At 42.2% G+C, this 71384-nt stretch overlaps 3 protein-coding genes and 1 long non-coding RNA gene across 4 annotated transcripts in view; all 4 read left to right on the top strand.

Moving 5' to 3' along the window:
• LOC310744509 overlaps nucleotides 1-9506 on the top strand; it is a 33780-nt gene extending 24274 nt beyond the window's left edge. Inside the window, exon 3 of the long non-coding RNA XR_014539585.1 lies at nucleotides 9251-9506. This is a non-coding gene — a long non-coding RNA (uncharacterized lncRNA). The remainder of the gene's footprint in view (nucleotides 1-9250) is intronic.
• An 11894-nt stretch (nucleotides 9507-21400) lies between these two features.
• C1QTNF3 (C1q and TNF related 3) lies at nucleotides 21401-35561 on the top strand. The gene is made up of 6 exons (XM_083575961.1): nucleotides 21401-22176; nucleotides 26250-26358; nucleotides 29407-29561; nucleotides 31276-31398; nucleotides 31876-31994; nucleotides 32731-35561. The coding sequence occupies exons 1-6, from the start codon at nucleotides 21862-21864 to the stop codon at nucleotides 32888-32890; spliced, it is 981 nt and encodes a 326-aa protein (XP_083432087.1). The 5' UTR covers nucleotides 21401-21861; the 3' UTR covers nucleotides 32891-35561.
• Nucleotides 35562-35637: 76 nt separating this feature from the next.
• Nucleotides 35638-47981, top strand: AMACR (alpha-methylacyl-CoA racemase). Its single transcript, XM_083575838.1, has 5 exons — nucleotides 35638-36414; nucleotides 37723-37866; nucleotides 39155-39315; nucleotides 42657-42843; nucleotides 46469-47981. The coding sequence occupies exons 1-5, from the start codon at nucleotides 36165-36167 to the stop codon at nucleotides 46876-46878; spliced, it is 1152 nt and encodes a 383-aa protein (XP_083431964.1). The 5' UTR covers nucleotides 35638-36164; the 3' UTR covers nucleotides 46879-47981.
• Nucleotides 47982-50077: 2096 nt separating this feature from the next.
• SLC45A2 (solute carrier family 45 member 2) lies at nucleotides 50078-68862 on the top strand. The gene is made up of 7 exons (XM_083575714.1): nucleotides 50078-50622; nucleotides 53757-53933; nucleotides 57588-57907; nucleotides 62363-62506; nucleotides 64463-64586; nucleotides 65975-66183; nucleotides 68616-68862. The coding sequence occupies exons 1-7, from the start codon at nucleotides 50175-50177 to the stop codon at nucleotides 68844-68846; spliced, it is 1653 nt and encodes a 550-aa protein (XP_083431840.1). The 5' UTR covers nucleotides 50078-50174; the 3' UTR covers nucleotides 68847-68862.
• The last annotated feature ends 2522 nt before the right edge of the window (nucleotides 68863-71384 follow it).

Here is a 71384-nt window from a genome sequence, read left to right as displayed (position 1 = left end):
GAGAGGAAGAAGGGGCAGAAAGCACTGCAGACCTAGGACAGCGGCGGAGGAGGAGGTGGTGTCTGATGCACAGGAGCCTGCCAGTCCTACTGTATTCAGCCCCCATCCTTCCTTATCTCCAAGGACATGGAGAGATTTGTATGTAGCAGAGCAAAGAGTACAGAGAGCACAGAGAGCCCCTCCCCAATGGTTGGGGAGGAAACGTAGGGGGAAGTGGGAGGCTTTCCTGGGGCCAGTCTTGCCATAGGTTTATCTGCTTGTATTCTGTTTCCTTGAATAAAGAATCAACTTTACTGCTTGTATCTGAGTCTTCATGCTGACCTACAGCTGAACCAGCCCTGACAATATCCCATGTAACGACAGGATAGAAACTTCTGTTCATACATCCCTGTTCCTTTCTTCTAGGGCTTGTTCTGAGTGAACTAGACTTTAGGTCTCATTCAGGTGTGACATCGGATGTGAGGACTGCAGAAAAGTGACGGCCTTGTTGGTCAGTCATTGAACCCAAACTCTGCTTTAGCCCTTGTGAAACTGAATGCTGATCTAGATGCTCCCCTTATACATAAGGGCTTAACTGCCATGCTGTTTACTGCTGCCTGTTTAGAGATTGCCTCTCATTGGAAAGACTCCAGAGATCCATCTCTGATGGGATGGGAAGGGAAAATTTGGGATCTGGCTCTTCCTGAGCATTTGATGCAACACAGAAAGGGTGTCAGAGGCCAAACTAAACACGATCATTTTGACAAGGTATGGTTCCCATATATCAGCTATGTAAACAGAAGTGATGTTAATGTCAGACCTCCAGCCACTCATGCTTACTTATGGTGAGGTTTTGTCACGGATAGTTGACATCTTGGCAAAGTATTCAATGACTTAGTTATTTGACAGTCTCCCAGCTCCACTTTTTTATCTTATATGTGACCAATGTATACATGTAACATCCTACAGGTTTTGTTGGTGTTTATTAATGTCATTTTACTATAAAACCAATAAAACTTTGTAAAAAGGTAAATAAAGCAGCCTCAAATTTCTGATACCATTTTTGTGATACAACGTGGGAAGTCAGGACTCAAGTATCAAGTCCATGGTGAGATCTGTGAGCAACAGTGCAATGTATTGTTGCCCCCTCCAATCATCACTTACTAAACACATTTTGGAAAGTCTTCGTTGTGTGGATGCTGCCAGATTGTCAGTATTTTGCATGTGGGATTCAAGCGCATACCAGAAGTTTAGGCTTGCACAATTAAAGTGGACCAAAGGACTCTGTCATCCCAGCACGACAAATCCACTCCCCCCCCCCCCAAATGACTTTTAGTGGTTCAGAAATGCACTACAAATCGTGGGATGAACAAATGATTGCAGAGGGTTTACCAGGCTTCTCTTTAATCAAATCTCCAGAAGATCTAGAGGAATGCTTGTTGCCCTATAACCATCCCATAAACAAAGAACACATGCTCAGTAAAGACTGGACAGAGTATTAACAACCTTGTAAGCTTTGTGCAAGAAAATCAGGATGAATGATGCATGGGTCAAGAGGCCATCCAAAGGAGCGCAGGAATACTGTCTTTCAGGGAATCTAACAGCTCGTGCAAAGAGGGAGAGTAGGTCCAAACATGTGACCTTTCAGTAATTTTATACCACATATCAGGACTTTTGCCAATCAATCCAGTCAATCCTACTTCTAGTTTTTGGAACTAATGTAGCCAACATTTCAAATTACCGCAAGAATATATTCACTTTGATCTGCAAGGTTGCATAGCAGAGAAGGAAGCACTAAAGAGAAACATTATGCAAACAAAAGCCAATGTCTTGGTCCTATGTGAGGAACAAGAGACTTGCAATGTCTGAAATCAATAAAGTCCTAAATCGAGCTAATCAAGTAATTGTTTCAGAGAAGGAAACTGGTGGATTGGTTTGGATAGTTTAAAGCAGTTCATTTCCCTTGTGGTAAATCACAACATAGTGAAAAGGATCATGTAGCAAATTACTGCACTGGAAACAGAGGTTACAGTAATTAATGCATACCATTGTAACTCTTGATTAAAGAGGTCCTTTTACAACAAGCCGTCTCTGCACAACTTATCTGGCTCATACAAAGGACAGCAATATAATAAAAAAACAAAACAAAACAGTATTTCTGTTAATGCTAACAGGCAGAAATGTGTTTCCAAAAAGATTTCCTTTGCCAAGCAGGGAAGGGGGGTGGGATGTATTTCACTGAACAGAAATTATTCTCTCCTAGGCCCAGCCAACAAGATTTTGGATCACTTCCAGATGGAATCTGGACTTTGAAGCAACAATATCCCTGTTGAGAGCACATTGTATATCATAAGGTATTTAGCCAAAAGGGCATGGAAATGTAATTCATAGCCTCAAGTGCACTCAAGTTCAAAGAAGGTGGTTTTGTGGGTTCTTCTCCCCCCCCCATTTGTTTTCCCTTAATATAACCAACACGTTTTCAAGAATGAGATATAATAACAGCATGAATACAAGCACTGATTGAGGTCCTAGATTTTAGGAGATATAGCGTAGGAGCCTCTAAGAAACAGCAACATCTGTGACCCTGTTCATACTCTAGACAAAATGGGCACAATCAACATGTGGTGGAGCAGCAAGATCACACCTGTTCATTCTGATCCTAACCCTGCCTTGCCTCCATGCATTGGAAACAACGTACAAACAGCGCATGTGTATGTAGTGCTCAAAATATTTTAGTTCATGTATTGTTTCAGAAAGTGCGGATTTGATAGGTTCAGCTATAAATACAAATCAAATTGAATGTCTCCTCCATCCCTAGGCTAGATGGGCTAATATAATATAATATAAAATATAATATAATATAATATAATATAATAATATAATATAATATAATATAATATAATATAATATATAATGCATATATAATATAATATAACTTCCTACATGTTTCCAGTGATGCCAACCCAAAGTACATGTTTTAATGTTTAAAGCCCTCCAGAAGGATCACCTCCTTCCATGTATATTTTCCCAGACCTCATGGTCATAATTGGAGGCCCCTGTTTGAACGTCCATGACTAAATTCAGAGGGTGGCTGCTTGCAAGAGAATCTTGTCTGTGGTCTGTCCTGCAGAACACCCTCCCAAGAGAAGCTCCCTTTTCAGTGCTAGGTGAAGACTTCTAAAGGGTCTTTAAGAACTTTTTAGAGGCCTTTAAGGCGTTGACAGTTCCGAATTTTTGCAAGTTTTAACTCTGCTTGTGCTGCGAGTAGTACTGGTTAATTTTAAGCTCTGCTGCCATTTGTATTTTTATCATTTTGGCATCCTTATGTCAATTTCTGAAGAGAGAACTTTGATTATGGGGTGGTTTAGAAATATTGCAAATAAATACGTAAAAGGCCTTTAATCCCAGCCAATGTACTCAACAATTGTTTTCATGAGAAAGGAGGTACAGAGAGGAACCGAGAGGAGCCAGTCCAGTGATGGCCATTAGCCAACAGCAGCAGGATTTGACACATGTATTTCCGGCTGCAAAAGGAACCGCAAGAGCAAACTGGTGCTCCGCACGAATATTCCCAGGCTGAAAACTTCCCTTCAGGATCTGGAGCTGCCAGTGTAAAAGGGAAAAGGGAAGCCTCTGGCTTCCCATCTGCGCCCTGGACAGATGATCAAAGCCTGGCACTGGTGTTGACAATCTGGTGATGAGGCTTTGGATGATGCTTTCCACTGTGGGGGAACAAACAGAAATGCCAGCCCCCTCCTGTGGTATTTTGCTGTGCCAGTGCAGAACTCCCATAAGGGAGGGAAAAGCCTTAGGAGGAGAAGGCTGTGTGTGTTGGGGCTTGGTGCAACTCCTGCAGCCAAGCTCTTTGTTCGCCGCAGTGCTGCCACCGCTTTGTGTGGTGTTTGCGACCACTCAAGTAGTGCTCCAGCTCCAGAAGGTGCTGGACTCTAGTTCCCATCACCCCTGACCGCTGGCCCCATGCTGTCTGGGGCTGAAGGGACCTGGAGTCCAACCAGTGGCGTAGCGTGGGGGGTGCAGGGGGGGCCGGCCGCAGCGGGCGCAACATCTGGGGGTTAGGGTTAGGGGGCGCAAATCCACGGGTTAGGGGGTGCAAATCCATGGGTTAGGGTGCGCAAATTACTTGCCTTGCCCCGGGTGCTGACAACCCACGCTACGCCACTGAGTCCAACAATACCTGGAGTGCTGCAGGTTTCCCTATTTTTCGACTAAAAATTCAGGTAGGAATTGTGTAAAGCAAAGGCCTTCTTATGAAGCAAGCAAAAGAGAGAGAAAGGAAGAACTCCAGATGCTAAACATGTAGTTTATTATAAACCCAGTGTCTTTTCGCAGCAGTGTTCAAGAGTTATGCAGTATTCCTTCAGCATGAGAACTGTTGCTAAAAACATGCTCCTGAAGAAAGAATTTTCCAAAATTCATTGGGCTTATAATAAACTGCACCTGGAGTTCTTTCTCTTCCATGGTGCCACACCAGTTTTGTGGCTATTTTTCTACCCTTAGTAAACAAGCCTTCTCCAAACGCCTCACTCTCTATCTCCCTCCTGTCTTGGTGCTGTCTGCATGTCCAAGGACTCAGCTAGACTGGTAAAGAAAAAGTGAATTATATGCATTGTGTATGCCAAATAATAAGGGATGCGGGTGGCGCTGTGGGTTAAACCACAGAGCCTAGGACTCACCGATCAGAAGGTCAGCGGTTCAAATCCCCGCGACAGGGTGAGCTCCCGTTGCTCGGTCCCTGCTCCTGCCAACCTAGCAGTCTGAAAGCACCTCAAACTGCAAGTTGATAAATAGGTACCTCTCTGGCAGGAAGGTAAACGGCGTTTCCGTGCGCTGCTCTGGTTCACCAGAAGCGGCTTAGTCATGCTGGCCACACGACCCGGAAGCTGTACGCCGGCTCCCTCGGCCAATAAAGCGAGATGAGCGCCGCAACCCCAGAGTCGGCCACGACTGGACCTAATGGTCAGGGGTCCCTTTACCTTTATATGCCATATAACATTGTGCCACCAGATGGCGATGTGGAGTCCTGTTTTTCTCTACCTGTTTTCCCTGTTTAAAATTACAATGCTTTAAACTGAAACGCTCCTTTGTTCTGTCTAGATCCAGCCCAAGTCACTGAGTTTTTCTCCCTGCCTGCTACTTCCACAACTGTCCTGTCTAATTCCACATACACAGAGGGAAAGCAAGTCACCAGGGAAAGAACTGCCCACCTGCGTTGTTGTACCTATTATATTAATTTGTGGGTAGCTTTTCACATGAGTCTCGAGCCAATTCAAAACAACTAAAAATAGCTTTAAAAACAATACCAAACCCACCCACTCCAGCAAGTAAGATATACAGAATAAATACTTAAGCTGGAAAAGCTGGTAGGATTAAAAAAAAATGTCTCAAATTGTTTCCAGAAAGGACAAATCTCAACAGGGATGCTGTTTTCCAGAATGGAGGTGGCAGCAGAACTGCCTATACTAAGAAGTAAACTGTCTGGGGAATCTGTGCCCCTTTCTGGTGTTATTGGACTATACCCACCAGCCCTAGGCCAGTGGTCGAGGTATCACCTGAGTTGTACTCTAGCCACATATGGAGGACCACAGTTTCCCCATCCTTTAGAACCTCCTCGTGGCTTCCTGACATTGAGGGACTCCACATAGGACCATCCTTCACAGGGACAATATGTAGGTGGCACACACTTTCCACCTGAGAACGCAGGTGAGTTGAGCAGGGTAGGATGGTGTTCACAAAGCCAATACAGCTCTGGAGGGCTCACATAAGCCAAGCCTCATAATACAGGCCTTGACAGGCAGCAAGCGAGCTTGTCAGCGCCTTTGCCTCGCTCCGCAAATGGTCACTGCTTTGTTCTTTCACCCCTCTGCACTGATGCAGGATGTACGCTGGGGACAGGCCAAACATCTTCCTCTGAGCTACTTCTAGGATGCAATTTTGCCATTTCAGATCTCGCCTTAATCTTGTTTGCACTCCTCTTAGATACCATTCCACTGGATTATCTCCATGGTGATTCTTTAACCATCTGGTGCTCCTTTTGTCATTTGCCGTGGATTATTTTAGGGTTTGAAGAAGCATTTCTAAATGAGAAGTGTGAGGGTGTGTGTGCTTAAAATAGACCCCACTCTCAGGTTGTCTCTTGCATTTCTCTACTCCTCTTTCCTCTTACTCTAGGAGAAACAATGTCAAAACAAATTAAAAATGCCACAAATAAAAAGGTAACCGGCATTTTCAGCAAACCATTTGCCGTCCTTTCCAGCTCCTTTTTCCCCCTAGCACACCCTCCACAGGCTTTTCATAATGAAGCAAGCCTCATGTTGCCATCTTTTAAACTCGCCCTGCTCCTGTGCCTTTCAGAGCAGCCTGACACACAGGAATTGAAGTGATGCCAGGGCTTTTTTCCAGCTGGAACTCAATTCTGGCACCTCTCAGCTGGGCACCATTGCCATGATAAGAGAACAAGAGAGGTGTTTGTGTTGAGTTCTGGCACCTCGGTTTCTAGAAAAATAGCACTGAGCAACCCTATTCTTGACATGAAGACATGATGCATTTCTGCTGTTAAATCGGCCAGGCTGCTGTTAAAGGGCACAGGAGCATGCCCAGCAAAAAAGGTGGTAAGACTGCTTATCAAAGACTGCAAATAATGTGTACTCTATCCCACATATAGGGATGCGGGTGGCACTGTGGGTTAAACCACAGAGTCTACGACTTGCCAATCAGAAGGTCAGTGGTTTGAATCCCCACGACGGGGTGAGCTCCTATTGCTCAGTCCCTGCTCCTGCCAACCTAGCAGTTCGAAATCACGTCAAAGTGCAAGTAGATAGATAGGTACCACTCCGGCGGGAAGGTAAACGGCGTTTCCGTGCGTTGCTCTGGTTTGCCAGAAGCGGCTTAGTCATGCTGGCCACATGACCTGGAAGCTGTACGCTGGCTCCCTCGGCCAATAAAGCGAGATGAGCGCCGCAACCCCAGAGTCAGTCACGACTGGACCTAACGGTCAGGGGTCCCTTTACCTTTACCTATCCCACATATTCCTTTTGTCCATGGCATAAGTTTCACTCATCCTTCTCTCTTGGGGTGAACTGGCACTGTCGTCCATATGCAAGCCAATAATTTTGTGGCTCAGCTCCATCCTGCCTGTCTCTATAACATTTTATTTTCCCACATGCAAGCACCTCCTGGTATAGAAAAAATATATGAAATGCCTCCCTCTGGCTTCTTATTTGGATTCTGGCAGCAGCTGAGGCTGGGCAGGGCACCATAATTCGAAAACCTCAGTCTCCCCTGCCCCACCCCTTCCCCCATGCCAGTACTCTCCTAGAAAAGACAGCAGGGCTGGATATAGGCACATCAAAGAAGCGTTTCAGTCTAAAGTGTTGCAAATTTAAACAAGGAAAACAGGTAGAGAAAAATGGGAGTCCACGTCGCCATCTACTGGCACAATGTTATATCACACATACAACACATACAAATTGCTTTTTCTTTACCAGTCTAGCTGAGTCCTAGTTTACATCCAAGTATTAATGGCTACTTTAGGAAGTATTTTCATTGATTTCAATGGAGATTACTCCAAACAAACAGGCCTAGGTTCTCAATGTTAATTACTAGAGCAGACAACAGATCGAGCACATATTTCTCCTGTGGTTAGGGATGGGGAAGAAATTTGATTAAGTTCATACTTAAAGGTGAATGTTCTAAATTCACAGTTTCTGAAAGAATGCACAAACTGCATTTGAAATTTGCAGTTCTCTGAATTTTGCAATGTAGTTTTCCAGCAAAGTAATGTGTACAAAAACACACAGACTGAGGCAAAAGGTGCATATATCAGTGAATATAACACAAACATGCATTATATTAGGGAAATGTGTTTTGGCAAAGGGTGTATATTAGGTGACACTGCATACAAAATGAGCTTTTTAAGAGAAACACTAATTTCGAAAGCTATTTTTTTTTTGGGGGGGGGACCACAAATTGCTGCAGAAATGTAGAGAACCGAAAAAAGAGAAACAGAAAGAACTGAAATTGACAGATCCATCCATCCCCACCTCTGGTGGTCCCATTTATATTTGGTAAGAGCAATATCCAAGCAAATTAAAACATATTTAAGGATGCAGTCCCATGCACACCTATGAGACAGTTCTCTCAAATTCAGAGGGCTCTACACCTGAGCACATATGCATGGGATCAGGCTACAGGTTCAGCTGATTTCCGGGGAAGAAAGGTAAGCACATATTTTATTTTCCCATTGAAATCCATTGGGTCAACACCCTTAACAAACTATGGGATTGTTTGGGGGAAGCCATGACTGTTAAAGTGGTATAGGATTTTTTAAATGTGTGGTGTGGATGTGACCTCTATGCTGAGTAGAGCCAGAACGAAATGCATTTGGGTAAGGATGTTTTTCTTTTGAACAGCTAGTGCATCTTTTGCTAAAATGTACAAGCACACAGAAAACTACAGCCACAGAGTTGCTATCACCACCTTATCTGGTCTTCCCCTTCACTCCTCCTTTTTGCCACATCTGCCGGTATAAAAACCTATGACAATCCAGGAGATGGGATTTTGCCTCTCCAAGAGTATGACTATACTTACTGCCCTGATGCAAAACCAAGAACTCAGCTTGTTAGGTCTATGTGTCAGAGGTAAAGGACAGAAAATGTAAACCCACCATCCCATTCCTAGTACTGGCATTGCATCTGGGGACAGGGCTTTAAAAAGTGGAGTAAATTTTGGAAAACTACACTGTAGTGATTATAGCAATCATGAACAATAGGGAATGCAAGCTCCAGTGGTGATTACAGCTACATCACATTGCAATTTATACTGTGCATTTACTGAGCAATTATCCATGAGTCTAATCCAAGAGACAATTACATGTCCCAGCATGGAGTTTGGTTAGAAATGTATCTAATACAGTGGTACCTCGGGTTACAAACACTTCAGGCTACAGACTCCGCAACCCAGAAATAGTACCTCGGGTTAAGAACTTTACCTCAGGATGAGAACAGAAATTGCACAGTGGCAGCGGGAGGCCCCATTAGCTAAAGCGGTACCTCAGGTTAAGAACGGTTTCAGGTTAAGAACGGACCTCCGGAATGAATTAAGTTCGTAACCAGAGGTACCACGGTACAAGTGGTCGCCAGTTATTTGCTTTCAGGCAGATTTTCTGCTGATATTTAGGCATGACTGCCCTCTAGTGGAACTTGCTTTCTTTCTCAAGCCATAAAAATCTGCTCTCTGTCTCCTTAACTCGCAGGGAACTGTGCATCAGGTATACCACTGTGATAACTGTGAGAAGAGGATACTGAATTAGTTGGACCTTTGGCCTTATCCAGCTGGACTCTTCTGGTGATAAGGACTGAGAGGCCTAAATATTAAAGAAGTCCTTGGAGCAGGACGCTGGAGGATTTTGGTCTGCCTCGAAAAGGTACAATGAGGAGCGAGTGATTTATCTCTTTTCCTCCATACATAAAGAATCATAGACTTGTAGAGCTGGAAGGGACCCTGAGAATAATCTATTTTTTTATATATATAAAATTTTTATTGATTTTCCAACACATATTAAAAAAAACAACAATACAAGACAATACATAAACAAACAAACATATAAACACGTATAATTTCTTAACCTCTTTTTCTTGAACCTTGTTTCAACGACTTCCCCATACCTCCCTTTTCTGCATCCCTGTTTTAAATTTTCCCAGCAACCCCTAATTTCAATACTTATAATACAATTTCTGATCTTTTTCCTCTTATCCAATTACTTGTCACTTTACTTACTTATAATTCACTTTCTTTAATCCTTTTTCTCTTACCCAATTATTTAATCCTTTTTCTCTTACCCAATTATTTGTCACTGCAATTCTGTTTTGCCTTACCCATGACATTTTAGCACTCATTAATTTTACAACAGTTCTTAAGATAAACTTTAAATTTCTTCCATTCTTCTTCCACCGTCTCTTTTCCTTGGTCACGGATTCTGCCAGTCATCTCGGCCAGTCCCATATAGTCAATCACCTTCGTCTGCCACTCTTCCAGCGTGGGTAGTTCTTGTGGGGACCCTGAGAATAATCTAGTCCAACCTCCTGCAGTGCAGGGATATGCCACTGTCCCGTATGAGGATTGAACCTGTGACCTTGGCCTGTCTTCTTAATATCCTCTCCCATCAAACTAGCAACAATTCTTCAGGCTTTTTGGAAAAGTATATTTAAACATCTTTTTAAGAAGACAGACCAAAGACTATATTTGTATGCGACGACAGCAGCTAGGGTATTGATAGCCCAAAAGTGGAAAACACAGGAGATACTGACTGTAAAGGAGTGGCAGACAAAGTTGTTTGAGTATGCAGAAATGGCAAAACTGACACACAGAATTCGCAGTCGGGAGGAGATGAAGTACCAAAAAGAATGGTGTAAATTTATGGTTTATATAAGTGAGAACTGTAGAAATTTGAAGACGTTAGCAGGACTGAAGTCAATCTTATGTCATGGTGTAATCTTTAACTAATGAAACTGTGAATTAAAGATTGGAATAAGAAAACTTGCGGAAGGGAAGGAGGGAATTCAATGGCTCTACAGAGCATAAAGTAGGATACATGTAATAAGACTTGATGTTTTTGTTTGTTGGTGTTGGTGTATTTAAAATGAAAACTCAATAAAAAGCATATAAAAAAAAAAGAACCTGTGACCTTGGCGTTATGAGCACCAAGCTCCAACCAACTGAGCTATTTAGTATTAGACAGTTAACTGGATTAACTGTTTGGTGACACCCTCCCACCTCCTCCCATGTAGGTTTGTGTCTGTCGAAAATATATTATATACACTAGTTGGATTCCATTTTTAGATTTGCTGAAAGGAAATGTTTTGGAGAAGCACCGAGACTTTTTAGAAACTTCTGACTGATGCGCCTGGTATACAAGGGGCTTGTACAATATCTGCACCAAGAGCAATATGCAGGATCTGTGTCATAGGTACGGAGTATTATTTCTATCGACAGGAGTATTGCAAAATGTGAGGAGTGCGTGTAAACAGGAGGAGATTGTTTTAATTAAACAAGCAATATGTATTTTACTAATTTGGAATTCTTCAAAAGCATCGGTAGGTTATTTGTATGGACACACAAGCTATTTTAATAATATGAGACAAGGAAAGCAGATGCTAAAGATGAAAAAGACTTTAGATCCACAACAGCAAGAAACATTGAATTCAAAGAGGTCAGCACACATGGAGTGCAATGAAGCTGTCCAAAGAAAGACGGAAACACACATCTCTTTTCAGCACAGAATCGCCCAGAGAACAACCACCAAGTCAAGCTTGTGCTGCCAGCTCTGCACCACAGCGCACCCTCCTGGCACAACTGTGAGTCAGTATGCACTGAACATCAGATGAGCCTGAAACCTGCTCTGACTCTCTCTTCCTTTGTCTGTCTCTCTGCTGCTGACTAGAAAAACCTCAGGGGAAAGTGCGCACACAGATCCCCTGCTTCCACAAATAATGCACTCACATTTCCCATTTGTTTAGTCGTTTAGTCGTGTCCGACTCTTCGTGACCCCATGGACCAGAGCACACCAGGCACTCCTGTCTTCCACTGCCTCCCACAGTTTGTTTAAACTCATGCTGGTAGCTTCAAGAATACTGTCCCACCAACTCATCCTCCATCATCCCCTTCTCCTTGTGCCCTCCATCTTTCCCAACGGGGTCTTTTCCAGGGAGTCTTCTCTTCTCATGAGGTGGCCAAAGTATTGGAGCCTCAGCTTCACAATCTGTCCTTCCAGTGAGCACTCAGGGCTGATTTTCTACAGAATGGAGAGGTTTGATCTTCTTGCAGTCCATGGGACTCTCAAGATTCTCCTCCAGCACCATAATTCAAAAGCATCAATTATTTGGCGATCAGCCTACTTGATGGTCCAGCTCTCACTTCCATACATCACTACTGGGAAAACCATAGCTTTAACTATACGGACCTTTGTTGGCAAGGCGATGTCTCTCCCTCTTCATGGATCACTGCCTTGCCGTGGTGAAGGAGCTTGAATAACTCAGAGAAGCTATGAGCTATGCCATGCTGGGCCACCCAAGATGGACAGGTCATAGTGGAGAGTTTTGACCAAATGTGATCCACCTGGAGCAGGAACTGGCAAGCCACTCCAGTATCCCTGCCAAGAAAACTCCATGGACAAAGACAACAGGCACATTTCCCATACATTTGGGGAATCTGCAGGGGTCCCATGCCAGATTAATTGTAAATAGGGTGAAAAAATGAGTGGTTGACATCCCCATTATCATTTTTTAACCTGCCCTGAAGGACACTTTCGATTGCATGGGCTAGGCTACTTTCAGGTCAGATGCATCTCTGAAAAGTAATAAACAAATCTGAACACACTATTTGGACAGTTTGGGGAGCCAGTGTTGTTTAGGGGTTAGAGCAATGAACTAGGACCCAGGAATACAGGGTGAGACTCATTAAGTGACTTCAAGCCAGTCGCAATACCTTAGCATAGCCTAATTTGTTGTCGTTTAGTCGTTTAGTCGTGTCCGACTCTTCATGACCCCATGGACCAGAGCACTCCAGGCACTCCTGTCTTCCACTGCCTCCCACAGTTTGGTCAAACTCATGTTGGTAGCTTCGAGAACACTGTCCAACCATCTCATCCTCTGTCATCCCCTTCTCCTTGTGCCCTCCATCTTTCCCAACATCAGGGTCTTTTCCAGGGAGTCTTCTCTTCTCATGAGGTGGCCAAAGTATTGGAGTCTCAGCTTCAGGATCTGTCCTTCCAGTGAGCACTTGGGGCTGGTTTCCTTCAGAATGGATAGGTTTGATCTTCTTGCAGTCCATGAGACTCTCAAGAGTCTCCTCCAGCACCAGAATTCAAAAGCATCAATTCTTCGGTGATCGGCCTTCTTTATGGTCCAGCTCTCACTTCCTAATAGAATCATAGAATTGAGTTGGAAGGGACCATGAGGGACATCTAGACCAACCCCCTGCAAAGCAGAAATCTTTTGCCCAATGTGGGGCTTGCAGTAGCCCTGTGTTTGTATGTGTGCACATGTAAAACAAACCACACTATCCATTTAAAAATCACAATATTTTTTGGCTTCTTCCAGTATCTGGGCACTGCTGGCTCTCCCTGCCACTTGATCAATAATGCCAGGGCCCTGGCTCCTCTTCCTTCGAATAGGCTGCATTTAGTGGCACGTTGCACGTTCTGCCCTTTTTTTTGGTAATGTGCACCACGCAAAACTGTTGCTGAACTACATGACTAGAAAGGAATGCACACAAGTCCGGATTTCTTCAACCTAACACTTGAATTGCCCTCATGGCCGTGACCTGGCAAGAATCCTATTTTAAATCAGTTCTTTTCCCAGGAAACAATTTAAACAGACTCGCTCAGCAAACAGATGGCAACCGAAAAAGCTGACACAAGGTGGACATTCCACAGCTGCTGCCTGGTTGAGACTTGTGACAAATAGTTTTCATGCAGAAGTGATGTTTTAATGAGAAAAGGGACAAATTCTGCAGGCATATGGTCCGATTCTAGGAGTTGCTACACTGATGAAGCGGGGCACTGAGGCCTGGATTAACCATTAAGCAAAACAAGCACGCTTAGGACATTAAGGCAAGGGAGCACCACAGAAATTTTCCATTGCCAGATTTTTAATATTAATGGTCACAAATTGCTCTGCTGAGTGTTCGTTTTCTTGGCTGAGGTATATTAAAAATCCCAACAGAACAACTATGCAACAAGGCAGGCTGGGTGCTTTATCTCATCTAAGTATAGAAGCTGGTGTATTACGTAAGGTTAGTTTTGAGGATCTGATATAAGACTTTGCCATTAGAAACAGTAGGAGAAAAAAAATTCAAATAATAAAGCGGAAGTATACAAAAATAAACATTATTTTCCATCTTACAGTAGGTTTTGTTTCATTTCAAAAAAGACCTGGGAAAAGAGTTGGTGGAAGAAGACTGGAAGAAATTTAAAGACTATCTTCAGAAACACTGTAAAATTAATGAATGTTAAAAATGATGTTGGATTGAAAATAAGTGGCATTAGCAACAAAGTTAACAAGAGCATGCAAAATTGAACTGAAAATGGAGGAAAATATAGAGTTATAATATGTTAAGATATAGAGTTAAGATAAATGAAAGAGGGTAAGGATTTGCTGATTTGATTATTTAAATGGGGATACAAAAAGGGGAGGTGTGAGGAGGCCAAGGAAATAAGATAATGAGTTAGGGTTACAAAAATGGATTTGTTTTTATTCTTCTTTTTCTTATTTTATGTATTTTTCTATGTTTCTTTTATTGTATTTCTTTCTTTTTATATGATCTTTTAAATTTATGTTTTTGTAAAACTCCAATAAATATCTTTAAAAAAAAACACATTTCAAAAAATAAAAATTTATTTTATGGTTTACTATTGTTTATATTTTGAATCAGATATATATGGGGGCACCAAAGCCTTTTAAGGGCTTAGGGCCTCTAAAGGTCTTAATCCAGCCCTGGGTGCACACAATGCAATGCTGTAGCTGTGGTTTGAAGGAGACAAGTCTATCCCTTTGCTTAGTGCTTAGATGCTTTCCCAGCCCTTTGATGATGGTGCCTGCATGGCTGTTTCTCCCACGGTCCTTACTATACTAACTTCTGACACAAGCACCATTGCTTAGTTGTAGTGGGGGTGGAAAGGATAAGGGCAGTCTTTTTTTTTCTGGTAGGAGTTTCCTGGGAAAATATTTCAGGCGTAGGAAGATGCCAGTCACCTATAACTCAAGAAGAGACATGCCCGGTTTAAGTTACAGGAGGTCATGACTAGGGAGCCTAATTGGCTAAATCTTTGAAGTTCCAACATCAGCAAAGAACAGCTAGGGAAGAAGGGTGTGTGTGTGTGTGTGTGTGTGTGTGTGTGTGTGTGTTTAGTATGTGGTATCTTTTTTGTCAAGTTAGTAATATGGGCAAGAATTATTATACAAAAGTTGCTTGGAGCAGCCCACAAAATATCAGTCCGCCAATATTAGTAAATCACCGTAACACGCTCTTTTAAGCCAAAGTTGAAGGCCTGATTCATTTACACAACCGCTTGGGAGGCCCTTCCCTGTTGCTTGGTGCCACAACACTCCAACAATGCATACGGAGAAACTTTGAGAGTGAGATAAGTGACCTAGCATCTTTCCATGCAAGCATCAACCTTAAACCATAATTTAAAATAAACTGTGGTTCAAGAAGAGTTTGGATTTGATATCCCGCTTTATCACTACCCGAAGGAGTCTCAAAGTGGCTAACATTCTCCTTTCCCTTCCTCCCCCACAACAAACACTCTGTGAGGTGAGTGAGGCTGAGAGACTTCAGAGAAGTGTGACTAGCCCAAGGTCACCCAGCAGCTGCATGTGGAGGAGCGGGGAAGTGAACCTGGTTCACCAGATTACAAGTTTACCACTCTTAACCACTACACCACACTGGTTGAACCTTCCCTGCTCCTTTCCATGCCATATATGGGAGGAAACAACACAGAGTTTGGGTCACTGTGATGTGTGAACACATCGTTGTGGCTTAGTTATCTCCAAATAAACCACCAGTGGAAGCCAAAGTTTGTTTTTGGCTTACCTCTTGAGTTTTGCATGTCATGATGAGCCAGATTCTAGCTTGTTTCCTTCCCTGGATGACACAGTTAGGAGCATTAATCATCATTGATTATGAACTATGGTTTATCATTGTGTGTTGCCTACAAGAGAAACCACTGAAGGATTGGCGTATCTTCTTAATATTTTTTTATTTGCAAATATACTTGTGAAACATATTGGAAGCAAGCAGACTTCTAAAGAAGGCAGCATAACCAATGGTCCTGCAACAGATTCCTAAAGAACAACAGTATCTTGCATCTGCACCACCATTACTAACACCGGGGCGGGGGGGTGGACACGTCCCAGCTGTCGGACTCACTCCTTGTTCAAAATCAGACTGCAACTGCTTTCTGTTCTACCACACGTATAGGCAGAAACTGGTCTCAGAGCCCAACCCGCAGGTAGACTGCCCATTCAGGAAATGTCTCCTAATAAATTAACCAATCATCCTTGACCAAGCAGCCAGCTTAGCAAAATATGGCCAACTTTTTCTTGATCGGCAGTTCCGTTGAGCTATATCTGATGCAATAGAAAAAGTTAATTTACCAGCATGCAGCCTTGTTTGCTTTGGCTTTGTGAGGCATTTCAGGCAACTTTCTGAGAAGGAGCTCTGGTGTTACTCATTGGATTTTGTCCCATAATCTGTGGCTTGGATCGTTTCAGGAAGGAACTGAGGAAATTTGCTGTTGGAAAACCAGGTGTCTGCCCAACAGCCTCCTATTAACCAAGAATCTCCAAGGCTCTGTATTTTGGAAATGTCATGATTATAGATTGCAGAACTGCTGGATTTGAACAGGTTTGCTATCCATCTGCCTTTAATAATAATAATAATAATAATAATAATAATAATAATAATAATATCTTTATTGTCATTGCCCCCTCTCAGGGACAACGAAATTACTTGACTGCTCCATAAAAACACTAATTAAAACAATACAGTATAGTACAGCAAGGAAGATTAGATGACTTTCAAAGTCCAGGCTTCCCATTCAGGGCTGAGATCGCTCTGGAGAAGAAGCTGTTCTTAAGACGGCTCGTTAGCGGTAAGTTATAATGTTGTGTCTTTAGCCTTAATTGCCTTCTTTCCAGGTCCTGCTCCCATTTCCTTCACAGCAGTTTGACACATTAAATTTAGCAGACAAAGATTTTCCTGGTATGAAGCTAGAATGACAGAGAATATTTCACTTGATCAACTGGTGCATATCAGACTGGTGCAAAAGTCAAAGTACCAGAACTCCTTAAAAAGCTGCAACCTGACAAGGCGCTTTGAGAATTTTTATTGTATAAAACAGCGGATAAATGTAATCAGTAGCAGAAGCAGCAACCTTATGTTTGAAAATCTGTTGACCTCTGGTGACAGGAGGGGTGAGAGAGAAAACTAAAGCACTGACACCTATTGATCAAACTACGGTATATTAGATTTGCACACACACATAAAAACCTGAAAAGTCATTGTTTCCCTGCTAAAGAGGTAGAAACTAATAATTTTTCTGGTCTTGGGTTCAGATTGCTGTAAACATCTGGTACAATTTGATCAGGAGGTTTAAAATTTTATAGTTCCCTTTCCCACAATCACATTACTAAAGATCAGAAACAACCGAACACATGTTTATGGGAAGGCTAACCACATTTTGCAGATGGTACAGATAAATGTTCAGGAAGTATAAAATTAATAATAATTATTATAATATTGCTGAGCTGTGCGAAAGCCTAAACAGCCTAGGCAATGCTTTTATGCTCCCCTCTCCAGGTTCGCATAATTACTGTTAATTTGTTATCAATAATGTATTTATTGATAAAAACACATTATTTTTTTAAAAGAAAAAGCCAAGAATGGCTCATCGCATTATATGGATAGAGAATTTCTTTGCCAATTTTAAATCTCCCCCAGGGCAGAAGTCAGAATTACCCACAGAAATAAATGGGGACATTTAACCAACATCTATCCAATCTGGAAGTTTCATCCAAACTTTTCTATCTTTGTGGCTAAAATACTGTCTGTCTTTGTGTGTGTCCTAGAATTCCCTCTTTCTTCTGCAGCTTATTTCTTATAGAGGCAATAGTTTAAGAGTCACAATCCCATATGTTTAAACAAAGACAGAACTCAAAATTAAAATGTCACTCTACTGCCTGATAGCTTCGTTAGTCAATTTGTTTGGGTTTTTCTGCAATCTCTTGGGAGACCCAAGGGGTTGTTTTGGTTGGTCATCCTGTCGGCTGGGTCAAGGTTGGGACCTGGTAATTTAGGGTGGGTAGGGAATTAGGATTTGGCAGATTTTGGTGCAGGAGAGAGAAGACAGCTGGCTTCAGGCTGAAACTGTACAGAGCAATGTATCTTCTGGTGAGCCCCCCCATATATTGGTGGACTGTGACATGCTCACCTGGCAATAGCATTGGACAGTAGCAGTGCTTCAAGAAGTACTGGGTGCCCATGAGCTGCCATTTTAACTTCCCAAAGTACCCCATATAAATAAAATAAACTCCTAGAGGAAACACAACCCTGAATGAGTGCCGGAAACCCCTGGAATTTTGCTACTGCTCAGCAGAGATTGGGGTGGCATGTAACAATAATTAGGGTGCGAGGAACATCACAGCCTTTGTGTCAAAATCATGCTTATTTCAGATTCTGCTCAAGCAAGAAAACCATGAAACCATACCTTTTTTGATTTCATCTTCCCCTTCCCCGTTTATGTGTGCTATGAATGGGCATTACTCATCTGGAAACGTTTTGCACTTTAATGCCACAGGAAACTCCAGAACAGCATTTGGCAAGCTGTTAAATTGCTATCACCAGCTGAAAACAGCAGTGCTGTCCCTGTGTTTGCTGAATCAAATTGTTAAGTGCCAAGGGGATTCATGTTTTCTCTGACTCATTCATATGTCTATGAACTCCTGGGGTTTAACCATTGGCTACCAAGAACATCCAGTTCCTACTAAGAAATGGGGGGAAAAGAATAATGAGATGGTCATAGCTCCTAAAATTTGAATTTCTTTGTAACTAGTACTTCATACTGCTATTTACAGAGAATTGCAACTTAAGAACATAACATAAAGCCCTGCTATATCAAACCAAGACATCTCTCTTGCCTAACATCCTGTTTTCCACAATGTTCAACCAGATGCCTCCAAGAAGCATAGCTGTCAACTGTCCCTTATTTGGCAGGAAAGTCCCTTATCCCAGCCCTGTGTCCCGCTGCTGTCCCTTATTGATGATGTCCTGTAAATTTCCCGGGTTTCAAAGGAAGCAGCTCCTCTCCCTCCCTCCCTGCCGGACAGGGAGGAGGGAGGCTCCAACTGTGGTGCTTGGCTGCATTGCTCACCCAATAAGGAGTCTAAGAACGACTGGGGGGGTGGAGCTTGCATGCCTTGTGCTGATCAAATTGGCCGCGTTGCCTTTGCTCAGCGCTTCCCAGCGGAGAGGTGACGGTGGTTTTCCTTGCTGCATCCCCTTTGCCGGGTTGCTGCGCTGTGGGAAGCACTGCTTGAGGCTTCGTTTGGCTGCTGGCTGGGCTTTCGGCCTTTGGCTCGGAGGGGCTCAGAAGTTGAACATACCTGTGCTCTGAAAATCCCTTGTTTGGGCTGCTGATCCCTTATTTTCGAAGCTGCTGGTCCCTTATTTTCAAATCTGTAAGTTGACTGCTATGCCAAGAAGCCCAGAAGAAGGCAATAGCTCTCTCCTGCTGTTGCTTCCCTATGGCAGCCCTATCCTCCATGAATTTGTCTAATTACCTTTTTAAGCCATTTAAGTTGGTGGCCTTCACGTCTCATGGTAGTGAATTCTCTACAGTAGTTTTGACTGTGCTGTGTGAAGAAGGACTTCCTTTTGTCTGTCCTGAATCTCCCAGAACTCAGCTTCGAATGGATCAGCATGGCTGCAGACATTTTACAAAAACAGCAATTCCCTTCAAACCGCTTTCGCCCCTGGCCTTTTTCATTGCAAATTATCTCCCCAAAATCAATTTCTCTTGCAGCTTCATACATGATAGGCTAACCAGCCAGCTAGGTAGCTTTCACTTCTTTTAGTTGCCTTTAATTAATTTCGTTTTCACTGAGCTGTCCAACATGACTCCAAGATCCCTGTCCTGGTCAGTTGCCACCGGTTCAGATTACATCATATAAAGCACTACTTTTAAAAGAAAAATAGCTTATTGAAAATGCATATTGATATTGTGACTATATGCAAATTCATTTAATTAACCAAGAAAACACAAGACAGGATAGTTACAGAGGAACAGCAGCAGCTTTTCATCTAGTAAACTTGTTTTTTTGCATGCAATCAAATGCTTTTACATTAATATTCTCAGTTATTGTATCAGTGTGTTAGGGGCATGCTAAAAGCTCCATCCTATGCATGTTTATTCAATGGTAGGTTCTATGCCATATGGCAGGTATGTCCAACAGGTGAGGGGAGAGACTCCATCAGGCAAGGCCTCCTTCCACCTGCCTTGCCCCACCCTCTAGTCTCTGCTTCTCAATTTGTATTGTATTCTTTTATGTACTGTGGTTTGCCGTTGTTTTATTGAGTATAGTTTAGAAATTATTTATTGTAACTGTTGAGTGTATTTCTGTTTAACTTTTATATGTTGATTTTTTTTATACTATTCTAATCATTGTTGAATGTTACTTTTTGATGTAGGTTTCTTATTTTAAAGTTTTGTTTTATTATCACATTTTTGTATTGCATTAGATTGTTTTAAGATGTACATTTTTTGTTTCTTCAGCTTGCAAACTGTGTTGTGTATTGTAAGATAGAAAGACGGTATACAAATTAAAAACGATGATGATGATCCTGGTAGATCTCTGGCCCCTCAGTGATCTCCCCCCCCCAACAAAGCTCAACAACTTTCCCTTTCCCAAAAGAGCTCAACAACTGTGGCTGCTTTTAAAAAAGTGGCAATGGATAGATCACTGCCAGTTTATTATACTGTGAGTAGATTGCAGTCTATTGGGAGTTGGACATCCCTGCCATATGGCATTACACAAGGTATTTCTAAAGAGCTGAGCCACTGTGTATTCCCTTCTGTCTCTCACCCGCTCTGTATATATGACATTTGACTTTGGACATGATTTTCTTGGCCATCCAGCTCCAGAGAAGATCAAGGCAGATGACACCTCTAATCTATAGGCATGTTGTTCTCCAAAGAAAACCCTCTATTTCGTAAAATGACTTGAAGTTGGAAATATTTTCTGGAGGGTCTCTTGTATTTTTAGTATCCTAGATGTTTATTTGTGGGTAAGTTCAAAGGAACATTAAAATCAGATTGTGAAGTGCTCCAAAAGCATCTCTCTAAATTGAATAAATGGACAAAATGTGGTTCAATGTAAGTACAGATTACAATCACGGGGTAATTTTATAGGGACATGATCATTTATAAGCCTGAAACATGCTTCTTAAGTTCATGTTCATCTATCTTTTCTTGGCAGGAAAATTGAATTTGGTTTGGCAACAGCCTCTAGAAAAACTTCAGAAATTAGAGGCGGGGGGAGATGTTTAAGCGGAAAGCTCAAGCTTTGCTCTGGGAACTGGGACTCAATATGAGCCTGAATTCAACTGTCTGTTTTCAGTCTCCAGTTTTCCACTCTCCATCCGCAACTAGCACACAAGCAAACATTTGACTGCTCTAAAGTGAGGAAGTGTAGAAAGATTCAACCAGCAAGTCATAATCATGGGCAAAAATCTCCCCTTGTGCTTTTGTTTCCTAATTGCCAGTACATTAATATATTTTTTTTCAGAATGAACAGATAGTGTTTTGTGCATGTGTGTGTGTTTCTGGCAAAAGGCTGGAAGACTCTATCCAAAGTCCAGAAGACCTTTTAAAAGTCTGAATTCCCAGCTTTTCCATGTCTAATCAAGGAGCTTAAAACATTTGCCACATGTTCTTCATTTCCATCTCATTTCATCACACTAAAGCGAAAACATGCCAAAAAGGAGCAACATTTGTCAGTGCCCCCAAATAGGAACCACAGCTGCCCATTAAATACAGTGGCCATTTCCAGCATACAAATCAATTTTCCCTGCAGTGGGGGGATGCGGTGAATAATGACTGGGTTGTTTAAGGAAGCATGACCGATTTGGGATGAAGGTTCCTGCCACTCCGACATTTTCATAGTATAATTTATTGCACACAGCATATAAAGCTGCGGTAACCAAGCCTTCTTGCCAGGCTTAATAGTGGGGAATAGCCTGAAAGACCACATCACGGCAACGGCAGATCTTTCCCTTGTTAAAAGGCACTTGAACTCCAGAGACCTTGCTATGTTGAATAGTATGGCATCCAAGGATTTCCTCAATTGGAGTCTCCTGGCTTTGCTTCTGTTGCTTCGCTTTTGCCTGTGCCAAGATGAAGACACGGAGGTGAGCAGAAGATATAATAACCCAGTGGCCAAAGTCTTGCAAAGTCACCACCAGACTGGTCAAAAAGGTTCCAGCAGCAGGGAATTGTTCAGACAGCGGAGTCGACTTGTTGAGTGGACGGTTGAGAATGATGATGGTAATAGCCCTTCTCGTGACCAAAATGCCTTGAAACCAGAGGTAGATGATGTAGCACAGACTACCTCAAACAGAGTCCAGGTACTCTGAATTAATATTCTACGACGTTTAGAAAGTTAATGAATGGGATTTTGTTTTGCTATATGAGACAACCGGCACTACTTTTTAAAGAAGTGGTTTATTGAAAATGCAGACTGAAACTGTGACTATTTGTGCAAATTTGTTTAATTAACCAAGCAAGCATAAGACAGGATAGTTACAGAGGATTTCCAGCAGTTTTTCATTCAGAGTAAACGTTGTCTTTTGCATGCAATCAAATGCCTTTACATTAATTTTCTCATTCATTGTATCAGGTTATTTTGAACATGCTAACAGTCCCATCCTATGCATGTTTATTCAGAGGCTGGTCCTACTGAGTTCAATGGAGCTCACTCCCTAGCCTAGTATGTCTGCAGCCTAAGGGTGCAATCCAGCCAAAGTTAAGTGCTTCTAATTCCCATTGAGATGAATAAGGCTTGCATAACTTTGGCTGTATCAAACTATAGTTTTATTGGAAATCCAGGGTATAAAAGTTCCTATTCATTCAATATGCAAATTCTGTACAATGTGCAAACATTTGAATTCTTTATCAACCAGGTCAGACAAATGAAATATTGTATAATTTTGGGGGGTAAATATATTCTTCAGGAGTTTGCAATGCATTTTATATGTTACATAATTAAGGCTGCAATCCTATACACACTTAATAGAGAGTAAGCCCTGTTGAAAATGGAGCTTGATCCTGAGTAGCCCTTTATAGGATTGCTGTGTAAGAGTGGTGAAGGAAAACCAAAAGGCTGATGGACCGGTGATTTTTAACACAGAGAAAATTGTTCAGTTAGTATGAGATGTTTTAACATGTTCTTGACTCCATCCTCAACTCAGTTAGCCTTGCATTAGAGATATATTTTGTATGTTTCACTATTATTAATTGCTATTATGATACATCTGACTTTCATTTAAGATGATCAATGCAACTAAAATTGGCTTTAAAATATGATCTCTAGTTCAAGTTAGCAGTAGGTTAGACAATTTAACTCTGTGCACATATAAATACACTTTATTTATATAGATACATACTGGTTATTTTCTTTTAAGTGTAATTTATTTAATTACTGAGAAACTTGCCTATTTATCAATGGGGGGGAGAATCCTCAAAGTTGTGAACAGTAAGACATACATATTGTTTTAAAAATTATAACAATGAAGCCCGCCCAGTGACACAATAATCAGAAACATTTATTTCATCCAGCAGGAGAAATTAAAACAGGGACAAAGTTCCTACAACCTTCTGGACCCTACTGGACCTCAGCTCCTATCACCCCTAACAATTGAACATAGTCACTGGGGCTGATGGGAGTTGCAGCCCAACAGCATCAACCCCTATCCCTGGGTTAAAGTATACCACCATAGACATCTTAGCAGTTTTATATTTTTAAAGGAAGAATTAAAGCACATATTTAAGGGTTAACCTCATGAATTTAGTTGATCTCAGACCTCCGTAAATGTGGAACCACTACCTGTACTCAAAACATTCTATTAACTGTTTAAGCCAGTCCAGCCTCTAATGGAAGTGATATCTGCAACAAAGTTTGAGGCAAGGAGGTCTGAATGCTTTTGCCACATTTGGAATGGTAATTGCAAGAGCTATAACATCAGTTTGTATGGACTATGAAGTCAACCAAGAGGGTAAAAATCTGGATACTTCACAACCGGATTTAACCGAAGCAAAAGAGCTTTCTAAAGTAAAACTGACTTTAGCTCCATTTATGTCAATGGTACTGAAATGTCTTCAATCCAAATACCGTATTTTTCGCTCTATAGGACGCACCAGACCATAAGATGCATCTAGTTTTTGGAGGAGGAAAACAAGAAAAAAAATATTCTGAATCTCAGAAGCCAGAACAACAAGAGGGATCGCTGCGCAATGAAAGCAGCAATCCCTCTTGCTGTTCTGGCTTCTGGGATAGCTGTGCAGCCTGCATTCACTCCATAAGAGGCACACACATTTCCCCTTACTTTTTAGGAGGGAAAAAGTGAGTCTTATAGAGCAAAAAATATGGTACTTTGACTTAATTGGATTGTGGATTGAGATATGTTTTGGGAAAACCTCTATGGGAGAAGAGCCACATGTGATCGAATATTAAGAGGAAGGAAATATTCAGAGGAAGGGTAGGGAAAGGGTTAACCGCCCCATGTGCCCCTCTGCTAAAAGGACTGTTGGGCTGTACTTGCATGTATTATGTACTATGGCCCTCATATAGGTGGTAAGAAAGACATGGCAGCAAATATTCTAAATCTTCCAGATTCTGCCCTTGGCTCCTCAGGCTAATTTATAAGGCAAGAAGCTAATGACTGTTTGTTTTCATGCCTCCTGACATTTTTGTATCTGTACTGATTAGGGGAACTGCCTGCGCAAATATTAATGACCAACTGAAGGATTTTCAGATCGCAAATACAGACAAGTAATTAACAAAGGAAGCTGTTGTTCAACACATGGAGATTAGTTCAGATAAGTGCAACAAGGCAAGCAGATTAGAAAACACACACGCCTTGCATCAGTTTCGAATGTGCTTTTCTCAGCAAAAGCAGGGAACCAATCCCTTCCCAACAGCTGCTCCCATGTATTTTGCTAAAAAAAAAGAAAAGGCAATTTAAATGTACTTTCACCCTTCAGTTCTGGTTACCATGCATAGCGCTTGACTATCTCTACCCAAGTGCAAACTGTCAATTTAAAATCCAAGCTTAAGTTCAGATTTCATGGCTGCTCCATCTGGTGCAACGGTGTCCGCATCTGCTCTGATTGAACACAGAAAAATTGTTCAAGGAATGCATGCTCATGAAATTTATATTGGGTTCCGGCAGATCCCAGTTATTACCTGTATTTCCTACACACAAATACACACCTCCCTTGAGCATTTAGTGGTGTCTCTATCATAGAAGTGTAGAGTTGGAAGGGACTGCAAGAGTCATCTAGCCGAAACCCTCTACAACACAATGCTCTTTTGCACAATGCGGAGCTAGCAACCCTAAGATTAAGAGATTAAGGTTAAGAGTCTCATGCTCTACCGACTGTGCTATTACATGCAAGAATGCATTTTTATTTATTACTATAAGATACCACCAGATATCAAACTTTTGTGACTAAAATAAGGTGGGGTTTCAGTTTTTTAAAAAATGATTCCATCTTCTTTCTGATACACAGAAGGCAATGCTTCTTCCAAAATGATGCCTGTTACAACATATTTATCATGTAAAAACAAAGAAAGCATACTTCTTGCTTTAAAAGGGGGGTTATATACAGATTAATGGAAATTTAATCGATAGATCCATTGATGAATAAACTTAAGCTCAAATGATTAATTACAATTTCGTCGATTGGGTTGCAGCACTATAGTTTTCTAATCATTTATTTACAGATATGTAAAGTTGACAAGCATTTTAATATATTTTTATAATGTAATTTATAACTGCTGATCTTACTTGTACTTTGAAAAAGAAATAGGCCAACTCGTCTTCAATTTCTGACTTTTTATAAGTAACTTTAATGTATTTTTATGTATATTTTATATTTTTATAATTAAGCAGTATACAAATTCTGTTAAATAAAAAATGTATGTGTATGTATGTGTGTGTGTGTACACACACACACACACACACACACACACACACACACACACAAAATGGGCAGGAAGCAAATAGTGAGCATGGATGCAAAAAGGTCCAGTTTCAAAACAGTATCAATCAGTCCATTAAGCTGCTTCCACTGACTAGAAACTTATTTGTACATGTTCTCAACCAAGTCCATCTCTATGGGCCAATTCTTGAAGTACTCTCTCTAGCACTTCTGCTGCACATATATTTTTGCTGAGATGTGGATTTCCACTGTAGAGAATTGACAAAGGACCTGACAGGCCAATCACTGATGGCCTGAAAGGAAACAGCTTACAACAGAAGAACCAAGAAAGGCAGCTCTATCTATTTGGCACACACAAAATAGCATGGCTTTAGCAATATACATGCGGAAGATTAGTAACTTGTTGTATGTGTGCATCTATGTGCAGCAGTGGATATATTCTATAAAATGTTTTTGTTCCTGAATTTTGTATTGGCAGACTATACACAGTGGACCTCAAAGCCCACCAGAATGTGGCTGCCGGGGGGATTTTGGATTTCGGGGTTATCAAGGCCCACCAGGGCCCCCTGGGCCTGCTGGAATGCCAGGTAAAGGAAATTAGAGTTTAAGTTGCATAAACATTAGTGCTTCAGGTTGTTGGAGGGCTGCTAAGATAACAGCAGGCATACTGTGCTGCACTATGCTCCTACCAAACTCCTAGACTCCTATGGAGCTGGAAGGTCTGGTACAGTGATAGACCTTGCCTTGTTCTTTTCCTTCTCCACCTCCCAGCTCATTCCTGCAGTCCTTATGCCAGATGCATGCTTGGGAAAGTGGGTCAGGAGTTTTTGTTTGCATTGTCTTGCTAAGAACCATGCAGCTCTGGCCCTAAAAGCTCAGTTTATGCAACAGCGAGTGCTTGCACAACATGCAAGTAGCAACCAGACTGTTCTTCTGTCAATCTCCCCCGCCCACACCACAAGCCATTGGCAGCAGCAGTAGGTCTGACATCCTGGCCATATAGTGCAGCAGACTTTCTTTAGCTCTTTGTTGGTACTTTAGCAATAAGAATTTCCAGTAATAAAAGTATGACATAGTTGCATAAAAGTGCTTCTATAAGCAGCTTTGGATGGCAAAAAAAGAAGTACAAATTGCGTGGTTCCTTTGGTATAAACCAACAGTGATGAATAGAGCTTATTATGTGAACCAGCCACCAACTTTTCATTCCATAAAAGTGTGGTATATGATTTCAGTCATAAGCACAGAAATGTCCAATGATGACATGGCATGGGATTTGGCAACCTAATAAAGGATGCTGTAATTTTTTAGATTATACAATGCATTAACTTAAAAAGCAGTACATACAATCCCTTCAATCTGGTATCTCAACATAGAAAATGATGTGCATCTTAATGTAATTAATCATGAACTTCAAAGAACATGCAACTAAAAAGGATATGGGTTGTATCCAGTGGTGTCCCTTGCATTAGTCGAAGTTTCTTTGATTCCAGAGAGGTCCTCAGCAGTGGAAGGAAGTGATTTTCACTTATTCCTTCTCTCCATGTGCTCCCACCTTCGGCTCTAGATGAACTTTGGAAGAACATCATGGAAGGTGGTGATGGGACTATAGCGGGAAGGGGAAATTCATGAAAATTGTCTCCCTTCCTGTTAAGCTGATAGAAGTATCTTCCAACAGCACAAGGGATACCATTTGCTATAACCCTTTATTTTCAGTTCCACATACAAGTTCTAAACATTTTTCATGTTATTTAATTTAAAGACTATCAATTTGGTTCAAGTTGTCTCAGTACCTGATCATTACTGTAGCCAAGGGGTGAGGAACCTTTGGCTTGTGGTCCAAATTTGGTCCTCCGGGCCTCTTCATTTGACTCACAAAGTCATTTCCCTCAAAACCACGACCTCCTGCCCCACACCTGATGCTATATGTAATATGTAGTATGGGGTAGGTTGAAGCGCAGCAGATCCCTTCAGAAAGCAGGATTAAACTCCAGGAGCATCACCTGCACATCAGATGATGTTTGGAGTTAAATCATGGTTGGCTGCTGTTTCCCCCACCCCTGCAGGACAACTTTGAGAGATATGGCCCTCTAGGTCAAAAAGGATTCCCCATTCTTCCTCTAGCCATTGTTACAGTCTTTTCAGAAGCAACTGACTGATTAAATTTATCCCAGAAATTGTATCCCACATATGGGACTGATGCTGAAAGTTGGAACTGTCTGAATCTCAGCAGTGTTATTTTTTAGTCTCTCTCATGCAGACTTCTGTGGAACCATCAGGTCTCTGGAACAAGTCCAGAAAGGCCCCTGCTCCATGTTCTCTCTCTCACTATACCCAGGCTAAGGCCTATTGCGCCAATGGTGGCCAATGATGTTATCAGCCCACAGTATGCTAGGCCTTGAGGCTTACTAACATATGACATATACCGTATTTTTCGCTCTATAACACGCACCCGACCATAACACGCACATAGTTTTTAGAGGAGGAAAACAAGAAAAAAAATATTCTAAACGAAACAGCGGATGTATGATTTTTTGGTTCATGCTGTGGCCACAGACATGTGATCTGACGGTGAGTTTGGGGTAGCCCAATGCAAAAATCCTGAGGATCCATGTGGATCCATGCTTTGTAACCACGTTTTTGCACCACTGCAGCCCCAGGCAACAGTGGGTGCGTGATTTTTTTGGTGCAAGCTGTAGCCATGGACATGCTATGTGATCTGATGGTGAATTTGGGGTGACCCAGTGCAAAAATCCTGAGGATCCATGTGGATCCGTGCTTTGTAACCATGTTTTAAGTGGGGAGGGAAGGAAAAGCACCCAAGGAACAAGGAGCATGCGTGGGGTGGGTGGAGAAGGATGCTGTTAATAATGCAGAAGAGGGGTATAAGAGGAGAAGGCTCCTCTCCTCTCCCGCTTTGCTCCTTTAAAGCAAGCAGGCTCTCTGTCCCTCTCTCCTCCCCACTCAGTGGTTCTTCTCCCGCTTTGTTGTTTCAAAGCAAGCCACGGAGGAGGGAAGGAAGGGGAACCATGGATCCTCTGCTCACAACTGCAGCAGATCCCCCCGCCATCCGTAGGCATTCGCTCCATAACACACACAGACATTTCCCCTTACTTTCTAGGAGGAAAAAAGTGAGTGTTATGGTGCAAAAAATAGGGTAATCATGAAGATATGGTTTGTTTCCAGGGAATTCACCCATTGCCAAACAAGGAGAGCTTCCATCATTGCTGTTTTATATGTGGTTGAGAAAATGTTTACTTTCTTGTAATATCATGAGTGAAGGGATTAGGAACCTGAGGCCTCAGGTGTTGTTGGAATGGATGGCTTAAGTGGGTGTTGCTCTCATGCTTCATGCTGGTTTCTGTTGCTGCTCTACATTTCCTCCCACACAGACCCTAAGAAAACACGCTCTTCCAGCCATGCAGTTTCTTCTCAGTGCCCAACCTGCTTTTCTACTTCTTAGAAACCAGAAATAGAAAATTGAACACATGAACAAGTGTCTTGAGGTGGATTACTGTTAAATCATTTGTTCTAGACAAAAGAGTTGAAAATGAAATTGGGAGGGGTGGCGCTTTTAACCAAGAAACTTTAAACCACACACACACACACACACACAAAATCCCTTGATTTGTTTTAAGGAAACCATGGAAACAATGGAAATAATGGTGCACCTGGCACTGAAGGAGCAAAAGGTGACAAAGGAGACAAGGGAGACATTGGACTGAGAGGAGAGCGGGGCCACCATGGACCAAAGGGAGAAAAGGGCTACCCTGGCATCCCTCCAGAACTTCAGGTAAACTTCCTTAGAAACATTAATGGGGTTGCATCCAGAGTGGTCATTTGCCAAAACTCCAATATAGTTGGCGTATGCCCAATTTTTGAGAGGAGGCTAGTCCACAGGGTTATGTGCCACCACCTAAACAATACGTGTGAAAGGACATGAACTGGATCCATACCATTCTGTCCAGCGGCAATCTTTTCTGGAGAGTGGAAAAAGTCTCCCCAGATAGTATCCTTTCACCAATACTGACAGTCCACACTTCACTGATCATTTATTTGCTTAATGAGCTGAGATATGATCTCCTCCTTTCTGAGAGAAATGATGACAACCAACCTAGAAGTTTCCAGTTAACTATAGTTTCCTAAGTTGTCAGAACCAGCAAACTCTTGTTAACACTTTGGAACAAGCCAGTAAGTCATCGTTTGAAGTTGGTTTAATATTCTGGTTTGTTTTGAATCTGTTAACTAGTTTCTTGATTCTGATAAGACAGGAAACTATAAACAGCTGGGGAATCCTGTTGTTTTTTTTCCTGGCTTGCATTAACAGACTGTGTAAATGGCCATAAGGTTTGTTCATTTCTTATCTTATTAAGCCAAAACATAACAGTCTGAAAGCAGCCATAGTAGAAACAAAAAAGGAGTTCAGTTTTTAGTAATTCAGAATGGACGGTACTAGAGAAATCTATGTGATGAAAATGGGAAATATTGCTCTTTGAAGTCCCCCCTTTTTTTTTTACTTTCTATACTGCAAAAAGATTTTGCAGAATTCACTGAGCCCTCCTCTGTCATTCCAATAGCCAACTTAAATAATGCAGATAAATTAAATGGATTCAGTTGTATTTTGCTTAACTAATTTGTAAAAGTTAAAATTTCAGACATTTTAGCATATTTTTCTAGTCCCTCCATACTTAATGTTAAGGTTTTATTTTAATGGCTTATGCCAAAATGCTGTTATGTAGACAAAAGCCACATTTTGTGAGGATGCTCTGCACTAAAAGCATTTTTTAAAAAGTCTGCACCCCCCCAAAAAAGCTGAATGCTGCAACTTTAAAAAACAAACAAACCATGCTTATTAGGTAGACTTGCACAATTTATTATCTGCTGAAGCCCCACTTGCAGGGCAGGCCAGTCTTCTACAATGTTGTCTTAGAAGTCCTACATACACTCAAGTAAGGTTATCTAGAACTGTAGCCTTCAATAGGCACCTAAGATGCCCCCAGGCATTGCCTCTGTAATTCCTAGTCCTTAAAAATGAGAAAGTCAATTTTATGCTCAACAGATGTATTCTGCGATTTTTCAGTTCTTGCACAAAACTGAAGACAACTCAGGTCTTCATTTCTTCCTGCTTCCTCCTAACTGTTCAGTGGCTGAGATGGCACTTGATGCAGAAATCCCCCCCCCCCGCCCCCAGGGACCCAGTCACTACAGTGCTTTTTGTGTTAAAGTGAAATTTCAAGCCAAGCTGTTTACCCTGCAGTCACATGTCCACGTCTCATTTTCTACACATGAATAGTTCTGTTCTTACATAAACCAATGAGACTTTTATCACTACAGTTTGCTGAGAGCTGGCCTAGGTCCTAAATGTACATTTAGGGAATTAAAGCAAATATGTCTCAAACCAAAGTGGGGAAGAAGCCCATAAGGAACGGATTGAGCCAACCATGCCTTCCAATTTGTCTTTGTCCTACTTGGTAACTACTGCTTAAACATTAGTTGTATTTGTATAGGTTGCGTTTATGGCTTCAATGGCAACCCATTTCAGTAACCAGAACAGTGGAATAATCTTCTCTAGTGTTGAAACCAACGTTGGAAATTTTTTTGACGTGATGACTGGTCGATTTGGAGCACCCGTGAATGGCAAGTATAAAGAATAGAAGGTTCTATAGAAATATCAACTAGACTTCTTAATACTGGCTTGATTACGGCCAGAATTGTACATACCATGGAAATTGATCTTATTGAACTAAGAGGGTCTTCTGAGTAATTATGCATACAATTGGAATTGGCATGAGGTGTGTTATTTTCTGAGGAAAGTAGAGCAAATGCAATTTACATCTCTAACAATATATTATGGATCACTGATTCATCCAATATTCCATTTTTTATTTTGATTGAAGTCATTGTGGCTTCACAGAATTCAGATCATTAGGCAAGGATACAGGTTTCAGAGAGGGATTGGTATGCAAGGAATCAAAACCAGTTAGTACCCATGTTTTCTTGGAAATGGACATATGCAGAAACATTTTATATGTTACATTCTTTGCCAGGGCAGTAACTTGTGTAAGAATTGTCCCATCTGAACTATTTTGTTTAAACAATTTAATCAGTTATATGATCGTTTTTCAGGTGTGTATTTCTTCACCTTCAATATGATGAAGCATGAGGATGTGGAGGAAGTATATGTTTATTTAATGCACAATGGCAATACAGTTTTCAGCTTATACAGGTGAGTTGACTGGCATTTCTGGACTTTGTACACTTCCAAATTTTTGTCCAGTGGGATAGCACGTACTTGGCTTTCAAAGTCCCATATTCAGTCAGGTTGCAGGTGATGTACAAGACCTTGGTTGGAGAGCTGAGGCCACAGAGAACAGCCAGCCATGGGCTAATTGGCAAATAATCTAACCTGGTGTATGGCTGCCTATTTTTGAAAATGGCAGGTTTGCCCTTAGATCAGGCACCCCCAAACTTGGCCTTCCAGATGTTTTGGGACTACAACTCCCATCATCCCTAGCTAACAGGACCAATGGTCAGGGATGATGGGAAATGTAGTCCCAAAACATCTGGAGGACTGAGTTTGGGGATGCTTGCCTTAAATCAACTTGCTTATATTCTATTTGAATAAGATTGCAGCTGGAACTTTACATTACTAGGCAATTAATGCTCCTAAACACCTAACCTGCTGCTTCAGTGCTGCAAAGCAATACTAGGAAAGGGGGATTACAGATGAGCAGTGGGACTCAGTGGGATACTGGGTCCTGAACACCCTCATTAATTTTTAAAATTTTTCTCCCACCTTTCATAAGTTCCTAGGGCATGTTACAAATGAAACAAAAGGCTTGATTAAAATAACAGAATCAGTAAAATCCATAAACTTGACTCCTATTTCCACAGTGGCGGATTGGTTCAAAATAATAATGTGCAGATAGAAAGTTGACCTGTTGTCTTCTCTTTATTCTTAGCTATGAATCAAAAGGTAAAACTGACTCATCAAGCAATAGCGCAGTGCTTAAACTTGCCAAGGGAGATGAAGTTTGGCTGCGGATGGGCAATGGAGCACTCCATGGGGATCATCAACGCTTTTCCACTTTTGCAGGGTTTCTTCTTTTTGAAACCAAATAGACTTAACATTTTAAGACAGATTTTGCTCTTTGCTTTCTCTATCCTTTGGAACAACATGGTAACATATGTCAGGGCCCTTTTTGAAACCAGTATGCTGGGGTCTAAATCTATGAAGCGGTATGAGAAAGGTTAGGCATGCTTCCTTATGGTTTTGTTGTTGTTGTTTTATCACACTATCTTGCTATGGCCCTGATGCCACTGAAATCTGAAATCCTATTCCAGATAACTGAATGCTGTGATGATTACAGCCTTTGGCCCCAATCAATGTGGCTTCACACTTGTATGGATTTGTTCAACATACAGGCCTGTGGGTCTACTTTCTTCTTTCAAATTGATTCAGAAGTCATTGGGAACTTCATGTGTGCTTCTGAGCTCCTTCATCCGTAACAAAAAATCAGACGCACACCTATTCTGCGCACAGCACCATATCCAGTATGGAAATACAGATATGGAAGTGCATATACATAGCTGTTTCATAATAAATTTATAACAACGCGACCTCTGAATTGTTAAAATTAGTTGCTAACTGGTTCATCCACTTTAGGAAGAATAGTTTAGAATTTTTGCCTTCTTTGTCCTTATAAATGCTCAAATCTTGATTTGTATGCTTTGGGTGATCTACAACTAAATTAAATTGAATTGTCTATAAAGTGATTTACTCATCCTGTATGAATGGTTAGGTATGTTGGCTAAATTCAAGTACTTTTACTTAATGGAGTTTGTAGAATGGAGAATATACTATTTTTTACTATGTAGGCTTGTTTAGTTTGCACGAATGGAAATCTTCATGTTTTAAAGTATATCAGCAATTTTTCTGCATGCTTTAAAAAACAGAATCAATTTGTCATTAGTTCTTATTAAAGTATTTTGACCCTAGCTCAGTAGAATGAAACAAGTGTGAATTTTTTGTCATGAATGTGTTTATTTGCTTATTTTGTAAACTGATCACTTACTAATTAAAGACCACTTTGGACAAATCTCTTGCATGCAACATTAAAATTATTTTCTCTCATAAGGTGGGATATAGATTTTAGGAGCTTAAGGCGACATACTTTGTTCTCCCCCAACTCATATTATCATCAGGGCAGCTTTTTGAGGTAGGTTAGGCTGAGAGATGGTGACTGAACCAAGGTCACCCAGTGGATTTCATGGCTGAGTGGGGACTTGAACCCTGGTCTTTCCAGGTCTGACACTCTAACCAGTATACCACACTGCTTCCTCAGTACACTGAAAATCGAGAAGGCCGACTGAATAACCCATATTGGATTTTTCAGAACTCTTCAGGAGTGGTTGCAAGATAGGAAGAGCCAGGATTGTATTCAGAAAGATATACTCCTGCTGAGTTCTGGGGAAGAACTGAAGCACAAAAAATACATTGTCAGTGCAACATAACCTTAAAAGAAAAGTTAATACAGTTTGTTCCATGTTATTATTACCTATATTTCTACCAGCAGGATCTTAAGAAGTGTCGTGCTGTGTACAATGGCATGATGTGAATATACACTGGCCGTTCTCATACAAGTGTATCTTTTGCTGTAGTAGTGTGAATAGAATAGTAGTGTTATAGAAACCAGGTTTTTTAGTTTATTTCACATGAAATGCTCCCAAGACAAAGCCGGTAATTTTGCTTAAGCTGCCTTGCAGAATGTATTCCCTGTTATCACAGCTTGTTTTTTCAAAATAATTTGAACAACATTTTGAATGTCAAGGAAGATGGGGAAAAGGAAGGAATAAAATCCAACACAATTACGCCTGCTTCAAAGAAATTATATGCTTATCTGCCATCTGGAGGAGAGCACCTCCAAATAAAATAGCAATCTAATGAAGAACCAGAAATGCAAATGCTCTGGTCTCTTCCTTTGATTATTCATTGTCTAGAAACATAAAAGGCAGCTTTGCCACTGTAAACATTCTTCAGCAAGCATACTGTACTATAAAGCTGGGTCTAATGCCAATACTTCAAAATATCATGGAACAATTGATTGGGCCCAATGGGCCATTGGATGAAGAGATCTAGTTCATCATCTGTGAGGCGGGGAGGCTGAGCAGCCTCAACAAAGCCCCATTGCCTCTCTGACTCACAAGGACAGCTGCTTTGGGCTTTGACTTGCAAGCCACTAGGGTGCTTCCCATTTACACACATTTCGCTGAGGGTGTACCCACACCCCCCCAGTAAATGGGGAGTTGCCTGTAATAACATTTCCAAGGAACACCACTCCATCCAGTCCAGTCCAGTGCATGCTTCCTCGGAAGCAAGTCCCACGGAGCTCAATGAAGCTTACCTTATTCCCTAGCAAGCTTTATTTAGGATTGCACCCTCACAGCTTGGCCCTGTGTGTGTTGGGTGGGGGACATGGGACAGGGCCTTCTCGGTGGCTGCTCCCAGATTCTGGAGAACTCCCCCCGCCCCCCCGAGAAGCTAGACTGGCTCCTTCCTTGCTGTACTTCCTCTGGCAAGGGAAGACTTGTTCCAACAGGCTTTGGAGAACTGGCTTTTACTCATAGGGCTGCCGCCATGCAGTTTTTATTGCAGTTCTTCATATGGTCTTAACAGAGGCTATGTACCATATACAGTGGTACCTTGGGTTAAGTACTTAATTCGTTCCGGAGGTCCGTTCTTAACCTGAAACTGTTCTTAACCCGAGGTACCACTTAGCTAATGAGGCCTCCTGCTGCCACGCCGCCAGAGCCCGATTTCTGTTCTCATCCTGAATCAAAGTTCTTAACCTAAAGCACTATTTCTGGGTTGGCGGAGTCTGTAACCTGAAGCGTCTGTAACCCGAGGTACCACTGTATAGCTTTACTTCTATCCATGCTTAATTGGTTTTTAGTGACGTTTCCCCACCTTAAGTTTTTAGCTGTTCTTGTTTTTGCGTGAAAGCCACCTTGATTGAGGAAAAAAGGTGGGGATATATAAACAAACATGTAGCAATAATAAGGCCTCGCTTTACTCCATGGGGCCTTCCTCTTCAGGGTACACACAGGGCCGCAGCTTGACAATGCCTTTCAATCACGCTCACTTCTGGACTGGGCCCCACTAAAAGCACGTTTACTCTGACAGGATGCCCCACCGGGCTGAAGGGGGCTTGCTCCCTGGCAAGGCCGCCGCACAGGATCGTATCCTCGGCTTGCTGCAGGCCCCGGCCGGATTAACCTTCGGAACCGCCACCGGGAGCTCAGCCCTCCTGAGGGCGAGGAGGAGGCGCCAAATCCGACTCGGCTGGGGCCTGAGCTGAGGGAGAGGCTGCCTGCCTCCTTTTCTCTCGGCTCGGCCATGGCGCTGCGCGGAGTGAGGGTGCTGGAAATGGCAGGCCTGGCGCCGGCGCCTCTCTGCGGCCTCATCCTGGCCGACTTCGGGGCGGAGGTGGTGCGGGTGGACCGCTCTCCCCGCGCGGCCGTGTCGTCGGACGTGCAGGGCCGCGGCAAGCGCTCCCTGGCGCTCGACCTGAAGCAGCCCCGGGGCGCCGAGACGCTGAGGCGGCTCTGCCAGAAGGCGGACGTGCTCATCGAGCCCTTCAGACCAGGTGCCGAACCGCTTGGGGGGCGCGAAGGGCCAGCGGGGAAATGTGGGGGGGGGGTGTTGGTGTCTCCCCTCGCAGTAGGGCGAAGGCTGTGGGGCGGGAGGCAGTTGCCGCTTCGCAGTAGGACGTGAAGTGTTGGTAGCGAGGTGGGGATGAGGCAGCCTCAAGAGGGTGCACCCCAAAAACTGGGTGGGCGCGGGTTGGACTCCATCTCCCAGCCGCCCCAGCTAAGCCTGGCCGACGCTCAAGGATTGTGGGAGTTGTAGTCCAGTGACCTTCTGGCGGGGCCGCGGTTACTCTTGCTTGTCGTAGGGGGGGGGGGGAGGGCAAGCGGAGGTATTTTTGTCCTGACAGCTATTCGCAAATAGTTGTTGCCTTTTGTCTCTTCCCCCCCACCCCTCACACGCATCCCCGCCTGTGGCGACGCTTCTCTGCCTTCCCACGGCAAAATTTCACACGCACCCCCTAAATGTAGGTGTTTATCGATATGGCTTGTAGATAAAAAAACAACAGCAAGCAGACAGAATAAATAGCTGTGTAAAGTGCGAGGTGGGCATTTTTGTACCTGTTTGCAGTTCAATACGTGGAAGGTAGTTTTTAAAAAAATTAAACCCATTAAAAAAGAATGTGCGCTTTTTTTAAAAAAAGTAGCTGCTCAAGTTAATTTTATTATCTGCGCCCACAGTTTGGATTTGAGACTCAGCTGCAGGATGTGTGTGGTTTTGCTCGCAGGAGCAGTGTAATACTTAGCACAGACACATTTGAACAATCACAAGCAACTACTTTCACAAATGGAAAATGTCATGGTGCATTTTCCTTCCTCCCACCCCCCATTCACAGAGGTGAATCTTCTGTGTTTATGTTTCAGGTGTTAATTAAATACTGCATTTTTATCTGCACTGACACGGGTTGCTCACTGGAGTAGAGCAGAGCTGGCCCACCCATAAAGCAAGGTGAGGTGACTACCTCAGGTGGCAGGATCCAAGGGGCAGTGGATCCCAATGTAGATCTTTATCCCCCACTTGTTCCTGATGTAGACTCACCTCTTCTGCCCTGGTGGGGAGGAGGCACCATTCCCAAAAATTCCCATTTTCCCAAAAATTTGAAAACACAAACTAGCCATACAGAATATTCCATTAAAGAGAGATCAGAAAATGGAACAGGCTACTCAAAAATTATCATGTAACAATTCTGCCTTCATATTCAATATGTGTGTACCTTCACACTCTGTATAATACTATTTATACATTCACATATGTTGATCTGCTTATTTTTTTAAGTAGAGTTGACTTATTTTATCTTCTTGTTCAGGTGTCATGGAAAAACTTGGTCTTGGCCCAGATATCGTCCTCCAGGACAATCCCAAACTCATCTATGCTAGGCTGACGGGATTTGGACAGTTGGGAAAATATGCCAAGTTGGCAGGTCATGATATCAACTACTTGGCTGTGTCAGGTACATTGTGTGACTTAATTTCTTTTTTTAAAAAAGCAGCAACCTTATATTAAATAATAATTAGCTTGAAAGAGATTTGTGGTTAATATAGTTAGCATTAATTAGGAGGCTGTAGGGTACAAATTTTGTTGCTCGGTCCCTGCTCCTGCCAACCTAGCAGTTCAAAGCACGTCGAAGTGCAAGTAGATAAATAGGCATTTCCGTGCGCTGCTTTGGTTCGCCAGAAGCGGCTTAGTCATGCTGGCCACATGACCCGGAAACTGTACGCCGGCTCCCTTGGCCAATAAAGCGAGATGAGTGCCGCAACCCCAGAGTCAGTCACGACTGGACCTAATGGTCAGGGGTCCCTTTACCCTTTACCTAGGGTACAAATGGGTGGTTGGGGTACAAATAAAATTATTATTATGCAGACGTGCCTGGTTGTAATTCATTAATGTTCATTTTTTTGCATTTGGTCAATCATTTATTTTTATTTGAATAGTAAACCAAGGCTACAGTTCAACATCAGCCTTTAGGGTGTTTTACTTTTGTTTTGCTGGGAAGAGCATACCTATAGACTATGCTGCAGAGTCCAACTGTTTTGAGATTCACAGTAATTTCTGTGCAAGTTTACTTGTGATACTTTTATAATGTGATACTTGTGATACTTAGATATTTCTTTGAAATAATAAGTGGTATATAAATTACCTAAATTAATAAATGAATGAAATGGTTGTTAACTCTTCCTGACCTGAAGATGGTTTGGGCTCCAGTCCACACTTACCTGGGAATATATCCTATTGAACACAGGGGGACTTATTCCCAAGTAAACTTTCATTGGATTGCACTGCTGAACAGCAATGGTATATTTCAGTAGATTATGTGAAATATAGTAATAATGCTATCATGGAAATAATATTATTTACTGAAAAAATACTTGAAACTTATTGATTAGAAAGCAAACCATAGTTATTTATCAATCAGAGAAAACGTTTCTATATTAGGAATTCCTCAGTGGGTCTTTCAATGCAAGGGACTTAGTTATAATCCCCACCTCTTTTCACTGAAAGGCTTATACAGGTCTTTGTTGCTAAAAACCATCTTGAAGACCTGGCAAGCATTTGCCCCAGATGTCTCTTTGCAAAGCCTCCACCCCAGTACAATGCATTCAACAGCTTAAGAACATAATTGGAGATTGTTAGAAAATTGATGACTATACATCCCTGTGTTTAGAAGACATTCATATGGCTTTCATAACTGGGGAAACTGATTTCATTATTATTTTGTGTATATCTATTATTGTATATAGGTGTTTTGTCAAAACTTGGCAGAAAAGATGAAAATCCTTATGCTCCTATCAATCTTCTGGCTGATTTTGCTGGTGGTGGTGTTATGTGTGCAATGGGCATCATTATGGCACTCTATGAACGTACAAAATCCGGCAAAGGGCAAGTCATTGATGCAAGTATGGTAAGTTAAAGAAAACAAAACAAGTTACAGACTGTTAAAGATAGGGCATGTGGAACTGTATGTACTTTAAGACCAACACATCAGTCCACAAAACCCCTTTTTGATCCAGTTCTTATTGCTCTGTTGTGTGTATGACTTGCACCCCCTTTGAACACAGCCGTCAGATTCTCTGGGTGAGATAAGCAAACCCAGATCAGCTGGATAAGGGGATTTCCTTTGTTAAATCTAGCTAATTACTTGGTTATCTCTTCTCTTGATTTATTGTTGCATCAAATTATTTTAGCATCAGATTACCGTAATTCATATTTATTCAACAGCTGGGTCTCTGCTCATGCTTTCATTACAGGTACTTCTGTAGGTAACATAACTACAATAGAGTGCTGTGGATAGAAGCTAGCAGTTCTAATTCCATCTGAAATGCTCTTTCTGGCACTTGCTCAACATTAATCTTTGTTTGCTAATTTCTCAATGGGGCAAAGGGCATGGAAGCTTCCACAAATGTAGAAAAAGTGAATAATCCCGGGTGCTGATGTTTGTATCTTCTTTAACACATCATCATATTGCATATATTTTGGCAGCTACAAACATTTCTGTATCTAAGCAAGCTGCCCTGCCATTAGATATGTGATCCTGAGGAGTTTGGATTTTATGTTATTTGTATTGTTGATCTTTCTTTTCTTTTGGTTTATTGCTGTATGCAGCTTTAGACAAGAATTACCCAGAACAGCAGCCTTAAAATGTTTTACATTAAATAATAAATAAACACATCATATTATATAGCTGTGGCTGGATATATGGGGCTCAGCCCTTTAATTCACACAGATGTTTTCAAGGTAGAGGAGGAAAAGAAGTAATGAGAGGAATGGCAGGCATGTTCATCCATGAACAGAGTTGGTCAATAATTATCCAAAACAGATTTTTAAAATTGGAACTACAGTGGACCTTCCGGATACAAACTTAATTCGTTCCCAGGGGTCCGTCTGCACCCCAGAAATTATGTAAATAGAGGCGTGCTTATGTCCACACGCGTGGCGCGATTGAGCGCTTCTGCCCTTGTGCTCATGACGAAACCCGGAAGTATACACTTCTGGGTTTGCCGTGGCCGTAAGCTGAAGATTCCGTATCCAGAGGGATATATAAGACTGTGCAATAATTTAATTTCAAATATTTTACATATTAAAAAGAATATATACATTGTAATGTATTTGTGTGGGTGGGGAGGGGGGAATTGAAACTATGAAGTTATTAATGAATTTCAGAATCAGAAATGTGTTTGTGAGCAACTCTGGACTGGTTGGAATGTGGGATCTGCATAAGATGATCATCAGGCATCCTTGACAAGATTATATAACTTCTAGCAGTTCACCTCCCACATGCTTACGACATTCTTATTGCCTAAGGAAGGCTGTTGAACATACAATGAGCAGGAGGGGGGAGAGGGGAAAGGAAGAGCAGATGATCCTGTTTTGCAACTTTGCTATTTCAAAAAATCCCTACTCGAACCATCTTGTATTTCTGTGCTACATCACTATGTTTTTTTGGGTAGAAATAGAGGTGTATTTTTAGCTATCAGGGTTCCACTTGCTTCATCCACATAGTGAGAGTAAGTCACAGAATCATAGAATTGGGAGGGGTTCATCTAATCCAACCCCCTCCAATGAAAGAATATCAACTAAAGCATCCGTGATAGATCCATCCAAAAATTCAAGTGAAGGAGAGTCCACCACCTTCTAAGGAAGTTTGTTCTACTGTTGAACAGCTCTGACGACCAGAAAGTTCTTCCTGATGTTTAGTCAGAATCTTCTTTCTATTAACTTGAATCCATTGGTTTGGGTCCTACCCTCCAGACTGCAGAGCTTTCCAAACTGTGTGCCGGGACACGTTAGTGTGTCGGCTGCAGTGTGTAGGTGTGTCACGTAAACATTCCCTGTGCTCCTCCCGACGCTGGAAAGGGGTTAGTTTAACCTCCGGTTTGCTAGTAAAACTGAATTACTGTGTCACAAAATGCTGTGTGTCTAAAAAGCGTGTTACCAACATGAAAAGTTTGGAAAGCTCTGTTCCGGAGCAATAGAAAACAAGCTTGTTTCATCTTCCGTGTGACAGCCCTTTAGATTTTTGAAGTTGCCTATCATATCTCCTCTCAGTCTCCTCTTTAAACATACCCCATTCCTCATAAGTTGGAACACATTGTGATCCTTTAATAGATGTCCTGTTTGACTGACAACTGAGTCTGAATCTTATTGGCTGTCCAGCCTGAACCCACACTAGGGAAGTTTGGGTAGTGATGATAAAGCTTCTGGTTCCAGATGATGCTGTAGATTGTAGACCATCCAAGGCATTCTAAGAACTGGGAGAATGAAACAGGTAGCACAGAATATTCACAGGCATTCTGCTCTGAAGGAAATAAGACATCACTTCGTGTCTGTAACATAAACTTGGGCTGATTTTATTTTTTTTATTTCTAAATATCAAAACTGGACCAAACCAGCTGAAAGATAAAAACAATAAATGTACTGCTAGCATTGCAAAACAATCTAATGTTAAAACGAGCAAATTGTTAAACAATTAAAAAACCAATCAAAGCTAATCTGGAAAAAACCTCAAATAATGCCTTAAATCAGGGCTATGGAACCTTTTTGGGTTAGTAGACCAAATCATTATCTGGCCCCACCCCATAAACCAAATCTGATAGATGAATGGGACTACCCTCTTGTCGAAGTTCCTTGTGTAGTGCTTCCCAAGCATCGGACAGCTGGTTGTTGGGCGCCTGGGAACTGTAGTGCAAGGGGCTGTCCCAGCCCTGTGCTCAGCAAAGCTCCAAGAGCAAGACTCTGCTTTCGGAAATGTTTATTTTAAAATGTAAAATTGGAAAGTTAATAAAAATGGGGCGTGGCGGGGGGGGGGAGAGACTCTGCTTTCTGCAGTTATAAACTACAGGGTTGGGAAACTTGTGGCTTTGCCAGTGTTGCTGGACTCAAATTCCCACCACCCCTAGCCAGCATGGCCAACAGTCAGGAATGATGGGAGTTGTAGGCCAGCCACACCCAGAGGACCACAGGTTCCTCACCCCATCCCTGCATTGAAGCATTTGCCAAGGCCAAGGATTTAGTGACATCCAAAGTAGGAAACATATTTTTGGACTATCTAGTGAGACTAGAATTAATATTACCAAACAGTGGGCAGCAATTTAAAAACTAATAAGAGGTGTTTTGGTTTTCTGTCAGCTTAGAGTGATATTACCTCAGTCAGAATACCTAGCAGAAAAATATTTTCACTCTTACTAATATTTTTTCCACAAAACATTAAAATATTTTTTTTTAAAAAAAATGTTTGTCTTTAAGGTAGAAGGCACAGCGTACCTGAGCTCTTTTCTGTGGAAATCACAGAGCATTGGCCTTTGGAACAGATCTCGTGGGGAGAACCTCCTGGACAGTGGTGCCCCTTTTTATGAAACCTATAAGACTAAAGATGGGAAATTCATGGCTGTTGGTGCTCTTGAACCACAATTCTATAAGCAGTTCATCAGTGGTAAGTTAATCTACAAGAGGTGTGGTTTTAAAGGAGGAAGTTTTGGGGTACCATCTGTTTTGAGCAAATATGCAAAAATTAGTAGTACTGTAGCACTAAAAGATGCAAAGTAATTTGAAGCTTTATCTCCATTGTCTGTACAACAAATATTCCCATTTTACAGATGGAAGAACCAAGCATTATAGCCAATGAAGTAGCTCTGTTAGCACAAGGATTTCTGTTTGTGCATCATATCTTTGCCTCCATCTCCTCTCCCTGTGTGCCTCCACACCCTCCCCAAATCTGCTCCGGAGTGTTGGAGGGAAATCCAGCGCAGATTTTGGGGTGGGTGAGGTGATAGGAGAGGGAGGGCAAGTTCCATTGTGCAGCCAGAAGTCCTTGTTCTAATGGAACTACTTGGGGCTTGAAAGACTTAAGATTTTCCAAAGGCCACGTAGTGAATTTATTGGAGCACTGTTAGTTCAGCTTCAAGCCCTAGAATGTTTTTTTTGAATCTGTTGAACTACTTTGGTTAAGTTTCTATTATTTCAGGTGAGAGCTTTATCTAGCTTTATTTCATCAGTGATTAACCTATTTGTTGCATCAGCTCAGCAAGTGTTCAACCGTCTTGCAAAACCAGATTTGCTGACAGAGCAAAGTGACAAGTCATTTGCTACAGTGTGCACACAGAGAATATTTGCTAATGGGTACAACCCTTACAGTGAAAACAAAAAATTTTTTTTCCTTCCAGTAGCACCTTAAAGACCAACTAAGTTAGTTCTTGGTATGAGCTTTCGTGTGCATGCACACTTCTTCAGATACACAGATTATTGCATGCACACGAAAGCTCATACCAAGAACTAACTTAGTTGGTCTTTAAGGTGCTACTGGAAGGAATTTATTTTTTTTTGTTTTGACTATGGCAGACCAACACGGCTACCTATCTGTAACCTTACAGTGAAGTTCTCAATTGGTTTCTATCTTCATAAAGGTCTAAGCTTTTTTTGTGAGTTTACAAGGATTGGCAGCTGAGCAGAGAATATGGACTGGGAGAAGCCCAATATGCCGCACTGAAATGAGTTCATCAGCATGCACACTCCTTTGGAAGGAAACAGTACCAGATTTCTACTAGAGTAGGCAGTCATACTGACTCAGTTTGAGGATTTATATTACAGATATTAATATCCAGCGCACCATACCACACAGATGAAAAATGCTCTTAAAAGGAAACAATGTAGATCTAATGCGAGTTCCATCTGTCACAAATTGGCATTGATTCTTACTAAAATACACATTTAGATCTGGGGCTAGCATTACTCCAGGATGTTTGCGTTCATAACAAAAACTGATAGTTTACATCAGTATTCCAGCGTCTGGTGCCCCATTTCCTCTCTCTCCCAAGTCTAATGCTAAATTGGAATGCTTGGTCATCCCATCTCATTTGTCTTATCCCTTTGACACTCAACTTCCATTCATCATTCCTTTTATCATGGAACTGTTATGTATTTTTAGTCTTGAATGAGGCTGCTGTTCCTTTTAGTAACTGGGTATATTACTCAGTATAGTAGGCATAGGACAAACTTTTCTAATAATTGTTTTAATCTGAAGCCAAGAGACTTGGCATAACACAATATTTTCCTTTGTAATATTTTTGGATTGCACAGAAGTGTTGAAATCTTTAAAAAAAAATATGAAGTTGCTATTGACTACAAGTTGAAGGCAAGGGTGGGAAGAGACATGATCACTAATATTTGATTTACTTACTTAAAATTTTATGTCTCACCTTTCCATTGAAAAAAGATTTCCAATGTGGTATCAAATCAGTATAAAAGCATAGTAACATAACAATGCAATCATGGCGCCAGCAACAATAAAACAATAGCTGCTGAAGATTCCATAGTCAATAGCTGCATAATGGAATAATTGAATAATCGTATTTATATAGCTTCATGTAGGGCATGTTATCCTATTCAAAGCTAATAAAATGAATTAAGAACATTAAAGCTCTCAACTTTAATATCCACATATAAAAAACTAGTGCCTTGGGTTTCAGTAATTTCCTGGGCTATAATATATATCCATGGATATCATTTCCTGTTAATGGCTTGTTTTCTGTTCAGTAAAGCAGTAAAATTGATTGGTATGGAAATGTACCCTGAAGTTTTATTGTAGAGTAGGTTCCTTTTCCTTCCAGAGACTCCATACTTGCTGTAGGAGGACAGCTGTGCAAAACCTATAGCATACCCTTCTATTAACCATATGGATTGTTGCCTGAAAAATGAGAACCAATAGGGCATGTTTGAAATTTGCACAGAGGCAAAAGCCAAAGTTTGAAGCCCAATAAGTGCCTGTTTTCTCTAACCCTCTTCTCTTGCTGCTATAGTTCTCTCTCTGTCATATATATCTTTTGGCTATTGATGTTGTGTTCTCATTTCTGTAAGGGAAAATTCAGAATAGAATCCTAATGAATTCTCTTCTTGGGGATATTTAAAAAAAATACTGCTGCTGATTCGATACAGCTACTGTAAAACATTTCCTGTACTCTTCCAACTAGTTATGTTTGAGATAAAGAACTCCTAGGTGAAATCTACACACATAAAAACCGCTGTGAAAATGCTTTTTTAATTTTTTTTGAAAAATACATTGAATTTTGCATAGCTCGCTGTCGCCATCTAATGTCACATTTGTATATTGCACTTTACAACACATTTTAAATGTTTTATTTGGAGCCGTATAACTGAGTCCCTAAACTGATTTGTTAACACGTTCCAAGGGTTGAATTGGAGTACGAAGGTTAAAAGAAAGTCAGCAAACACTGCCAAGTTAGGGTCTCTTGCTTTGCCTTTTATCCTTGGATATAGTAGTTTGTGTAGAATAGAGTAAGTTGCTTTCTGCTGAGTCAAATCAATGGCCCATCTAGCTTAGCCTATTCTGTCTTGCCTGTTCTTACTGGTAGCAGCTGTCTACGGTCTCTAGGACGGGTCTTCCCAGTCTTTTCCTATGTGATCCTTTTTACTGGAGTTGCTGAGTAATGAACCTAGGACCTTCTGTGTGCAGAGCAGCAGCTACATCTCTAAATAAGTGATCACACAGACAGTATCAGAATTCTTGTGGCATAAGCATTCATTGGCCAGAGTCAGATTTATCTACTGTATTATCTTGAAGCTAATAACATTGAATTTGGCCTACAAGCATTCATGACACAATTAATGAATTCATTTCTAAGATGCCACAAGGCTCTCTGTTTCTGCTGCTGTAGACTCGCACGGTTACACTTTTGAAATAGCAGAGCTCATTTCTGGTGGATAGCATCTGCAGTTTCCCAGAGGAACACAGTGATATGTGGATGAACCAAGATGTTCAGGTAGACTGCGTGGCTGAAACAACCTAGTGTTCCTTCTCTGGTTTGAGACGCACTGTCAAGATAATGGTTCTTAAGTAAGTTTGTGCATGTGCACAACCCTGGGATATGCGTGTTTAACTGTAAACATGAGGTGTGTAGCTATAACCTGTCTTAGACATATCCTGTAGCCATCTCTTTAACCTTTGGCCTTTATACTGTTCCTGGTTGTTAGTAATAAATACAACTTTTGGCAAATCTCTGGGAATTAAATTGACCCATTTTATTTTATTTTTATCTCTTCAGGTCTGGGGCTAGATGATTCTAATCTCCCTGGTCAGATGAGTTTCTCTGACTGGCCTGCAATGAAGAACATGTTTGCAGATTTATTTTCAAAGAAGACCCAAGCAGAATGGTGTGAAATCTTTGATGACGTGGATGCTTGTGTGACACCAGTCTTGGCTTTTGATGCTGCTGCCTCACATCCGCACAACAAAGAACGTGGTTCTTTTCTTAAAAATGACCAGGAGGAGATAAGTCCTCGACCGGCTCCACTTCTTTCTCGGACCCCAGCTACTCCTTCTTCCAAAAGGGATCCGTTTATAGGAGAGCACACTGAAGATATCCTCCTGGACTATGGCTTTTCCAAGGAAGAAATTTCACAGCTCCATTCTCTTAAAGTAATTGAATTCAATAAGCCAAAATCCAACTTATAGTAACTTCACAAATCAAAAGAGTCCCACACACTGGCAGGTTATATTTTTATCCCAACTTGTGCAGTATTCTTAGCAGGGAGACGTGTTTCAAATTATGCTTTTCATTTTCTTTTCAAGAGGATGCTTTGAACGATAGTGAAATTCACAGTATCGTGCAGCTAGCTAGGCTTGGAAGAAGCTCATTTCCTCCCTTCCTGCCAATGCCCCTTGAGAGCCATACATTTAAGCTGTGAGAAATGAAGCACTAGCCAGAAAAGATGTACACTGATCCATGTGGATCTTCATGCAGTGCTGGCACTGAGAATCACACTATTGCAAATAAAGGATCTGCTTGTCCCAGTGTCCTGCGAATTGGGGGGGGGGTATGTTGGTCTGTGTATTGATTGCATGAAGAATTATTAATGCCAAGTCGAGGCAGATTTTCCAGCTGTGTAAAGAATAAATAGACTTCTTTTGGGGGGGGGGGGAACAGAACTGTGCTTCCTTAAAAATTACACCCTGAAAGTATTTTCAGAAATGCCTTAAAAGATTTTTACTCACAATGCAAGGATTAAAAATCTCCATTGCTTTCTTCAGTAAGCTTATTCCAGAAAGCAGGTACTGTTATTTTCAAAACGATGTGCCTGTGGAGTAGAGGAAAAAGAGGACATTATTCTCTCCGTACAAGAGAGCCTTGGGTGTTTAAGGGATGTGGGCATTCATCAGTTTTTACCTCCTCAAGATTTTATGCTTACAAAGAATGACAAATGGAGCACACAAAAAGTAGCTTCCTTTATGTTAGCATTTGCTATAAGAATATGATTGAATTGTAATGTGGTTAAGTAATTTTATTATTTTAATTAATGATGCAAGTGAAGGATTGGAGTTATGCCAATCTGGTTTTACCTCTTTGATTTTGCGTTTGCAGTTTGCTGAGTCATTTTGTTGTGGTTGAATGTCAAAACAAGCATATCAAAATTAATTGAATGTTCTGTAAGCTAACTATCAGGATGTTGCAATCCTTTAGTCTCTTTTTAATATACTGTAATTATCTAAAGACAAGTGTTTTTCATAACATGTGCAAATGCCTTTTCTTACAAATAAAAATGTAAAATTAATCCCCAGCAAGGAAACTGGATTTTATTATTATTTCAGAATATGAGATGCTTGCATTTAAAGCTTGACCATTATTTCAGAAGAATTCCAAGGGTGATATCCCAGGTAAGTCATACTTGGAGTTACTTAAGTCATTTGGCTTCAGTTGGTCCACACTGACTAATATTAGATATCTCCCATAGAAAACGAGGGCGTGGGGAGTGCCTTGAAAAACTCTTTGATACTGTTCGCTGATACTGTGGTAGGTGCCGGTTCATTATGGCGGAGGCTTATGATGCCTTTTAATGATTGTTTATACAGTGGTACCTCGCAAGGCGAATGCCTCGGAAGACGAAAAACTCGCAAGACGAAAGAGTTTTTCGGTTTTTGAGTTGCTTTGCAAGACGATTTTCCCTATGGTCTTGCTTCGCAAGACGAAAACGTTTTGCGAGTTTGTTTCCTTTTTTCTTAAAGCCGCTTGAAGAGGTGCAGTTGCGACGGACCGTGCTTCGCAAGACGAAAAACCGCGCAAGACGAAAAGACTCGCGGAATGAATTAATTTCGTCTTGCGAGGCACCACTGTATAAAAATCTATGGGCTTAGATGGAATGCAGCAAGCAAAGTTAAAGGGACCCCTGACCATGAGGTCCAGTTGTGGCTGACTCTGGGGTTGCAGCGCTTATCTCACTTTATTGGCCGAGGGCGCTGGCGTACAGCTTCTGGGTCATGTGGCCAGCATGACTAAGCTGCTTCTGGCGAACCAGAGCAGCGCACGGAAACGCCGTTTACCTTCCCACCTATTTATCTACTTGCACTTTGACGTGCTTTCGAACTGCTAGGTGGGCAGGAGCAGGGACCGAGCAACGGGAGCTCACCCCATCGCGGGGATTCGAACCGCCGACCTGATTGGCAAGTCCTAGGCTCAGTGGTTTAACCCACAGCGCCACCCGCGTCCCTGCAAGCAAAGGTAGTGGACCCCAAACCTTAACACCCACTTGCAAACTGCTTTTCACACCGCCTTTCTGGCAATTACCAAAAAGTCACATGCTCTCCTGTCACCTTCAATGACTATTACATTACTCAGTAGTGTAGCACATTGGAAGTCTGTTTCTCTACCCATTTACTGTGGAGTAAGCCTGAGTTCGTACTTCTGAGCAGTTGTGCGTAGGACTGCAGTTTTGCCCTGCGGAGTGTCTACCATTACTCTGCAAAGCAAGCCACTCTTCTACTTTATACTTCCAAGTTGCATGATGGTGGCTTGGTTAAAGCCCACAATAAGTGCTTGGTAGAGATGGGATCTGATCTCGGGTATCCCATATCCAAGACATCCTTGTCTTGATCTTTGGTTTGCCCATCTTACTTAAGTGGTGAGTCAGCCCTCTAGCCAGAGTTCATATTACTTCTGTGCTTTGTTTGGCCATTGGCTTCTTCTTATTCCTTGGTAAATGCTAAAACAGTAGTAATTAGTGAAATTTTTAGAGTCTCATCAGCACAAAAGTGGAATCACAAAGCTGGATAAGATAATTTGGAAAGAAATACATTCGTTGGCCGGAATGCTAAGTGACACAGGGTTAGAATGCTGCCTGTACATTCTACTTTTATTTTCTTGTGCGGAAGACATAGACTTTCACTGCTTTACACGAGATCTGGAGGGGAGGGGGAGAGAGCCTGAACATTCCTTGGGAACACAGACCCTAGGAAGCATGAAAGCCAAACTTCAAAGCACACAGGATTAAATACCACAAGGAAGGATTGCCAGCCTCCTGCCATTTCTTCCTCCAGACTACCTTAAAAGCAGTTCTGCTCTGCAAACAACTTGTTGCCTGAAATGAAACCATGGAAAGGATACCCTTCCTTGCAACATGCAAAAAAAGTGGCTGATGCACCAGTGTCTTCCGACTATTAACTTTTGCCTTCCGACTAACTTTGGCTTTGGGCATGTGAGCATAGTATACACACATGATCCACATTCCCCCCCCCTTCTCTGAGATAATCCTCCAGTCATAGCTGAGAACTCTCCAGCGAGCCAGGCGCTCTAATTGTGCTAATCTTCCGCTGCAGACACACACAAGACGCACACTTCCCCCCTCCACTCCCCCCTCGTGCAACTTGTGATTCCAGAGAGCCCTGAAAAGTATGTGCGTGCCCCTCCTCCAGCTCCTTTTCCTACCGGCTGACCCGAGATCCATGCCTGGCAGAGCACGCTCCCAGAAAGCAGCCCGATGACTCTAACCAGGCAGGATTTCGGTGGGACGCTTCCGCGCCCCTGTGAGTTGGGCATCGCCAGCATGGAATGCAGCAGCGGCAAAGAGGAAACCATGCTGCAGTCCTTGGCAGCTGGAGAGCCCTTCAGGCCCGTGGAGCCCCCTAAGAAGGCAACCGGGAGGTTGGTGATGCACAGCATGGCCATGTTCGGCCGAGAGTTCTGCTACGCCGTGGAGGCGGCCTTCGTCACACCTGTGCTGCTCAGCGTGGGGCTCCCCAAAAGCCTTTATAGCCTCGTCTGGCTCATAAGCCCCATCCTTGGTTTTGTGCTGCAGCCTGTGGTTGGCTCAGCCAGTGACCACTGCAATTCAGCCTGGGGCAAGCGGAGACCTTACATCCTGGTCCTGGGCATTATGATGCTGGCAGGGATGGCTCTGTACCTCAATGGAGAGACAGTTGTCTCAGGTGAGTAACTGAAGACTTCGTTGAGCCGTGCAAAATGCACCTTTGTGAATCCGAAGATGTGGGTGGATGGGTGGAACGGTGGATTCCCCCCACCCCCGATTGAAAATGCAAGCTTTCTCAGCAAGTTTGAAGCATGCATATTTGGTTATGTGTCTGTGAAGGACTAGCTAGCACCGTGAAAATTAACTAACGTGTGAAATAAAAGACCTCTTGCACTACAGGGCTGAAGCTTGTGTTTGAAGGAGGCTTGGACGCAAATGCTGTCTGTATTCTGCATGCATGTTTGATACGACTGTTGCTGCCAGAGTCGCCTCTTTCCAGTCATAGACAGGTTCCAGGAGTAAAGAAAATAGGCAAAGAGCTAATTTCATTTTGAGACTAATCATTTTAATCATTGTTTATTTCATGAAAAAGTTGAACTATGCTGTGATTCCATGATGCAGAAGCTAATACTGGCAGAAAGTTACAACAACAACAACAACTATAATAATAATAATAATGGACAGTGTCTGTGAAGCACTTCAAAGTCCCAATTAATAAAACACAAATGCTCTTATTGATTGTTCAAGTACTTCACGTACACCAGCATGGTGTAGTAGTTATAGTGTTAGACTAGGACCTGGGAGACCAGCGTTCAAACCCCAATGCAGCTATGAAGTTCATTGGATGTCCTTAGGCCAGTCAATCTTGGCCTAGGCTACCTCACAGGGTTCTTGTGAAGATAACATTGGAAGGAAGAGAAATGTGTAGGCCACCTTGAACTCCTTGGGGGAAAGGTGGGATTAAAATGCAATAAATAAACATCAGTAATCCCTACAAGATCTTTTAGGATCCCTAAATTTAAGGTGCTTAACAACAGGTAACTGGTTTTATTAGAATCATAGAGCAGGAAGGGATCTCAAAGGTCATCCAGTCCAACCCTTGCCAATACAAACCTGATGTGGTGGCTGGATGACCACCTCTTTTGAGCTAGTCTGCTCCATTCTCAGGAAGCTCTTCCTAATGTTTAGTCAGAAACCCCTTTCTTGTAATTTGAGTCCATTAACTGTGGTCTTGCCTTCTGAAAGAACATAAAGCAAATTTGCTCCACCATCTGTGTGGCATCCCCTCAGATATACAAAGCTTGCTTTCATATTGTCTCTTAGTTAATCTCTTCTCCATGCCCAGCTCCATCAACCTAGCTTCATAGGACTTGGTCTCTAGAACCCTCCCCATCTTTGTCCCCTTCCTCTATGGAGACACTCTAGTTACTCGATAGCCTTCTCAAACTGCAGTGCCCATGTAAATAAAACAAGCAGCTGGGGGAGCTTATTTTACCACAATTAAGGACCAATTCACGACACATTCTTTAGAGGCTTTCGAAATGAGGAACTTCCTGCAATAACCTTGTGAGGTTCAGCAGTCTGGGCTGAAGATGACTGGGCTGTTAAAACGGGCTTTGAAACTTCTTTGAAAGTGCTCTGGTAGATTAGAAATCCAATAGATTTTTGACGCTGTTAACCCTACATCCCTACATCCCTAGCCACTGACTCAGTAGTCATCCTGCAGAAACAACAGGGAATTCAAGAATGGAGGTGTTGCAATTTCAAAGTGCTTGGGTCTTGCATTTAAATTGCCTTTGTCCCACTGCAATCAATTGAGTTAAATGGATTTTTACCAAGTGAGTTAATACCAACTAAAGTGGTTCAAAGCCAGCTATTCCCTTCCAGTGTGTGATAAGAGTCTGTTGTGGAAAATAAAATATAATCAGGTGCCTAATGAAGCCTTTGGTGTGTCCTGGCTCAACACATAAATCAAACTGTGTGATTTCGGCTGCCAACTTGCCACCCCGAGATTGCGACTTCTGCATTACCCAACGAAGCAGAAGACTTAATGGCTTCCACTGCTCCAGACAGCTTCCCTCTGTCCTTTTGTTATTTCCCTTTCTCATCCAGGTGTATCACACAGAAAGTGGAGCGAGGGAGTGGTGGGTAAAAGGACTAGACCAGAGGCGTAGAATACGTTTGGGAAAGAAAAGCTGCAATGGTTGAGTCCCCAGCTTTGTTGGCCATAAGTACAGGGATATAGTTGCCCTAACTGGAACCCAGCATCCCCATTCATGCAACCGAATACTGGAGATATTGCAGTGGTTTCAGGGGCAAGCTATGGAGTAGGGCTGATGCACATCATTCATGAGCTGGTACATATAATGACTTGGGATGATTTAGGATGACAAATGGGGGGGGCGTTGAGGAGGGTCGTTTTACAGGGAACCAGGCAGAGGGCCTTCTCGGTAGTGGCACCTGCCCTGTGTAACACCTTCCCAACAGATGTCAAAGACAAAAACAACTACCAGACTTTTAGTAGGCATCTGAAGGCAGCCCTGTTTAGGGAAGCTTTTAATGTTTAATAGACTATTGTATTTTAATATTCTGTTGGAAGCTGCCCAGAGTGGCTGGGGAAACCCAGCCAGATGGGCGGGGTATAATTAACAAATTATTATTATTATTATTATTATTATTATTATTATTATTATTATTATTATTATTATATTATTATTGTTGTTGTTGTTGTTGTTGTTGTTGTTGTTGTTGTTATTATTATTATTTTGGGCAGAGGGGGAGTGAAAACTCCTGGGGGGCAGAGGCAGAAACACAGATGCCAAAGAAGCAGCCTACACTCCAACATTTCTCAGATGAAAATGTCCCTATTTTCATCTGAGGAATGTTGGAGGGTACGCAACTGGTACTCAGAGGCATACTGCCTTTGACAGTGCCGTGTAAGAGGAGTGAAATCTCCCCTCCTGCACCTTACCTTCTCCCAGTCAGTTGCTCCAGCCATACATCTCTGTTCCTAGATCCCTTCTGAAAGAGACTGGCACAGCCAGCTGCAAGGAGGTAAGGTAAGAGTGGGTGGGGGTCCATTTTAGAATCTGCTGTCACATCTAATGCACAAAAATAAAAAAGGTGACAATTGCTGCAATCTTAGAACAATCACAGATTGAGAAGCCCCCAGCATTCCTTTTAGAGATTTCCTGTGCAAGCGATGGCTCTTGTGAGCGAAGAAAGCAACAGAAAATTGCAGCCACATTGGCCCTCAGTACTCCATGGTGTCTAGGAAACGCCTGTAAAGTGAACCAATTTCTTCTTTTGCAGCTTTGGTTGCAGACAGAGGCACCCAGAGGACTTGGGCTATAGTTATCACCATGCTGGGAGTGGTGCTCTTTGATTTTGCTGCTGACTTCATTGATGGTCCCATCAAGGCCTATTTATTTGACGTCTGCTCTCACCAGGACAAGGAGAAAGGGCTTCATTATCATGCCCTCCTGACAGGTAAAACTCATAGCATCTGAACGGTTCTCTTTCCCCTCCCTTTAATCATACAGCGCGATGAGGGAGAGAGAAAGGTGGCAGCTGCCTGGAGTTCCTTCCTGTCTTCCCATGCTTAAGCTTCTTGAACAAGTTGGTCATCTGATGCAGTGCTTCAGTAACAAGCATTGTTTAACAGGTCATCTTGTGACCGCTGTAGCTGCTACAGAGAGGATCTGGAGGAACAGCTTCTTTTGAAAGAAGTAACATCCTACAATTAAAATTAAAGCCAAACGAGCAAGAATTTCCTCCTGCTTTCGGCATGTATTGGGTTATACTGTTCTGTTTTTGTATATTTGTACAGTGGCACCTCGGGTTAAGTACTTAATTTGTTCTGGAGGTCCGTTCTTAACCTGGAACTGTTCTTAACCTGAAGCACCACTTTAGCTAATGGGGCCTCCTGCTACCGCTGCACCGCAAGAGCACGATTTCTGTTCTCATCCTGAAGCAAAGTTCTTAACCTGAAGCATTATTTCTGGGTTAGCGGAGTCTGTAACCTGAAGCGTATGTAACCTGAAGCGTATGTAACCCGAGGTACCACTGTATTTTCCACAATGGGAACTGAAACCCAGCAAAGGGCCAGAGAAGATACAACAGCACAAGCTTTTTAGACCTGAATTGTAAACTCCTAGCCACGTTGACAATTGAAAGTGAGTCCCAATGGGCTTAGTAAAATTTACATTTCAGGAAACTAGATGTGGACTCTGCTGCATATTTAAATACTGTTTAGAAGAGTGCAATTGTCCCATCCTCTCCCCACTCACCCCCAGTGTCTGGTGGGAAATAAATTTGACTGTCATGCCTTTTGATAGTGCGGCTATCACATGCTATGCAGAGTTTATTTTGCATTTAGATGTTACAAATCTGCTTATTATGCCATGCAAATCCTCAAGACATACAAAAGAGATGCCAAGAAGTTTGGGACGGTGTGCACATTGTACATTTAAAGCACAGAATACCTGCCCAAGAATCCTGGCAACTGTAGCTTACTCTTCACAGAGCTGCAATTCCCAGCACTCTTAACAAGCTACTGTTCCCAGAACTCTATAGGGAAAGTTATGTGCTTAAAGAATGTACGGTGCTGGGTATTTGGCTTCTTTGGTTTAGTATCTTTAGCCCTTCAAAGAAGAATAAATATTATTATATTAGGAAACCTGTGGTCCTCAAGATGTTGGACCCATAATAAATATGAATTTTCTCTTTTTAACTGATCAGTATTTATTGATGTTTTGTTGGTGCTTCTATGGATACTGTTGTTGATTTTATTATTATATGTTGGACACCATCTTGATATTTTTTTAAAACAACAGTGTGGATTTTAAATAGATAAATAATTCTGGGCTTAAAGATTCCTGCATTGCAGGGGCTGGACTAGATCACTATTGCGGTCCCTTCCAGCCACAAGTCTTTGTTTCTGTATTTCTATCCTACTTGACTAGGGATGGGGGGGATTTGATTTTGCGTGCATAGTAATGTGAAAACTATCTAATTTGTACTAATTCTCCAAACAAACACATAGGAATTTGCTTTCAAAGTATGTATGTTAGTCCAAACTGCATACAAAAATGTGTTTGTTGGGAGAACTTTGCACTGAAATGCTGGTGAATTTTCATGAGGAGTTAACAAATAACAGTTCGCAAATTGCTGCGGAAATGTGGAGATCTGAATTTAAGATGGGAAATACAAGAAACTGAGTGGAACCAAAATAGACAAATTCATCCATCCTAGTCCTTGACCATTCTCCCTACTGGCTGGAGACGATGGGCGTCTAAACTCAACAACATCTGGAACATAGCTGTCAACTTTCAGATTTGAAAATAAGGGATCAGCAGCCTCACCTGTCCTGGGGACAGTCTATAGGATATCTAACAATCTGGGATAGCAGCGGGAAGCTGCAGGAAACGGTGCTGGAATAAGGGAATTTCTCGCAAAAAAAGGGAAGGTTGACAGCTATGATCTGGAAGATCACAGGCTCCCCACCAAAGCGTATGGGCTCCTTCTAACCCACAGAGGAGAACCTGTGGTCCTTTAGATGTTGGGCTGTAACTCCCATCACCTCCTTCATTGTTCTGTTCCCTCTAATATATAGCCTTGCTCTGAGCTAGGAGGTTCTCCCCACAAAGCCCAGTCCTTACTGACTCATTATGGCTGCTGCTCTCCTCACCTGTCATCCCATCTCACTCTTCTGCTTCTTACCACTTGGATTCTCCATGGCCTGGCCTGGCTGCATGCTCTTTACTCCTTTCTCTCCGGGGTCAACAGTATTTTCATGATTTGGGGGCGGGGTGGGGAAGGTCATGAAAGAAAAGACATTATTTCCCCCCAGCTTGGAATATTTTCCCAGAAACTTTCTCCCCACCATAAATGAGAGTTTTTATTTCCTCAAATCCAGCGTCTCTTACGAGGTCACATCCAGAGTGACACTGGATGGTGGTGAGAGATGGAAGGAAGTTCCATGTGATTCAAATGCCTGCCGACCACATCGCCACTAAACAAAGAGAAGGTTGTGTTGCCTTGCAGTCTGAGTGACGTCAGCCCCTAGCAGTTACTTAAACTGCGGGTTATATACATAGATTTGGCCTTTATATTATTGCATATCCTGCTAACCATAGTATTTGTGGGTGCATTTTAGAAGCACTTGCAAATGCAAGGCAAACGTTACACTGACAATTTCCCATGAAGCAAGCTGTTACTAGAATCCGTAGTGTCACAACGTTAACGTAGCAAGGGTCCTTTTACAGTCCTAGGGCCACATTCCTTACTGGGTAGCCTCCCAGGGGCCACGTCCCAGTGGTGGGCAGGGCAATGAGTGTATATTTTACTTTTGTACATCAGACTACGTTCTACACTCACTCGCATGCTGTCAGCAATAAATCACAATGTGTCCGTGAAGTTAACTCTTAATTCAAGGAAGCAGGTTGACTCAGGGAGTCAGGCCTAGTGAGCACAGCAACTCATCCCAGTAGATCTTGCTCCTATGAGGCAGTTGTAAGGACTGAAGGTCCCCGCTTCCCCAAGGTTCACTACATTTCCTCCTCCCCCAGGTTCTTCGCAAGCAGAGAGTTATTCACCTTGTCTGCCTTTGCTCCTCCCTCTCTGTACCTTTTCTGGTTCTGGGAGCTGGACACGCCTGCCTTCTTCAGCAACCAGCCTCATCTCTGCCTCTTGGCCCTCTTCCTCTCCAGCCTCTGCTTCTGGACTGCTCTCTGCCACAGCCTCTTCCTGCTCACTAAACCTTGTTACCTATTCAGCTTCCAACACCACTTCCTCCCAGTCAGCTCCCTCTTCTTCCTCTGACCACTCATCTTTGTCCCACCGCTATCAACAACCATCAACAAATAGCTCCCCTCCCACAAACACTTTTAAAAGGCCATACATTGTTTATTCAGCAAAGGCCTGGTTATAGAAAAATGCTTTTGCCTGGCACCTAAAGATTTATAGTGAAGGTGCCAGGTGAGGCTCTCTGGGAAAAGCATCCCACAGTTGGGAAGCCACCACAGAAAAGGCCCGTTCTCATGTTGCCACTCTCTGGACCTCTCTTGGAAGGGGCACACAAATAACCTGACATGTTGATGTTAAATATGATTCTACTGTCTTTATTTTTCTGTTCTTTTTTAGGTCTGGGAGGGGCCCTTGGCTATCTTACAGGTGCCATCGACTGGGGGCATACCGTCTTGGGAAAATATTTGGGATCAGAATTCCAGGTGATGTTCTTTTATGCTGCTCTTGTGTTCCTGATCTGCCTTACTGTACACTTGTGCAGTATTCCCGAAACTTCTCTCGCTGACAAGGTAGAATCCGAAGCCCTGCTGAAAACAGCTGAGCCCTATCCATATGGTTCCATAGGAAAAGTCAAGAATGGTTATTTTAACAGCGGATATAATGAAATACGGGTTTTATCTCGGCAAGGGAAGCCCACCCTCAAAGAAGACATTCAGGTAATTGTGCCTTTTTTAGATCGCCATCTCTGCCTTTAATTCTAATATATTTGACATGGTAACCCTGGACCCTCCCGTGAAGTGGAAAGTGAAGTACCGTATTTTTTGCTCTATAAGACTCACTTTTTCCCTCCTAAAAAGTAAGGGAAAATGTGTGTGCGTCTTATTGAGCGAATGCAGGCTACGCAGCTATCCCAGAAGCCAGAACAGCAAGAGGGATCGCTGCTTTCACTGCGCAGCGATCCCTCTTGCTGTTCTGGCTTCTGAGATTCAGAATATTTTTTTTCTTGTTTTCCTCCTCCAAAAACTAGGAGTGTCTTATGGTCCGGTGCGTCTTATAGAGCGAAAAATACGGTAATCAATTTGGAGGATGAGGTTATCCAAAGTAAAAATGGAGGCCAGAACATGGGGCTGGGTCCTGACTAACAGAAGAGATCGTAAAGGAAAAATAGAAATTATATGAACAAGATATGATATGGAAACACCAAGATAAGACTGGATAGAATTATGAATTTTGTTTGGACTGATTGGGACTGATTTGGACATTAACGCAGTAATAAGAAGATGATCTGAATCCCCCTTTGGATCTTGAAGTGTGGGTTCTCCCAACAAAATTTAAAAATTTGGCTTTGTAATTTGGAATTTATGTGATGTGATTTAATTTGATGTGATTGGCCAGTTAATAAAAATTATTTTTTTTTTAAAAAAAGAACATGGGGCTGGGTCCTGACTAAGTAAGTTGTGCCTAGTTCCCATTGAAATAAAAAGAACTTCAGTTAAGTCATGACTAACTTGCCCTGTCTGTTTCAATGGGACCTAAGTTCAACTAACCTAGTCTGGTTCTAACACATAATATTTATGAATGGCCTATTTCCTATACTTTGGGCATGATCTTAAAAAGTTAGTTATGATGGAGGCTACAATCTTATACAGTACTCAGTTATCTGGTAATAAGCCCCATTGAACTCAGTGGGACTTATGAGTACGCAAGCACAGGAATGCATTGCAGGCTCTGTTAAAGGCAATGAAATTGAACAGGTGGTCCAGACAAACATCACATTACTTTTAGTGGAACTTAACTGCAACACACTTTCACTAGACTGTTCCCCTTGGATATAATCATTAAATTACCCCAGATTACACCGAGATACTAAGTATCCTGTATGGTGGTTCCTCCCTTCTGACTTGGTGCAGAAATAAGAAATATTGGGCAGGATTCACCTGATCAGCCCTTTTGGTGGAAGAACTCTCACTTGTGCAATTGGATTCCTACTCCCCCTGCACCTCCCAAAATTGGCTTGAAGGTCAGGAGGACTCCCAGAACAGCATGCAAGGAGAAGCTGGAATGCTTGCACTGATGGAATGATTACAAGAGTGCAATATTGAATTCCAAAAATCGATCTCTGTGTGACTGTTATCTGACAGGCTCTTCGTGAAATAAGACCTATTGTGTCACAGAAATTAATATTCTGTGGTCCCCACAGTGAATGAAACCCACAGTCTGCGGGCTCCTCTTCTAATAGCTTTACATTTAGCTTTACATTTTTAAAGATAAGTCGTTGGCTGCAATCCCAGAGAGCAATATGTGTGCCCAGCTATCTGAGTTCACTGATCTTGATTAACTTTGCTCGGATTCCATGTCTTGCATTTAGCCAAGAAGGATCTTGGATCTTGGCAAAGCATCGCTATGTTCAGTTGTCCCTCAGCCAGGTCCTCAAGTTAATGCGTTTAGTGAAAAGGAGTCAGCCGGTCAGTACATGCTGCATTCATTACAGATGTCAACAGCTTTTGCATGGTTCTCGGTCTAACAACACAGGATTCTGAATTGCATTAAGCATCTGGTGCGTTCTACTGAAACACTTTAAAAAAAACCCAGCTCTTTGAAAGAGGACCTGGAAATGGTCCTATGCATCCTTATTTAGAGGTAAGTCCCACTTTGTTTGGTGAGGCTTAAAAAGGTAAAGGTAAAGGACCCCTGACCATTAGGTCCAGTCGTGGCCGACTTTGGGGTTGCGGTGCTCATCTCGCTTTACTGGCCGAGGGAGCCAGTGTTTGTCCGCAGACAGCTTCCGGGTCATGTGGCCGGCATGACTAATCCATTTCTGGCAAACCAGAGCAGCGCACGGAAACGCCGTTTACCTTCCCGCCAGAGTGGTACCTATTTATCTACTTGCACTTTGACATGCTTTCGAACTGCTAGGTGGGCAGGAGCAGGGACCGAGCAACAGGAGCTCACCCCATTGCAGGGATTCGAACTGCCGACCTTCTGATCAGCAAGCCCTAGGCTCTGTGGTTTAACCCACAGCGCCACCCGCTTACTCCCAGATAAATGTGCACAGGATTGTAGCCAGAGTCTGGGGAAAATGAAACGTTAACATGTACCTTGTTTCCTAAAGATATATGAAGAGTCTGACAAGCAGATAATTTTGCATCTAGATCTGAAAATGGCCATGAGTCACCCATGTAAAAACTGACATAACTTTGGCCAGAATCTTCCGAAGTGTTTATTTTCAAGTGAAGTTGATCTGCATGAATATTTGGTAGCAAGTTGATATATTTTGAAGCCAGTGGGGCTTACATTCTGCTCCTTTGTTCACAGCTGTGTTGTGCCAACCTTGTGCCAACAAGGAAGGTTTTTTCTTAGGATTGTGCCAATCTTGTGCCAATCTGTAGATGTGTTTTACATCACTGGCAATATATACCATGGCGAACCACTGCTAATCAGAATTCAAAGTACTAGGCCAGATTGATCAATGGTCTGACACTGTTGCTCTTGCGTCTGCTAATCAGTTTCACATCCAAACAAAAATGCATTCAAGGAAATTATGTGAAATGGATTTTTTGGGGGGAAGGCATTTGTTTATTTCAAGCTTGTTTACCCTGCTATTTAATCACACTTCCAGAGTGATTCAGGGCTCCTCCAGACAATCTATTTATCCAGCCTTCATCTTGATTTGTATGCACAAAGTTTATGCATTGGTTAGACTATGCCCAGACTTTCTTGAACATTTGTTCTCATTTGTTTACGGGGCAGTTATACGACAATGAGCAGTCAACATGATATCCTTGTGGGGTGTTTGCATGTCTTCCTGTTAATCATTTGTTCAGCCCTCACGTTTCAGTGCATTTCCCTGTCACTTTCCTAACTGCAAAAAGTTGTTAAAAAACAGATTTGCTGGATGAGGACATGTAGGCGTATAAGGAGCAATAGCGTTGCAAGCAACCAGTGTGAACAAAGTAGCCCAAAACTGAATAAGGAAGACTTGATATCCAAATGCACACCAGCTGGATCTGATAATTCAGATAGAAGTGAGCCTTGAGTTGTTGGTTTAGCTAAAACCCCAGCTCTCTGATATTTCTAGAGAAAGTGCATTCCTTGTTTCTTTAGCTTTTTAGCTGTCAGCCAGAGGCAATTCCTGTGGGGTGAGATGTTTTGTTTCACCTTGCCAACCATTCAAAACAGTCTTCTGAAAGTTGCTTTCATGTGCTGGTTTATTTTCATGCAAGGCATCCACTCCCACAAACTTCTGCATCATCCATCAGTATCTGGAGAGACAGTGGTGTTACTTTTTATTAATAATTCATCTAATAAATTTATATTCCAGTAGCATCTACCTTGAGGCAGGTAGGGCTCCCAGGTGGTCTCCTATCCAGGCACAAGACCTGACCTAGACCTCCTTAGCTTCGGCTGCACCATCTACCCACAGACCATGCCCTGAGAATAGTCCTCTTTTAAGAATATGGCCCATCGGCCCATCTAACCCAGTATCCTTTTCACGCAGTCGCTTACCAGATGCTTAGGGGTAGCCTGTAAGCTGGACATGAGCACAACAGCACTCTGCCCACCTGTGATTCCCACCATACAGTATTCAGAGACATACTGCTTCTGACACAGGCAGTTAGAACATAGCCTAGATCTTCATGAATTTGTCTAATCCTCTCTTAAAGTCATCCAAGCTGGTGGCCATCAGTGTCTCCTGTGGGAGCTATTTCCATGGTTTAACTAGGTGCTGCATGAAGTTCTGTGTTTTATCTGTACTGAATCTTCCAACATTTAGCTTCATTGGTGTTATGTACTGAAGTTCTCACCCTGGGCCAGCAGGGGAATACTGTAGATAGTTATGCAAATGAAGGATCGAAAGTGACGTTCAGTGATTGGATAGTTTTAGAAAGTTGCTACAGTAACGTTGTACTGGAGATCTATATAAGCAGGCTGACTGAGCCCTTCAGCTCAGCTTGGTTCTGGCCTCTGAATAAACAAGAGCTGTTTGAAGAATCGCTGTGTCATCTGATATGTTCACCCACAACTTAACAATTGGGTGTGCACAAGTTCTAGTGTTATGAGAGAGGAAGAGAAGGGGGTCAAGAGAGCTGAAGAGTGGAGAGACAGGAGGGGAAATCCTCCAGTCTGTTGGGAGCCTTTTCAATGAAACGTTGGAACATCCTTCCTTTCAGGTTCAGAAGCAGATGACCATTAAGTCCCTCCTCAAAGCACTCCTAAGCATGCCTTCCCACTACCGCTGCTTGTGTGTGAGCCATCTGATGGGATGGACAGCTTTCCTTTCCAACATGCTCTTCTTCACCGATTTCATGGGACAGGTACGGAAAAGCAACCATCTTTTCTCTGGGCAAATTCAATTTTTAGGATTTAACTTTCATTCGCTTGCTTATGCAGCATGATGGCAGATTTCCACAGTTGTCAACATCAAGAACAGGCAAATTAGATTTCCAAGAACAAAAAATGGATGCCTCCAAGCATTCTTCATAGAACTGGGTCCATTGGGTAGCTGGATTTTTCACCTTTTATTTTTTTAAAAAAGGTTTCTGCTGTTTAATCTACTGCAGTCTCCAAAAATGAAAAATGGCAGTCATAAAAACACAAAGGTTTCCATTTGTGTTCTAATTGTTTGATTCCCCTTCACCTCACTCTTGAATTCTGTAGAACCAACAATCATACCATACATTTTAGAATTAGAAACTAGAGAAGAAGGTGGGAACGAAGATATTGGAGATATACCTCAGAGGTCCAGACTATGGGAAGCCCGGAAAGAATTATTAATTAATTATTTGGACTGTAATTTGGTTGTTTTTTATTTTAGTTTATTGTTTTTAATTGGATTATAATTGGATTATGATTTGATGGATATGTTAATTGGCTGTTTTCTATTGGAAAATTAATAAAAATGATTTAAAAATAAATAAATTAGAAACTAGCAGTTAATTCTTTTGTTTACCACATTAATGTATGTGGCATTTGCAACAGAAATAAACCTGACATTTCAGGCTCTCTGTTTGATGCTATTCAGACTTGTATGTGGGTTTTTCAAGTCTGATCCTTCCCACTTGCTAGTGGAGGTTGTCACTGCACTGGCGCTACTATGGACAGGATAACCACTGAGACCATCTTGGCTGTGAGTCCTGAAAGACCTGCTCCCTGCCTTGCAGGCATTTTCCCACCTGGGTTATTGCTGTTAATTTTCCGTATGTTTATTTTGGATCTTATGATTTATGTGGAAATTGTTCAATTTCTTTTTTTTTATGTCTTGTTGATTGTTTATGACTGCTTTTGCTATGTCTGTAGTGGTGTAATTTTGTACATGTTGTAAGGTGCCTTGAGCATGGTTTTAACTTTGGAAAGCCAAACATAGGCTGCCCCACAAGCGAGGATTGGAAACCATGTTCAAGCTGAAGTTTACAATCCTGGTTTTCAGGCAAGAGAGTAAGCAGTGAGTTGTATCCCACATTAAAAGTAAAGGGACCCCTGACCATTAGGTCCAGTTGTGACCGACTCTGGGGTTGCGCGCTCATCTCGCTCTATAGGCCGAGGGAGCCGGCATTTGTCCGCAGACAGCTTCCGGGTCATGTGGCCAGCATGACTAAGCCGCTTCTGGCAAACCAGAGCAGCCCACGAAACGCCATTTACCTTCCCACTGGAGCGGTACCTATTTATCTACTTGCACTTTGACGTGCTTTCGAACTGCTAGGTTGTCAGGAGCAGGGACCGAGCAGCGGGAGCTCACCCCGTCGCAGGGATTCGAACCACCAATCTTCTGATTAGTCCTACTCAAAATCAACCCATTGAAATGACTGGGCATGTCTAACATAGGTCCATTAATTTCAATAGCTCTGCTGTGAGTACTGGTATATCTTAGTTGGATACAGCCCTATGCCTTAGCAGGAACTGGGACCACGTGGTTTTTTTGTGAGGGGAGAAAGATGGGAAAGGAAATTCATGAGCCCCAGGTTAGCTATTGTAATGCCAAGCCATGGTTTGGTGTGAAAAGACATAGAGTAGCATTGTGCTGCTGGAAAGCTTGTCTGAAACAGAAGCCAGACCGCAATACTATCAATTCTTGGCCCTGCGCTATTGGCAGAAAATTGGCTGACAATACATATCACCATCACCATCATAATTAAAGTCACCAACATCAAATAAACACAGATGCAGTCCCGTGCATATTTGCTTGGAAGCCAGTATTTTGTGTCCTGATTTATTTACAGGCGCGATTACCAGCACAGCTTGTTCTTATTCTTTTCTATTTTGGCACACTGCAGATTGTATTCAGTGGTGATCCTTATGCACCTCATAACTCCACAGCGTACCTAACCTACGAAAGGGGAGTAGAGATCGGGTGCTGGGGGATGTGTATCAACGCCATCTCTTCCTCGCTTTATTCCTGTGAGTACTACCAACAAATGGATCACTTGCGATCTGACCAAAATATAAAGTGCATTCATACAGGCAGGGCATTTTGCCTACATTCTCTATGTGACCATACAGCAACTTTGTAAGGTCGATCGATATTATTTATGCCCACATTACAGAAGCAAAGTTGAGGGTGTGAGAATGGTGGTTTGTGTCAAGGCTTCCTAGTGATGCCATGACAGAAGCAAGGTTCAGGAACAGGGCTTTATGGTAGAGCTCATGCTCTACAACCATGTCAGCTAATAATATAAAGGTAAAGGGACCCCTGACCATTAGGTCCAGTCGTGACTGACTCTGGGGTTGCGCGCTCATCTCGCTTTATTGGCCGAGGGAGCCGGCGTTTGTCCACAGACAGCTTCTGGTTCATGTGGCCAGCATGACTAAGCCACTTCTGGCGAACCAGAGCAGTGCACGGAAATGCCGTTTACCTTCCCGCCAGAGCGGTACCTATTTATCTACTTGCACTTTGCCGTGCTTTCGAACTGCTAGGTTGGCAGGAGAATAATATACTGACAATATTTTTATAACACTGTACAGTGGTACCTCTGGTTACGTACTTAATTCTTTCCAGAGGTACGTTCTTAACCTGAAACTGTTCTGAACCTGAAGCACCATTTTGGCTAATGGGGCCTCCCACTGCCGCCGCGTGATTTCTGTTCTCATCCTGAAGCAAAGTTCTTAACCTGAGGTACTATTTCTGGGTTAGCGGAGTCTGTAACCTGAAGCGTATGTAACCTGAAGCGTATGTAACCCGAGGTACCACTGTACTGTTTCAAAATTCATAAACAGAAGACATATAATATGTGCATGGAGTCACAAATTAATAAGAATCAAATATATTTTCCATGAACAGGAATGGTAGGAGTGGTAAGTGTCTGAAATGGAGGCAGAATGCCTTTCCACAGTCAATAGCCTACAAATGTGAGATGATGAGTACCCCAAACATCACAACAGGGTGCTCCGAGCACAGCGGCAAACAACAAATAAATGTTCCATGAACAGGAATGGTGGGAGTATAAGGTATAAGGTAGTTTCAAGCTTCCTTCATTGATATGCGTGGTAAGACCCAAGGAGTAGTCTGGAGGTTGGAAATAAAGTTTTTAGCTGCTGAAACCCAACAGATTTCATATGCAAGCTCCTTGGAGGAAGCGAGGTACAGTTAGTAAGATTCTGTCAACAGCTTCACTTTGAAGGAAGGTAATATTATTTTCAAAGATATTGCAGACGTTTCATACTCCAGTTTGATCTACATTAAACAATACATAAATCTTGCTAAATAAAATAATGTTCAGCAATGATTCCAATGGTTTCCTTTTAGACAGAAATCCCCCACCCCTTTCCCAATCTATTTCTTCCAACAGATTTGCAGAAAGCGCTTCTGCCTTACATTGGATTAAAGGGACTTTACTTCATTGGATACCTGCTTTTTGGGCTAGGCACTGGCTTCATTGGGCTCTTTCCCAAGGTGTATTCGACTTTGGCCCTCTGTTCCCTCTTCGGTGTAATGTCCAGCACATTATACACCGTGCCATTCAACCTCATTGCTGATTATCACAAGGAGGAGGAAGAGGTAAGTTAGAAGGGATGGTTGTTGTCAGATCCTTTCCTACAGCATCCTTGTTACAACGCCCATGCCTTTCCCTCCCCACTCCTTTTCTGGATGTTACGCAAGAAGTGAGTGCAGAAGTCTACAGCCAGGTTGCTTCTCTTTATTGCTCACACCTTGAAAGTCAGCTGACGGCACCTGAGCCCTGCTTTTCTAGACTTTCTGCTTAAAATCTCAGGGGAAAATAAATAGTGCTAAAAACCAGTGGAGTAGGCCTTAGTAAAAGGTAAAGGGACCCCTGACCATGAGGTCCAGTCGTGACCGACTCTGGGGTTGGGGCACTCATCTCGCTTTATTGGCTGAGGGAGCCAGCGTACAGCTTCCGGGACATGTGGCCAGCATGACGAAGCCGCTTTTGGAAAACCAGAGCAGCGCACGGAAACGCCGTTTACCTTCCTGCCGGAGCGGTACCTATTTATCTACTTGCACTTTGACGTGCTTTCGAACTGCTCGGTTGGCAGGAGCAGGGACCGAGCAACGGGAGCTCACCCCGTCATGGGGATTTGAACCGCCGCCCTTCTGATCGGCAAGTCCTAGGCTCTGTGGTTTAACCCACAGCACCACCCGCGTAAGGATTAAATCTGCACACACTGATTTAGACCGGTGTTTTGCACACAGTATTCTTTGCTCACAATATTTTGTTGCAAAGTCATCCACAGAATGGGATGAAAATAATCCCACCAAGAATTACATTTTATTGGCTATGACGGCCTGGATCAGCAGATGTTCTGAAGGCAAGGCAGGATGTTCAAGGAGCAGAGCTTCATTATAGAAGTCAAGGCTGAACACATCTCAGCCTCTTGAGTTAGCTTCATGATCAGAAGAAGCTGCGGAGGCTGAACTTTTTCAAGGATGTTAGATTTTTGTGATTTAGAAGACTTGAGAGTTCATCAAGTGGAAAGCACTGCAAGCCCGATGTTTCATACTTTAGTTGTGGGAAATTGCAGTCAAACTAACATGCTAGTTAGTGCATGAATGGGTTAAGACCAGAGAGGATGGTTCCTAAACTCAACCAGGTCACCCACCCACCCACCAAACCTCCATGAGGGAGAAAGTGAAACTTCTTTGATTTCATTTCCTCACTCTTTCTGTACCATGTAATGGACCAGAATGCATTACGTTCTGTATATTGCACTTGTGTTCTCTTTGCTACTGCATGGAACAATGCATGAACCAGACTTTTGGACTTAGTAAGTAAAATTTTTTAAACTTACTTAACCGTATGTGGTCTGCTCATTGCAAGAAGGGTAGAGAGGGGGGGCAAGCACTGTAAGCAAACTAAACAGGATATGAAAAGGGTCTAACAACCTGTATTTCATGTTATAATGCTGCTTAACTCTGAGAGTGTTTTTAACTCTACCAGGGTCTCTCTCCCGCTGGAGAGGGCACCCCGCCAATTTTTTTTGGTTAATTACCTACACGGGGCTCATAGCTACTTTCCTCCCACATACTAGGGAAATTCATTTTTCATAGAAAAAGTCTTGGTAACCTTAGCTTGTCACGATACATTTGCAGACATTTGATAACTAACTTCTTTGCTGAACTTTACGCCCTTCTGTTAACATAAGGCAACACAGAGGTCAGAAAACTGGAGAGATCTGGATTCACATTTCCACTGAGCGATGAAATTCACTTGTTGATCCTGGACCAGTCGCCATCTCTCAAGCTAATCAACTTAACAGGGTTGTTGTGGGATAAAATGAAGGGGGGGAGAGACTTATATGTCTAATTTTATTCCCAGAAATTAGAACTCACTCTCTCTCTCTCTCTCTCTCTCTCTCTCTCTCTCACACACACACACACACACACACACACACACACATGTTCCTTTATTTCCCTAGAGGAAAGGCAGGATATAACTGTAAAAAATATTTTTTAAAATATGTATTTGATATGATGGCACTAGAAAGGTAGTTCAATTGCATGCTCTCTTAATAAAAGAGTTTTTATCTCCAACTTTCTAAGGATAATTATGGTTCAGCAAATAAGATAGTGTATCATTCATGACAAGCCCAGACCATCACAAACCCATTTTATTTAATTATTTATGAAAAATGCACTTCACATTGACCTTGCAATGCTTTTAATTTATCATTCAGAAAGCACCCTTGTTCCCTGTTAAGTGTGAATTGGATGACTCTTCAGTCAAGTGCCCTGGATTTCAATGTAAGCTAGTAGGGAAACATCATACTTCAAAGGAGTTTTCGATTTACTCCCCCAAAGCCTGGAGGACACATCATTTAACAGAACCTTATGAACTGTCCATGGAACACAAGGCAGAGTTTAACAGCCATGCAGTCTAGCAAGTGGGGGGAAGTTTTAGCTTGAACTTCAAGAGAAATTGTATGGTTGGCTGCGCCTTGTTTGATGGAGTTCCTTCATCTGCTTGCTTTCAGGGCCAGACCGGAGGACAAGCCGGAGAGCACAAACGAGGAAAAGGTGTGGACTGCGCTGCCCTCACTTCCATGGTCCAGCTGGCGCAGATCATTGTTGGGGTGGGCCTGGGCTTCCTGGTCAGCGCTGCTGGGAGTGTGGTGGTAGTGGTGATCTCTGCCTCTGCAATCGCTTTACTGGGCTGCTGCTTTGTAGCGTTCTTTGTTCGTTATGTGGAAGAGAACAATAAATAGTCGAAGCTTGGGAGAAGCTGCTGTCTGACAAAGGGAGAAACACAGTGGTTCTCTGGTTGCTGTACCCACACTAGTTATTTCTGTAGCAAGTCTTTGCTTTGTGTGTTTTCTGGGAACGTTTGAGGCCACTAGTTCTCCCACACTGTTTAGGCAGGTCTACACTGTGGACTTAAACTGGTTTAAAGGGCACCCCTTCTCAGCGAATCACGTGTGCTGTATTTCTGTGATGAGGGCTGCAGACCTCAAACTAATTCCCTCCATGCATAGTCTTCTTCTTTTTAAGCAAACAAGAAGCCTAGAGGTCAGCTAGTGTGTTTTTCACTTTTCAAAACCAGAGTGCAATCCAGGCTCTTTTAGGCAGCGTCCAAAAGGAGGCTTAATATTTCAAATGGGTTGTTCAGATTTCACAAACGGGGAGAAATGTGGACTAGCAGAGGGGCGTCCCAACCTGTGGTCTGTGTCATGTCTGTGGATTTGTGGTTGAACATGTGAGTTGACACATCCATCGTGTTACATATCCATAAGGGGTTTTTAATCGAATTTTACTTGCTTCTTATTTCTTATATTGCATTTTCTTGTAATACAATTTGAGTTCTATGGAATTATAAAAGACAATAGATAAGAAATAAAGGAAGCAACAACGATACAATTAAAAATCACACAGCATCTAGCACAGCACATTGCTGTTGCTACAACAGACAGAAAAATCATTAAATGGTTCGCTAAGATCCTCAGCCATTTTAAAGTGGTTTATGGGGGGGTGGGTTGGGAACCACTGGGCTAGCATTTTGATGCCAACAATGCCATGTGGACCCTGGAAAATGGTTGCGCTGATTCCACACTTGGGGTGTGGGTTACTGCTCTAGGGTGTGACGGCAAAGGGCTAAAACAGTTCTGATGCTAGAGATCTCTGAATGGATCTTCTAATTTATTTATTTATTTATTTTGTATTTTATAAAGCTGAAGCCCTTGTTTTCACTTGAGCAGCAATGGTGAGAAAGGGTTTTGTCATTCTTTCCATGCACCACACCCCAGCTATCGCTATTTGCCCTCCTAGGAAAAAATATAGGCATAATGGATGATAACTTATATCAGAAAGAGTTAAACACCTTCTCCCTTAGCACAACTGCTCTGATAAAAAGTAGAATATCTGCTTTATTTTTAATGTATTTATTTTTAAAACTTCAGTCTTGAGCTACCCATATTATTTCTGTCTTTGCCTTAAAAAGTGTAACCCTGGAAGTCTCCAGTCCAAGTCAAGCTTTGAAATCACCTCAGTGAAAGGGAAGTGTGCAAAAATCTTGTGAATGTTGAGGTTTTCTAGCCATTTTAAAGATTTCAGCAGACCAAGTGAAAAATATCAGAAAAAAATTGTCACGAGGGCTTTCCTTGGGGTGGAGGGAGATGTAAATGGGGCACATTTACCTCTGTGGTATAAATAAGGTATTACATTTGGACATTTGCTGAAGGCATTCAGTCAGATTAGACATTTACTGGTGAATGTCTCACATTTACCAATACATATAAACAGTCTCTTGGTGATGTCTTGGAAGATGCCTATATTGATCAAATTTTTGACACATACCATAACACACACACAAAGTGACAGGGCTTCCATCAAGATAGGACTTACTGGACTTTTGGCCTGAAAACTGTTTTGGCTGTTAGGACTCAGCCTCTCAAGAGAATGCAGAAATAACGTAGAATGTTTCTGACCATGTGCAGAGAGCATACCTTCATCATTAGGTCAGTACAGTTGCTTCATACACCCTTAAGATTAGGGCAGGGTTTCCAGACAAACTTGGTAGCTCTCTGGATACAAATGAACCTCTGTCAGGATGTATTAAACCACAGATAGTATAAGAACAGATCCAAGGCACGGAGTCTGAATCCTGACTCCCTAGTGGGAACTGAATTGGTTTCAGTTGCTTTCCTGCACATTCAGAATTACTCCCTAATGCTAGAAACTTCACACTCCTTTCAACATCTTTGAAAAAAAGTTTCTCTTTAGAAATGCTCTTGACAGTCTATCCCAAAACACACAGGCTTCCCTTTTGAAAAAACATGACCTAAAATGTAAAAATGCCTACTACTAAATTAAATGCCAATCCTCCCACCAAAATCAATCTACTGCGACAGGATTTTTATTTCATTTTATTTTTGTCCATACATACAAACTCCCCCCCACCCCCGCCACCCTTCAGCTTTTGAAAAATGATAGGCATTCAGCAACTGCACTCAAGTCACAATTATTTTAAGCCTTCCAGGAACGGTATAATTCAGCTCCCATTTCTGGAGCGATTTGTGGAAAAGCAGAAATGAAAAAAGGGCTGGTGATTATATCTAACAGCAAAGTGTGCTTGGTGCAGTCAACCTATATCTAGATTCTGGCTGTTCATATTTTAGACCAGGGTTTTCCTAAACTTAGGTATCCAGATGTTTTTGGACTACAACTCCCATCATCCCTAGCTAGCAAGACTAGTGGTCAGGGATGAGGAGAACTGTAGTCCAAAAACACTGCTTTAGACCAAGAATGGC

The sequence above is a fragment of the Podarcis filfolensis genome (genome assembly GCF_964270895.1).
Source record: "Podarcis filfolensis genome assembly, chromosome: 11".
In the NCBI taxonomy this organism is placed as follows: domain Eukaryota; kingdom Metazoa; phylum Chordata; class Lepidosauria; order Squamata; family Lacertidae; genus Podarcis; species Podarcis filfolensis.
This window is presented reverse-complemented; position numbering and strand designations above follow the sequence as displayed.

Coding starts and splice junctions, on each gene's coding strand:
- C1QTNF3 (XM_083575961.1), top strand. CDS start 21,862: ATGTTGAATAGTATGGCATCCAAGGATTTCCTCAATTGGAGTCTCCTG. Junction 22,177..26,249: donor CTACCTCAAACAGAGTCCAG/GTACTCTGAATT, acceptor TTGTATTGGCAG/ACTATACACAGTGGACCTCA. Junction 31,995..32,730: donor ACAGTTTTCAGCTTATACAG/GTGAGTTGACTG, acceptor CTTTATTCTTAG/CTATGAATCAAAAGGTAAAA.
- AMACR (XM_083575838.1), top strand. CDS start 36,165: ATGGCGCTGCGCGGAGTGAGGGTGCTGGAAATGGCAGGCCTGGCGCCG. Junction 37,867..39,154: donor CAACTACTTGGCTGTGTCAG/GTACATTGTGTG, acceptor TATTGTATATAG/GTGTTTTGTCAAAACTTGGC. Junction 42,844..46,468: donor CTATAAGCAGTTCATCAGTG/GTAAGTTAATCT, acceptor TTATCTCTTCAG/GTCTGGGGCTAGATGATTCT.
- SLC45A2 (XM_083575714.1), top strand. CDS start 50,175: ATGACTCTAACCAGGCAGGATTTCGGTGGGACGCTTCCGCGCCCCTGT. Junction 50,623..53,756: donor TGGAGAGACAGTTGTCTCAG/GTGAGTAACTGA, acceptor CTTCTTTTGCAG/CTTTGGTTGCAGACAGAGGC. Junction 62,507..64,462: donor TCACCGATTTCATGGGACAG/GTACGGAAAAGC, acceptor GGCACACTGCAG/ATTGTATTCAGTGGTGATCC.